Source organism: Amphiura filiformis, chromosome 12, assembly GCF_039555335.1.
Source record: "Amphiura filiformis chromosome 12, Afil_fr2py, whole genome shotgun sequence".
NCBI lineage: Eukaryota > Metazoa > Echinodermata > Ophiuroidea > Amphilepidida > Amphiuridae > Amphiura > Amphiura filiformis.
The window spans coordinates 64,906,006-64,978,094 of record NC_092639.1 but is presented as its reverse complement, the minus strand read 5'-3'; the positions used below and the strand labels follow the sequence as shown (position 1 = coordinate 64,978,094).

The 72,089-nt window shown below is 37.2% G+C and overlaps 1 long non-coding RNA gene across 1 annotated transcript; it reads right to left on the bottom strand.

Annotated features, from left to right (window-relative positions):
* Positions 1 to 19,113: 19,113 nt before the first annotated feature.
* LOC140166577 (uncharacterized) lies at positions 19,114 to 71,086 on the bottom strand. Its single transcript, XR_011860885.1, has 3 exons — positions 70,996 to 71,086; positions 28,486 to 28,550; positions 19,114 to 19,333 (listed from the first exon to the last, which is right to left on the bottom strand). It is a non-coding gene; the product is annotated as an uncharacterized lncRNA (long non-coding RNA).
* Positions 71,087 to 72,089: the final 1,003 nt, after the last annotated feature.

The following is a 72,089-nucleotide window of genomic DNA, read 5'->3' as shown; positions in this document are numbered from 1 at the left end:
TATTGACCAATCAGGAAAGAGTTTAGTTAATGTTTTCTGGTGGAATCAGGTATTTCTTGAAACAGCCTGTTTTAGGTATAAATCGGACCAATGCAAGTACTGCATACCATGGGACTTTTGTCTGCATTGACAATACATGGGTGAATTCACACAACAATAAATTGGAAACCGTTCTTATAGCACATTTAATGACAGTGGACATACGTACTATAATTTTTAAGCGTGAATCACATGGTTTTATTTAAAACAAACTCATATTGACCATAAACACGAATAAAAACAGTCGCCTCTCAACACGCGATATTCACAATTGTCTACGTGCAATGACGTAATGGTTGTTTGTGCTCAATTGTCGTTAGCCTTCATTGTATTACTGGGACGTCATTGCACTCGACAATTTCATCGCTCGGGAATTTTGAATATCGCGTGTTGAGAGACGGATATTTTTATTCGTTTTTATAGTCACTATGAGTTTGTTTTAAATAAAACCACGTGATTCATGCGTGATAATTATTTTTCTTACATATAAGGCACAATGTTGTGATTACCGGAGGCCCCCTTTAAGAAAGTGTTCATTACATTCAAACTTTCTTCTTTTAAGGGGGAGGGTGTGATGTACCCTGTATAATTGTGTGTCATGAAATAGGGTAAGTTACCTTTATGATCATGCAATAGTTTGTTTATTATGACTTTTCTGGAAAACCCCTATGATGGAAATAACAAGGCTATTTATGCGAAAGGGAAAATCCCTGAGATTTTAAAGAGAGTATGACATCATGGGAATCACCTTCAGGAAGTGTTGTAATAGGACAGAATGGTCTATTAATAGATGATGTGTTTTTGGATGTGTATAAAATGTGAGAGCTGGAGTTTGGGCTTTACAGAATAACATGAGAGATTGTAAACTCTACATGTATATATTGGTCGTCCATACTGCAGTTACTGTCCGTTTTCCTAACACAATACACAGTGCTCTCACCATTGACGCGTGACCCCTACAAATGATGTATGTTGGGAGAATGGACACTTGCCTAGTTAACATCACTGTGTGAAAAATAACCAGTTAATATTTTATTTATTCTCCAAAACTTCTAGCAAATATATTTCTCTAACATGACCTAAAATTACAGCTAGGTTAGATGTTCAGAAATGGTCGCACTTTTGTAACATATGAGTGAGGGCAAGGCATAGCTAGCCAACTCCCCGTGTTAATTGAATGGAGATGTGACCAAAAATATTGGTATCGGACCGCTCACTTCTGAAGGATGCCACAAAAAAAACGGTAAAAGCTACATTTAAATTATTCTAAATAGGTTCTAGAAAATAAAGTTTTGTAACATGTCCTAAATTTTTAGCTAATTTAGATGTTTGGAGAGGTCGCACTTTTGTGTTTTAGGAAGGATATGTAAACGACAGATAACACCAAAAATATGAAGAAATTATTTCCAAACCGTGTTAAGTCAACAATCATTATGTTGCTCATTTTGAAGAATGCTGGTTAACAAAAAGCAGGTCTTTGTCTCATTTCGTGAACAAAAGTACACATACCATTGTTTCCTTTCGTTTCCTTTATAATCGGTTACCCAACTGAAGCTATAAATACCAGCTTTATTGCGATGTCGCACATTGAAAACAGACACTTGTTCACAACCAGAGAAGATCTGATTTAATCAGTTGAGCTGCTTCAATGAGTGTTATCTTGGTTTATATACTTATTTGTAATATATTGTAAATACTGTATGATACTTTGTAAATATTGTGTATCGTAATATATTTTGTTGCTATATAACATGTATCAATGAGGGCCTGCTTGAAAAGCAGTGCTTGTCACTGAAGCAGTATAACCCTCAATAAAGAAAGAATAAATAATAATAATAATAATAATAATAATAATAATAGCTTTTAATGGGGTTTAATCCTGCAAAGGTCGAGATGAGTTCTACTGTAGACATGACTGCATCATGCATTGTGCTTCCAAAAAGAAGTACATTTTAACCAGTTTACATGGCCGATAATGTGCTATTTTTAATGCAGCAACGAAGGAGATTTATGAGTACATGAATGTGCTCCTCCTTATCAAAGGATTAAAGGATATGCAATTGTTGTTATATTTGATACACTTGGTTCTACAGGTCTTACACCAACCCCCTGACAAGAATTTAGCTTGTCCACAATGTTATTGCATATAAAATTAAAAAGGGAAATTACCTGTGTTCTGGCAACGTGCTGTAGAGGGTGGTCCCCTCTTAGATTGTGAAAAGTGACATTCAGCTAGGCGAGGGCGCTTTGCACAGGAGGATAGCATATGAATACAGAATTTTACGCTTGGTGATTGTTTGCAATAAATCCTCTGGCACACAGGGTGCAATAGAAGTTGTGCAATTGTACACAATATGTACAAAGGGGATATATGGTATTTCTTGCATTGGTTTAATATTCCAATCATACTGCAGTTACTGTCCGTTTTCCTATACACAATACACAGTGCTCTCACCATTGACGCGCGACCTTTACAAATAGTGTATGTTAGAAGTATATTGCATTTGCCTAGTTAACATCACTGTGTGAAAAATAACCGGCCAATATTTAAACTATTCTCCAAACTTCTAGCAAATATATTTCTCTAACATGACCTAAAATTACAGCTAGGTTAGATGTTCAGAAGGGGTCGCACTTTCGTAGAATATGAGTGAGGGCAAAGCATAGCTAGCTCATAGCTAGCCAACTCCCCGTGTTAATTGAATGGAGATTTGACCGAAAATATTGAGCTATATTGGTAACGGACCGCTCCGTCCTGAAGGATGCCACAAAAAAACGGTACAAGCTACATTTAAACTATTCTATGAAATTCTAGAAAATATAGTTTTGTAACATGTCCTAAATTTTAGCTAATTTAGGTGTTTGGAGAGGGTCGCACTTTTGTGTTTTAGGAAGGATATGTAAACGACAAATAACACCAAAAATATGAAGACATTATTTCCAAACCGTGTTAAGTCAACAATCATTATGTTGCTCATTTTCAAGAATGCTGGTTAACAAAAACAGGCCATTGTCTCATTTCGTGAACAAAGGTCTACATACCATTGTTTCCTTGCGTTTCCTTTATAATCGGTTACCCAACTGAAGCTATAATACCAGCTTTATTGCGATATCGCACATGTAAAACAGACACATGTGCACAACCAGAGAAGATCCGATTTAATCAGTTGAGCTGTTTTCAATGAGTGTTATCTTGGTTTAATAGCTTTTAATGGGGATTAAGTCCTGCAAAGGTCGAGATGAATTCTACTGTAGACATGACTGCATCATGTGGCACAGGGAGACAAACAACACAGGCTAACATATCGCAATGAAGAAAAAAAATACACATTGGGTTGGGCTTATACAAGGTTCGCATGCAGACCAAGACAGCACAAATACCTAAACCAATCAATCAAAACACACCAACCAGAATCACACATGGCTCCCCTTCCACAACCCATACCGAGAACCGCAAAAGCCGGGAACCGCTCTAGTTATAACATTAGTTTTGATGCACAAATCCTCCAAAATTGTTGGTTTTGCGACCGCCGCGGCGCGCCGGAGTTACAGAAACTCCAATATTGGAGTATTTGAGTATACTAAAAAGAATAACATTTTGGAGGTTTAAACAATTAAACCAAACTTGTACATATCACCAAGAAACTTTTACTATAGTAGATGTATAATGCACTGAAGTAAACCGTGTTGAACGCTCAACGCGTAGGAACAATATCCGTATTAATTATGTAACCCTGACAACGAAGAAGAAAATGTTTAATGTTATAGCAGTTGTGGATGTTGAGATCGAACATGCCCATCGTGATGGCAAACCGTATCGTGGCAAAGCGACCCTCGTCCCCGACAAATTCTGATGGAGACAAAGTAATCATTTTGGAGATGGAGAGAGGCATTGAAGGACGAATCCTTAAGAGTTGCCGCTGATTTGACAAAATGTACTTGGAACTCACTTACAATATTGTTTTAAATCTTAATGTGCCTATAGAGTGGTATGGGGTAAATATAGGAGAACATTCGAAAACGATTATCCTCTCTCCCAAAAAGTTTAAGGACACGTTTTTCTATTAATTGTATTTTTCAGTATTTTTGGATCGGTTATAACGACTTCACTACCGAAGGCCAATTTGAATGGAGCGATGGCAGTAACCAAGGATATACAAACTGGGATCGCGGAGAACCAGACGACAATGGCACCGCCCCTAGCGAAGATTGTGCTATTTTTGGTCCGATAGTCTGGAATGACTGGAACTGTAGCGAAAGCTTACCATTTGTATGTAAATTGTGAATCATATTGCAAAAAGATGCAATATAAAAATTATTTACTTCTAGACTACATTTTAAGACGTCAACACGTATATCTCGTATTAGTGACATTGGTGGATTAGTCCTCAAACAAGTGCTTCCGTTCCCCGCTTTCCGATCAAATAAATTCTAATTCTTAAAATGTAAATATCGCATTTTAACAAATGTGACGTGTCATGTCGAAAGGAGACACTTTTGGGCAGGATCGTAAATGGAGAACTATCCAAAAATCTGCCTGGGGGGATTTTTTTCACAATTTGAGTTTGTTGCGAATTTGTGATGTTATTACATGTTAAGAATATCGTCTGATATCCTACTCTCAACATTGTCATGTCAATAATATTTTGAAAGGCCAATAACTCAATTTCCAACTTTATAATAAAATGAGTTACGAACTCAATATCTTCGCTTCAGAATGTCCGATTTCATTGGGGAAAACGGAGTTGTAGAGCAAAATATCTCTATATTTAATATATGTAAAAACCTCAACATTGATAACCTGCCTAAAATTGATAACCTGCCCAAAAGTGTCTCCTTTTAACAATTAAAATTAAAATGAAAGAGATGGAGGGGGTATTAACATGATTAACATGATTTGGTGTATTTAATTTCAACAAACTGCAGGGAAATAATGAGGTATACTTCTTAAAATATCTGGATTGCCGCAAGCGACCTCTGTTTGGTTCAAGATTATTGCCTGAAAAAGAGGATATGATTTTGAAAAGCATTTCCATTTGGAATGTAAAATTTATTGTCGATACTACTGTTCGTGATTTCAATTTATCTCTTTTATCTGATAATTTTCAAAATCTTACACACACTATATTCAGGTCGCCTGCGGCAATAGCTACAATACTTTTCTGCAGCTTGCTGAAGAAAATACACCAAATCATGCAGATAACCGTTATATACAGCATGTTGCCTATTTGAGGAATTGCCTGGATCATTAACAAAGCTATAGGGCCCATATGTTACGCGACGAAACTATTAACATTTGCGTGGATCAAATCGCTTCATCACGTGTAATTTGTAAATTATTGTAATCGTATAAAACTAAAAAATGGAGCTTGGGAAAAAACTATGGGAATTAGACTTAGGGAGGTATCTCTTAAATATTTTCTTTTCTTCCTTTACTACCAGCAAAGTCATAGAAATAAACGGTAGGCATCTAATATTAAGCTACATCTACTTGCCCCTTAACAAGATCTACTGTAATGTATAAGATATAGGCCTATATAATATATGAAAATTTAAACATAAGTCTAGGGCTTTATTTTTCTATTTATAAAGATAAGCATATCCTGGGAGGGCGAGTTAGCGCAGCGGTAATTCCCTCGCTTTGCACCACTGAGGTCCCGGGTTCAAGCCCCGGCGCGGCCCAAGGACTCATGTGCACTTGGTTTATCCTGATTCCATGCTCGCTCTCGCAGGTTTTCTCCGGGATCTCCGGTTTCCTCCTGTATCGCAAAAATCGGTGATTAGTTGTTTGGTTATCAAAACTTCCTTCACCCAATGGAATTTGGGGAGCTGCACAGATAATTGGTGGATGTTACAATCTAAATGCGGATAGGTGTGCGCCGTTCGGCAGCAACCTAGTTGATGTGATCTGATTGTGATGATTCACCATTGCAGCGAAATTACAGCGCTTTGAGTCCTCTAAGATCTGGAGAAAGGCGCTTTATAAATCCAAAATTTATTTTTTTATGTTATATGCGTTTGTCAGTTTCATAGTTATTTAATATCTCAATATTAAAGCCATATCATAACATTTTCAAACAAAATAAATTAGCATTTATTTGCCTTAAAATGTTAGCTTTTACTGTCCGATCATGGAAGTAATACACATGGAAGCTGGTCAAATACTACATCAAAGTGAGTATCATACTTGCCGCGATACTGAACAAAAGCAGTACAGTTGAAAGTGGAACAATTGAGTCATCGCATGGTCAACGTGTACCATGTCTAAAATCAAAGTTCCCGCTTAAAAATCAATAGCAGTACGAGGTCGTGTACTAAGTCCTGGGCTTATATTACCGCAGTGCATGACTAGTTTTATGAACACAAACAGATTTTATAAAATCCCTACGTAATGGTCAGAATGCTATCAGTTTAATTCATACAATTTTATTAAAAGTATGTAATTATGTGAAAACCTACCGATTAAATGTATATATATGCTAGACTTTCAGATAGCAATTTTAAAACAGAAAATGAAATGAAATACAATTTATTTTACGCAGAATGTAAAAATAATACCCGACTCTGGAACATTCTGGTCAACAGCAATTTCGGGCAGCCCCGGGCACACAGATAGATGCGGGATTCATTTTATAATGTAAAGCATGTGCCAAGTGCGCATATCAATTATTACCGCTAATTAGCGGTTTAGACGTAAATGCATGATTTCCAATATTTTGAAGTTTAAGAAAATCTGTAAGTATAGGGTAGAAATCGATATTTTGAATGGATTTCTGTAATTATGGATTACAAATCTAACATCCCTGTCCCTTTTTCCGAATAAAACAACATACTTGAAACATAATCAAGAAAAAACACGATTTTTGCTCAAAACAATAAACCTGTAAATAAACGAACTGGCAATAAAGGCGGCAAGTCTGATCCACATCAAATACACGCTGACTACATTGTTATCTATAGAATGTTACGTAAATAATTCAATAGGTGTTGGATCGACCAGCTTCCATGTCTCTTACTTCCATGGTCCGATATATCCCCTTTTATTTTTGAGCCGAACAACTACGCCAAAGCAAAGAAAATTTGAATTTACTACCAGCGCACATGTCGCCAATACGTAGCACTCGTTCGGTCATGTTGTGGTACGACCCTTGGTTGTGTATATCACCGCGTACTGTGTGTTATGAACATCGTGTATGCGTTCGACTAATAATTCCATCGTAATAATAAAGCGCTGAATCCGGCGTTTTATTCAAAATCTCGGATTTTGACAAAACTACAGCACCTAGAGTCTTGATTTTTTTTTTTTTTTTTTGCTTAATAAAGCACAATTTAATCGAGTAAATAAATGAATTTTAACAATTTAGTGAGGGCGTCTTCCTCACCAAATGTTATAATATGGCTTTAATAGAGGGCGCTGTTGGTCTCCTTGGGAACGTGGATGCTGCACACTTTGACAAATTACTTTGAATTAACAGATAATATAATAACATATTGTACTATATTTGCTTACGTCCTGGCTTTCTAAAACTACTTTTAATCATATTTCATTGATTTCTATTTTATCACGATGTAGTTTTACTTCAATTATATATTGTCTTTATCAAGTTGTATCATGTACGTGTAAGTTTAAGGTATATTTTTTGCCGGATTTTATACAATTTGCCGGCAACTTATGCACCTTTGCGTCATTTAACTTGTGGAATTACAGAAATCTTATCTTTCACATTAAGGAAGCCTATACTGAGTTTCGATAGTGGTAACCTAACCCTAACCGCCTAAGGGCTTGTTGGCGACGGGAAGGGAAAGAAGGAAAGAATAAAGAGAGAAAAGAAGGAAAGAAGTGGTTTGCTCTGGGTGGGATTCAAACCCGAGACCCCTCGCATGCCAAGCACTCGGTCGGCGACACTTTGCCACGGGTCTTGGGCTTCGCTGGCCAGCGCAACCGTGCCTATATATTACTTAGGGCGATTGCGTCATCACACCACGTGGGATGCATTCACGAACAGCACATATATCAAGTAGTATTTTGTAGTATTCAGGAGGTTTATGGTTAAACCAGCGAGAGACTGCAATTTCATGAAATTGTAGACAGCTGTGTGCATTTTATGCAATTTTGCAAAGTTTGTATTCTAATTTACATTGTTTAAACATAAAACCATACACTTAATGACATTATCGAACCTGGCTGTACTTTCATGGAGCTGTAGGTAATTAATAATAATGACAAGTCAATTAAATAAAGTTACACTTATCCTTCTAAATACCTCAAACAAATTTCTTTTCTGATCAACATTTTATAAAAAAAAAACTTTCAACAAGTGGATTGACATTTTTATTTGACAACCTATCAGGCTATCTTGTCTGTGGACTCCAATTCGCCTAATTCAGTAGAGCAAATCGAGTGTTTACTTTTTATGAGTTCGAGTTCGAGTTAGAGTTGCATTTTAGAGTTAAAGTTAGAGTTACATTTTAGAGTTGGATTTACAGTTACCATATTTATTCTAATAAGCATCCACCTAATGTATTGTCAATTTGCTAAAAAAAAAAGAAAAGTGCGCTACGCAAAGGCACAACGCCTAGACGTTGATCCACAGGCCACAGCACACTTTACAGGTTGTCGCTGACCACTAACATGACTAAAGTCCCACACCAGTCCATAAACTATTTAACAACAATGCAGGGAATTTGCTGCTACAAGAGCGCACACCCTATACATTCCACAAATAACCTTCGTAACCAGGATCAGCTCCTCGAGTATCGTACGGGTTACAACGAGACAATTAGCAGTAAGTTCCTTGTCCAGGGGAATCTCAAGCTAACTCAATTTTCCACAAGAGCATACTACTACTAATGTTGAAGTGACAGATAAACGTAGATACAGTGAAATAGCTGGGACAGTAGAAGTCCCGTGTAAACTTGCAATATTTATTTACACTTTCTGCATCAGAAAAGCTACAACAACATCTCAGGACCCTTTTATAACATACATAAATTCGTCTCTAACATCCCTTACGAAAAAATTAGGTAAAAATAAGTGCTCAACCAAAATGACTTTGTTAAGTGCACTGGGCGCTTATTTGAATGAAAACGGTACAGGTTAGAGTTGCCAGGAGCAATATAGAGTTACAGCAGTACATTTTAAAGTTATGTTAAACAATGTTGTGTGTGAACTTAAGATAATCACCACGCCGGGGCACCACGCCAACTACAGCAATCTCCGATTGAGATACTAAAACTGGTATAAATGTGTCAACCATAGGCCTGTTTGTGAAGGCCTATGGATATGCACCTACCTTTATATTAATGATATAAACATGATAGGCCTTCAATATGATATAAATTGTATTGTGTAAACTATTATGCTCGATGCAACTCTAACTGCAACTTATAACTGTAACTCTAAATCGAACTCTAAATCGCAGCTCTAACTCCAACTTGTAACTCTAACTCGAAATCGAACTCTAAATGTAACTTTAACTCTAACTCCAACTCGAACTCATAAAATGTATTTACTGGAGCAAATCAAGGTAGGCATTATTGAGCACCCTTTCATTCTTGATGATATTCATCAGGACTGTTCATAGTAGATTATTATTTGTAAATTCATACAACTAATGAAATTCCAATTAAATTCCACTTACCTGCAGACATTTCGTAAACTACCAGAAATCGTTGCCAGAGACAATCTCACCGACCATTTGAACCGTGCAGATGACACCAACTCGATCAAATTCACTTTTGAAAAGGAGGAAGACGGCAAGAGACCCTTTCTGGACACTGGATCGTCGTGACGATGGGTCAGTAAAATTATTGGTCTATCGTAAGTAACTCACACTGACCAATACTTGAACTTCAATTCACCACACCCTCTACACCAGAAACTTGGGATCGTAGGCCCTCTATTAGACATAAAGAATACACTTGTCACGGACAAAGATCAGGAGAAAGATGAAGAGGAGAAACACATCAAAGACGCCCTCCAAAAATGCTATTCAACGCGAGTCATCACTTCAATGGATTTAATCAGTGCAGTCCCTCAAACACGGCCTTTGATGTTTATGATCGTTATGCGACAATATCGATCATCTATTTTAAAATTTAATTTAAACATACCCCCCCCGTGACCCGTACCGGAAATGGATGGTATTAGTGCACTTTTGCATCGGTCACATGATCTTCGATTGCGTCAAGTTGGTTTACTAGCGAAAACCTGATCGAATTGCCTCACTTCCTTCCAAAGTTACGGTGAATTTATGTATTTTTTCTGATCATGATTAGTAATAATGGCCATAAGAAATATTGGCGTTATAAAATTACCGACACTGGGCCATATGGAAGAACATGGGAATACTTAAATTTCCCCCTGAATATGGACCCAGTATAAAGAAGAAATAAACAAGCAAACAAACACCGTGTCGTTGTGGTTTCTTTGCATGAGCCATTGGATTTCAGTCATTGCAGATACCACATCATAGGCATTGAGTGGCTGTAAAATAGAAGATTAGCCAAACACCACAGATAAGTTCAGGAAAGTAAAAGCATTTACATATGCTGTGGGTAGTGCCATATTTTTCTTATGAAATTTGGGGAGCGGGAGGAAAGTTTGTGAAGCCCTGGAATATATTCTATCAACACTACTGACCAGTTGATAATGTATACAATTGAATACATGAATACAAAACCCACCCAAGTCCATACTTTGGCCAAATTGAGTTATGCATGGGAAATTGTTGTTTATACATAGGCCTGTCATATACAATACACACACACAAGTATTACGCAAGTACGCATGTGCAGGAGATCATTATTGATGCTTGATGATTGACACCATGACTGCTATAACATTAGACCCAGCTTTAACCACCGTTTATCAGTGGGAGCTGGTAGCCTAATGGATAAGGCGTCCGTCTAGAGTTCGGAAGGTCGTGGGTTCGATTCCCATGCCGGCACATTCCCTTGCTTTTTTTCAAGTTGGGTTGTGTGCCGGTCGGGATTTGTGTTTATTTGTTGTCATGTTTAATTGTAACACTTTGGGTTGGTTAAACTGTTCACTCTTTCTTAATAAATATATTCAGTTTCCTCTTGTAGCGAGCAATCGTTCCCCATTGTGTTTATTTGTTCTTGTGCAGGATGCGTATCCCCATTACCTACTTTACATATATTTTTATAGTTTTCTCAAAATCACTTCCAATGGACTTGGGTGGGTTTTGTATTACTGTATTCAATTATTAATGTCAGCAAGTACAACGTCAGCTATATATATTCTCTTGATGAATCTTAAACTATAGTCAGATATCGTGACAGATTAATGACTGGGAGGATGTCTGATGGACAAATCGACACAGTATACAGCCCTGTGCCAGTCTTTGTTTATCGCTGTAAATATGACATTTCAAGCAATGTTTACAAATGCTATAGATAGCATGATTTTATTACATAATTTTTTGTCTTAGAACACCTTACAACATTATGCTATAAGGAACCATATACAATCATACAAATCTAAACACAATTCACAACAATGGTGCATTTGTGCTAAACATATATATTTCAATGCTTCATGCATGAAATAGTGTGGGGCAGACTTGTAGTACCCGTACCCGTACTCGTACCCGTACCCGTACTCGAGTCCCAATTTCCGTACCCATACCCATGGCTCCGGACCCGTACCCGTACCCGGCCCCATTTTGGCTTCGGACCCGTACCTGTACCCGTACTCATGGACTGGGACCCGTACCTGTACCTGTACTCATGGCCTGGGACCTGTACCTGTACCCGTACTCATGGCCCGGGACCCGTACCCGTACTCATGGTTTGGGACCCGTGCCCATACCCGTACTCATGGCCCGGGACCCGTACCCGTGGACACGGGTACTATGGGTACGGGTACCATACCATACAGTGCCTGCCTACGTGCATGTAAGAAAGTGAGAGTAGATCTACTCTCACTTCTCACAAGCCTGTTAACTCCACTCATGCACTGAGTCCTCTGATCATAGACATAATCAAAACAATAGGTTACATGGATGGGGTTGGGTGGGGAGTAACACATGCATGGATCCAGATAGCAAGTGCCCTAAATTGTAGCCTGGCCCAGGGCCCTGAAAAAGGTAAATCTAGTCCTGGCTACACAAAATGTACATGTATGCTACACACAGGGTATATACCTACATTGTCATGATTGTGACAGCCAGCCTATGCACACTGTATGCCAATCATACATGTATACTACATGTAGCATTCACACTCTGACTGATACAGAAAAAAAATAGCAAACTGGAAGTAAAACATTTCAAGAAATTGTTGTTTGTGGTGAATTGCAAGTTATCATGTTTTGATATCATTAATATAGCATTCTTTTATTCATCATTTTAATATTCCCCATCCAAATACACTTCCCTAGCACAAGTGCACACATAAAAACTACATTTTCCCACCACATGTACTTCCTGGGGGCACTCAACACAAATGACCATACGGGTATGCTCCCCGGAAAGACCCCCTTTTGGGTTTCGCAGCTCTGAAAGACCCTATATTTGACCAAAATAAAGCTCCGAAAGACCCTTGATGTTGATAATTTCAGCTCTAAAAGACCCAAAAATTGCTTATTCCTCATATTTCTTGTTTTTTCAAGCGATTTTCAACCAAAAAGCCAAGAAATACCCTTGATTTTTACTTTTCGCAGCTCCAAAAGACCCCATTTTACTTGTTCACAGCCCGGTTTGCAGCTCCGAAAGACCCCCTTTTACCGGTACACCGTCAGCTCCCAAAGACCCACCACCTCAAAATTCCGCGGGAGCATACCCACCAAAATTTTTTGATGTGCCCCCCCCCCCCGGGATGTACTTGGGCAGTGTGTGCATTTGAGTCAAATGATACAGAGTTCCTTTGCCATACCATGTTTACAGAAATTTATGATTTATTGGAGCTTATAGGCAAAATATTAATAATTATCCAGATGTGCATAATTAATGATAATAATTATATTAAGCTAATGGATAATCTGGTGGATGTGTGCTGGGATGTGTGGATGTGCATGAAAGGCTTCACTAAATTTGATATTGACAATTAAGTCTACAAATTTTGGATCAAATTTGAAATCCAGTTGATGTTTTGAGGTGAATAATAACTTGAATGCTATATCACTGCTAAATGTATGTTGAAATTAGTATTGTACAGTCTATGTGTCAATACACAGACAGTCAGACATAGTTTACATGATTTTTGCATCCCAAAATATTTAAGCTAGATTCACTAAGACCATCACCAATCTCTTTTTGTACTTAATTAATTCCACAAAACCAGTTCTACAATTTTCTGTAAATGGAAGTACTTCTTAGCAAATAGAAATGTCTCAGCAACTCATGGCACACACAACAAATTAAAATGTTGTATATGCTTATGACAAAATTAATTTCTCTAATTCTGTTGGTGCGAAATGTAGTTTAATTCATTTGTTGTGGCATAAATGACATCAAAGAGTGTATTTACAGCAAAGTATAATAGCCAATAAATTAATGTCAATAATCAATAACAATAGCTTTGTTTATACCCATGTACCCATAATGGGACTCATACAATGTTTCTAGTGCCAATATCTGTACCTGTACCCATGGCCCGTACCTGTACCCATACTGGGACCTGTACCCGTACTCGAGTCCCAATTTCCGTACCCGTACCTGTACCCGTACTCATGGCTCCGGACCCGTACCCGTATCCGTACCCGCATGCCCTATTTTGGGTTCGGACCCGTACCTGTACCCGTACTCATGGCTTCGGACCCGTACCTGTACCTGTACCCATGGCCTGGGACCCGTACGTGTACCCGTACCCATGGTCTGGGACCCGTACCCGTACCCGTACTCATGGCTCGGACCCGTACCCGTACCCGTACTCATGACGGGTCCCAATACTACAAGTCTGGTGTGGGGTGTGTTAGCTTGTTTTGTGGTGGCCAGGTATGTCAGTTGGGGTGTTTGTACGCGCATGTAGGGGGGGTGACTGTTTGAGTGTGTCGAATGTGGGTGTGTCAGGACATAAGCAATGTAATGTTTAGTAATGTGTATCCGTTGCTGAAGCGGTAGGGGTCTACGTGTGGTGACATATTTTCACATGTTATACCTTATTTGAACAAAAAAATAATACCTCATTTTCGTTCCTGCAAAATGTTTAGTGTTGATTGATATGCTGGGATTTGTGTGTAGAGAGGAAGGGTGGGTTGTTGTGGTGGGTGTGTGGGATATCTAAGCTTATGTGTCTTTCGTATAAAACACCATTTGTTTGAATACTTCGTTGTCTCACAGAATAAATTTCAAATTGTATACAATTTGTTCGGTAAGTCAATAATGACACTAAATATATTGATAAAAAATTATATTTCCTGTACATTTCTTTCCTTTAAATAATGTAACTGAATTACGGCGCCATTCGGCAAAATTAATGAAATAAAGCTTCAAATGTATTTAATTTACATTATGTACATACATCAAAATTCTACTGTTAAAAATATTATTTAAATACGATTTCACCACTTAAATTTGATGTTTGTGATTGAACATGATGTAAAGGTTTCCGTTATTTTTATGTTGATAGTTCAATTAAAAGAAAGTAAGCGTAAATTATCAACTTTATACGAAAACATATTATCCTATATTTAAACTTGGCAGATAATATAGTGATAATTTCGATTCAACAGCCATATCAATCCAAGTTGTTGACAAATGTTTTGAAAGTTTCTTTACCATAAATGTACAAAACAGATATACTTTTTAAAAAACAGGGTTTTTTTATTTTAAAGAAACAGTTTTTACATAAGAGAGATGTCATTATCTTCGGAAGGGGGTTATGAATATGTCGGTGATCGGAGTCAATTTTTTGCATTTTTATCCCCCCATCACGGGCTCAAAAATATTTACGACCCCCTACCTCGCGTGGAACTTTGTGACCCCCTTCCGCCCACACAAACTTAATACAAATTGTTCATAATTTGAACTAAGACGTGGAGCGCACAAATACTTTGATTGTAAGTGTAAAGCACAGAATTCTAATATACACAAGAACCGGTCATCCCTATACCGATGCGTGGCCGCAAACGAAACCGTCCCGGCTGAAAAAGGAATCACAAAAGGTACGGCAAGAATTTTTCACAAGTCGAAGTTCACTTTTCAATGTGCAAACTGTTGTTAGGATAATGAACACGACTGGTGGGCAAGTCTACTAAATGACCTTAAAATCTGAAGAAAAAAAATGGCGGACCGTCGCCGGACCCTTTCCAGAAGTAATACAGAATATTTCGCCATTGTCAACATGGGGTCATCATTATTTTCCTTAAATAAAAAACTGACACCTCCGCTATGTGGTATTTCACGATAAAACGTAAATGGAAAGAAAAGTGCTTGTGTTTTTCGTGTTTCGAATCGGACGAGTGACAAGCTCTAATGACGTCATGATGTAAACAACGTCCGGGTCATTAATAATTAATTAGGTAAACCCAAATATGGAAACCTCTAAAAGTATGCTAATTTAGAGTTCAACGAATCAGAATACGATCCGCTACCTCCAAAATCATGCAAATGAGTTGAAGGAGGTTACGTGAACATGTACCCTAATTCTCATCTAGCTTTTCTAAAAGATCTTTGGTGTAAAGAGAGTGCGAGTAGCGCGCAAAAAAAAATGATCGCAAGTATAAAGAATGCACGCGGAGATTGTGTACACATTTTGATTGTAAGTTACAAGAATGCCCGCGTACTGCGTGAAAAATTTGACTCACCAGCCCTTAATAATTTTATAAACAGCCTATTTCTGGTGTAAAAAATTATGACTCCCCCAATTTCCATATTTTGGGTATGAAAATTCTATGACCCCAGTATATCCATTCCCCCCTTCCGAAAAAAATGACAGCTCCCTAAACACACACTTGTCACTTTGACTTTATTCCAGCTTATCATTTTCTGAAAAATATCTATCATTAAATAATGTAATATTTTCATTATACACACTATTTACACTAGCTTGAGAAACTTAATGGTATTTCTGATTTGTTTTCTTTTGTATCACAACAAACAAATGAAATAAACCACGTTAACGTTATTTGAACAACGAGTTTGTCACTTTTACCTTTTCGGGCCTTTTACGGACTGTCAGTCAAATGGGCTATTCCAGTTGAAATCCATACACCCCCTATGGAAGAAATGACCTTAATATCCCACACAGGAGGTGTAGATTACAAACGGAGTCTCCTATTCAGGTATACACATTTGGTATACACACTCCTGTGTGGAAGATTAAGTCTATATATTCCATATAGGGGTGTATGGGTTTCAAATGGAATAGCCTAACCTGGAATTCGATTACTTAAAGGCACAGCTCAAATCAACAGATTGGAAATGAGAGTATAAACCGAGACGTGGAAATGAGAGTATAAACCAACCAGTAGATAACCAGTTATAGTCCAGCTAACTCATGGTGAAAGTTAGCTCATATTTGCAAGACTATCTTACCGTCTGGCCATGATCTGACCTGCTGTCTGCTGTTTTCCTGGTAAACAATCATTTCCAATGTGGGGCTTTATAGAAGATAAAGACCAGAAACCATGAGCTTGCTCATTCCTAATTTGAATATGAATCATGAAACAATATACTGACAAAATATCGTGATCGTCTTTTATCACAGTGACGACTGAAGTATGATTTCATATCTTGCCACACCAATTAATGAAAATAGAATGAAGCCACAAATAATGATGAATCGGCTCATCCGAAATGCCAATGATATATTGTCCTAATGTACAAACATATAAAATGTTATTTAATTTCTATACCATGTAATTCTGTTGTCGTTCAGTCATTGCCTTTATTGATATGACAACTCGGTATGACGAGTCCGTTTTGTATCAAGTACATTCGAAGTTCTTAAATTTCTCATCTATCAGGTTTTTCTTTAAGTTTTAACAGCAGGCTAAGATAATATTACAGACTTGACAAGGGGTCTGCATAAACCACACGGGCTAAATATTAATGGGGCAGTGTCGGGAGATGGTGTAAAATAATTGTTTGATAGAAAATGTGCTTTCCATGAGTTTACATTATGGTTTTCATAATGTAGCGAATCTGCCTAAAATGGCGGATTTAGGGAGCCTGAAATTGAGCTTTGTGGGGACACAATTTCGGACTTTATGCAACATTGTTCTTTTATTATCAAATTTATAGGGTTTGGGGCGATATTTCCTAAACTTCGTCAGCAATTGGCAATCGTCACAGCTGAAATACACTTGCGATGTAAAATTTTTTTAACATGGGAGGAGCTTAAAATTTGGCTTTTAAAAGTGGTACGTACTCTGAAAGTTTGAATCCCCGAGGTCAAACGTTATAAACTTACGATGCAAACCAATTGTGCTGATACCTGGTTGTCCAATGAACCCCAGGGGCCATTCAAACTTTCCGAATGCGTACCACTTTTCAGAGCCATATATTTAAAGCTCCTCCCACTTTCAAAACTTATTTATTTCTTATTTAACCTGGGGTGACCAATCAATGCACTGGCACTGTTCTCCCTTTGTTCCCAGGTAAATTACAAATGGTAGATTACAAGTGGTCGATTACAAGTGCATTTAAGTTCTGACGAACACCTCAAACCTCTATCAATTCGATAATATCAGAATAATGTTGCTCAAAATCAGAAATTTTAATCCCCACAAAAATCAAATTCAGTCTCCCCAAATGTAGGCTAATTCACTGCATTATGACCACCATAGTGTAAACTAATGGAAATCACATTTTCTGCCAAACAATTGCTTTGCACCACCTCCCGGCACAACCAATTAATATTTATCCCTTGCAGTTTATGTAGAACCCTTTCAGACCAGTCATGGAATTTTGCAAAAAATATTCCATACTAAATGTCAAGTCTGTATATAAGTATAAGGCGTGTTCTATTTCCCTTATAATGTCCAAAATCAATAAAACATGTTGATAACAAATATATTCAATTCTGAGTTCCTGCCAGAACATACAAAACAATCCGTAAAGGTTTTCTTGAGAATAACACTAAGGCCCCGCAGACTTCAACATCATTACATCAATGTCCAATTTGTCTGTACTGTATATTAATCAAATCATGTTCTGGCAAATTGCATTTGATTATACTTCAGTTTAGGTAACATTCATTTCCCAAAGGGCGTATTCCTTTGTCCTTTTGCATACATGTTAAATGAAAACAAGAATTCAATCGAACACTGATCAAGGAAATGATGTCTACGGTTCTGTGTCTGTAGGAGGGGTTGGTGCTTTCAGCTACTATGACTATTTGCACCAATGACGCATACGGTCATATTATTGTATTACCGGTTAGAAACAATGTAACAGTACAGTTGCTGCTACTGCCTGACAACTTGTTTGTAGTTTGCAAAAAGGCAATGCTTTACATGTTTCTCCTTTTTTGTCTCCTCCGTTTTGTCATTCGTATGGACGTACGTTAGATCAGGAATTTCTTAAAACCCACTTTAGAATCTCTGATCTCTGATCAGCTTTATTATATCAAAATATGACAATCATGAAAACTTGTAGTTTGTTGACCAGTATTACAGTTAGAATCCACTTAAATGCACAAAACTGTCCTCGTATACAACTCATCATAAGTTTTTATAGACAAAAATATTAATAGCATTCAAAAGGAAATTAGCATATTTCATCTTCAAACCGAGTTTTCTTTTTCGACAAAAGTGCTTGTGTTTGTCTACGAATGTCATCGCAATCCGCAGTATGTGTTAAATTGTCATAAGAAGGAGGATATGTTTCTTTGAAACAACGACACATATCTGCGTTGTCTCCGTGTTCGGGACAAAAGCATATTTCATGGGCTCCACGACCCATCATTTTATGGCTCGCCAATGTACCTGCTCTGTATTCCTCCCTGAATTCTCGCAATTCCACCTGTGCTTTCCTGATGTCCCGTTTTGTGCCTCTGACCAAGTAATACAGGATTAATACCATCATGACGAGGGCTACGGCGGCAAATGTAACAAAACCGATCACCATTCCTTTTTGGAAGCTATCAAGGCCTTGTTCGCGTCTTTCAAATTCACCAAAGTCAGCAACACCTCCTGGTGATGAGGCTGAACCCAATGTCGTCACTATGATACAGATTATGGAGAGAGCAACTATGAAGTGTAGATTCGGAGAAGTTAACTCACGAAATGATTCCATTATTGCTGTTAACATATTGGTATTCTTGCAGATTGACTTCAATACTTGTAGCAATTATTGCGTTGTTTATGTAACAGTAGAGTCAGCCATGACTGCAAATAACAAGAGAAAAAATTTAATTAAATTAGTATAGGAAAATTGTCACAGACTTCCGATGATTAAAGTCCGGTTCAGACTTCACATCGCAGTGCGTGGGGATGTTGTGATACTTTTGAAACATCGCAGCATGGCGCGTTGAAATTAAAATGCATATTTTAATTTCATCGCGCGATGCTGTGATGTTTTAAAAGCATGTGGGGTCTGCATTTCATTTTATGGCCATTCTGCCGATCACAAGCGTTCATGGTTGCGATATCGCAGTTGAACAAAATCCAACTCCATCGCAGACCGAAATTTCCACCGAGCGATGAAAATTTTCACCGCCGAGCTCGTAAATGCCTGTTTTCAGTTTTTATAGCATCGCAGCATCGCATCGCGCTGCGATGTGGAGTCTAATTCGGACTTGACATACGAATATGACATAAACACTTCACGTGATTTCATACTTCGAGTATAGCGACAAGTGATTGTTTTAGCCAATTAAGTGAATTGAATCATACATTACAGTGCAATACCTATTCAGGTATTCAGCTATCGTACAGAGTGTTCAACGTGTAGCGACAGTACAGTAAACTTGGCATTTGTAATATGCATTTTATTAAATAGTCCATGCCTTCCGGGAGTTTAGTTGCAACGGTTGCAGTTTCATAAGCATAAAGATATTCTGTTCCATATATATATCATGTTGCATGTTATCATTATTGAACAATTCACTGATAATATTTTTTTCAGATTCCATTTGCAATTTATCATGAAAGATCTTCATTAATACCTACAGAACGAAATGTAAAATATATCGTCTAAGGTATTAAGTTACAGATCCATTTCTGCAGAGTAATGGATTATGTGGTCTTATTTAGTTAATTGCCAATTAGTTTTACCGTCTTTTTTATTCATTCGTGTTATATCTTGTACTGTTAATAATTTTCATTTTGCAGAATGTATTAAATTACTTTCGTCCTTTACCCTAGATATAATTAGATCTTGAAGAACTTGAAGTAATCAAATAAGTTTTATTTCAGAGCATCCGAATTTTCAAAAAGATTTCATATGAGGTTCAAGATGAAATAGGAGTTTGAGATGTTTGCGAAATACAGGTTACACCTCATGAAAATTCTTTGAAATCAGATTTAAAAAAAACAGAAACATATTTATGTTTTCGGGACCTCGAGAGCTGAGGAGGGATTGATTGTTGATATTGGTTCTTCGAGACAATTAGAATAACATAAGCTCCTATGTGCCTCCCAAAAGTGTGGACTAACTCCAGGAGGAGGTAAAACCATAACACAGGGGTCATAGACTGGTTCAATTTAGTGAATATCGCGTTCATAGCGGCAAGTATGCGTAAAAGTTGGCAACCAGTTTATATTTGTTAATTTGGGTATGCTGAACTCGGATCTGTGGATCTGTTGTCAGCCAAGTAATATTTTGATACCGTGACCCTGAAAAAGACCCCTAAATGACCCCATAGGATCGCATAGGGGGCAAAAAGTAATTTTATTCCAATTACACTTTCAAACATGTTAAATTACGCGTCTGGCCCCATGGATCTCAGAAATGTAATATTTGTGCGTTTACGACCTATCGTTAAGAAGTTATGGGGGCACAAAAGGTCCCAAGTCGATTTGCTTATTGTGTATGGGTCAAAAGTCAAAGTTGCTCAAAGTTACACTATTTGAGATGTTTAGTTAGCATGTTACACAACAAAATATAGTAAAATTATTCTTTTCCTGAATCCCTTGAACTTGAGGAACAGTTTGCATCCACTTTTACGAAAATCGAAGCAACTTTCTCATCCCCTGTATTGACCTGCTGAGCATCATAACTTGCTAATTTTATGTGCTGCGTGCATATATGTTACATTTTGTGATCCTTATCAATATGTATATATTGCAATTATTTATAACTCAATAACTGAATGTATCGATATATTGAAGTAAAACAAAAACCAAATTGGGCTTTTGTGGTACATGTGAACGAAAACGTTTAAATCAACCAAATCAACCAATTATATTAAAATTACTGGGACGTGTAGCTGATTTGTTATCAGCTAAATCTTTTCAATACATTTTTCTTACGTCCAAGTTCAATAATATAAATTATATCAATGCTGATTTTTATCACAAAATACTAAGGTCACACAAAATGTGTGTCAGTTTCGTTTGCCTTACAATAATAAATGTGGTAGTTTATTATAACCGCAGCTCATTTAGAACATCAACACAGATGGAATTTGCACGGGATGTACTTTTTCTGCCATTCGTTGTGAAAATTCTATTAAATTTCACATTAATCACCTTACTGTCAGAGACAAAATCAATTAAGGAAGTCGCAACACTCAGGAGAAAGTATCTGTTTGATATGGCCATGTGCATGGTTTGGCAAACGTACAGTTCTATATATTTTCCTGCCGACAAAGACATAGGGCCATATGGATTTGGCGCGAAGTTCAACGACACATTTCTCGCGAAAAGCGTAGTTTCAGATTTCAGGCAGTAGTTATGTTTGGAAATAAAGATACGTGTTTCATCTGATTTATGTTAGTTTCTGTGAGTATGCAAATCATCAGGAGCACTCGACACTTGCCTGGTGCAAATTGGCTACGGTGCGTAAGTTCTAACACATCCGTTACTTGACTGGACGCTAACACCCCGCCTCATATAGATGGCGGATACCTTCAAAATACGCCTTAGATAATACGCCTAACCTTTGACGTCTAAGATGCAATCATAGACGTCTAAGATGCAATCTTAGGCGTCTCAGAATTTCGCTGTAGACTTAAGTCAACGAATCACAGGACCAGAAATTCCAAACATCCAATCATCTTAGGCGAATTCAATTATTGACCAATAAAATCTTAGACGCCTAAGATTTTACACGCCTAAGATTTATCTTAGACGTCCAAGATTGACCATTTGACCGTGACTAGTGGTAGGTATGTAAATTTAAAGACAATCCATTTCCAAAACCAATAGAGTTACCCCCCCTCCCCCGCATTTAAATGGAGTGTTTTGAACAATCGTATTCCCTTTAGATAATTTATTGTTGCTAATATGTAAACATTACTTTATCTTCATTTTCTATGGGGTGTGTGAACCTGGGGGTGGGGTGGTCGTAGGGGGTGGGTTGGCGGTTGTGCAATTTTACACCCTTACACCATGCTTGCATACAATTGTATGAACTTCACTTCGCTGCAAAAATGCTGCCTACCAAACCTAATACCCTTGGACATAGGCGCCATGGCTACAGAGCTATGTGCTCTCTAGCCAGGCGCACCTGTACGCCCTAATATAACCCCAAACCAAGTCATGTAGTTCACGACAGGCCCAAAAACCATTGCACATCTGGATGTCTTAAAATATTTAAATGAACGCAGTGATTTCACACAAAACCTAATAGTAGCAATAATAGTGAAGTAAAATAACAAGCCATCATAGAAATATATGTGGGTCCAGCGTTCGAAATAGGGCCGGTCATCCGGCCATTGGCCTGTAACCTTTTTGGGCGGGCCGGTAAATTTCATGACTAGCTGTCTAGTTGTGGCCGGCAACTTTTTAAAGCTCAAAGTTTTAGTTTTTAAACATGATTCGTGAATAATGCATCGTCTTATTAATTATTAAATCACTTACGAAGCACGGTTTAAAATAAATTTAATAGTTTCAATTCGACAAAATCAGTCCCGATCTTGACAGAGACATTTCAAAGGTTTTATATATACCAACGTATTTCGTCATAGTAACGATATGCCCGTTTTGAACAGCCTGAGTCGGACTCTACAGTCTCTGACATCAGTAATATGGATCCTAATTGAATTATGTAAGAAGTTTACGGTGGAGTGGGCGTACTTGGGACTCTGAAAAATTATACCTGTATTTAGGGATTTTTCAACCTAAAAAATGCGGCTGTTTTTGACCATCTTATTTTTACCTAAAGAACAGATGATTAAACAGTTTTTGACAAACAAATTTCACATCAGGACCCTGCATGTTTAGGGATTTTTTTTTTCAAATCGGGACCCATGTTTAAGTTCAGACTCCTAAACTACCCGTAGTAGCCTACACGTCCCTAAAGTACCTATTCAGAATTATAATTATACAATTCATTTTAAATATCATAACAAATAACTCCTTGGTTTAAAACGTCAGTACACAGCAAACACAAAACGTTTTCGACATCATTTGAAAAAGGTTAGACTAGGTTGCCAGAAAACGTTTAAATGTGGGGTTATATAAAGGGTATTAGACATTTTCATGACATTCATAAACATTTTTTGATAACTTGTTTGCAGAAAATATTTCCAATAACATTTTGAAAACATTTTAAAAATATTTTTGTGGGTGTTTTCATGCAAAACGTTTTAAAACATTTTCATGAACTTTATACATGTATAACCCGACATTTAATGTTATTAAAACGTTTTAACCAAAACACAAAACACAAAATATAACATGTTTAAAACGTTCTAAAAACGTTTTGTGTTTGTTGTGTACTAAACTTGCTGTAACTTGACGGAAATAATTATGTTGATATGTGCCCCAGCTTATAATTTCTCGTTTCAAAGCTCTAAAATCTTTTGGCCTAACTTTTCACCCGGGCCTGTAACTTTTCAGAGTTACAGGGCCGGCGGCTGACCTGTAATTTTTGAGGCATATTTTGAACACTGTGCGGGTCATTTAAAGATGTAGCAGCTAGGTAAGTCGCAATATACATATCAACGTGTCCTCATCTGTTCCCTAGACGTAATAGCAATGTTGTTCCCTATCAAAACAATTCTCTACCAAAGTAAATGCTATATAAATAGTACGTTAACATATGTCTTTGCAAATCACAATCTTAAGGTTATATTTTTCATTGGATGAGAAAACTGCCTAAAGGATATATTGGTTATTATCAGATAGGTCATTTAATATTGCTGTATGTAGATGTTCATTCCACAACTAAGTGATTGATTTATTGAAAACGTAATTATTATCCGAAAAGGTATCACGTATAAGAATTTACGAAAACTGTTGCTGAATAAATAAGGGCGCCGAAAGAGATTTGAAAATAACGAAAAAGGATAGTGACAAGTGTCAAATTAAAGGTGCATGACCCGATCGACAGTCTCATCCTCCATTTGTCTTCATCAAAATTGAGATTTTGGTATCAGAAAAAAGCTCAAGTGAAAAAGTGAAATTTAACGCCCAAGATATTTCTTGTGAAAATGGTGTGAACAAAAACGTAGTGATTTGTGGTAACCGCATTGAACGCATTATGTACTATCCTATAGGACAGTGTAATGGGCTATTACAGAAAAAAAAGGCACATACCCTATAGAAGACAAATTTGACACATCTAACCTCGTAAATCAAAAATTTTGGGAATCCCATGTCTTGGTTCTACCTTCAAGTAAGGACTCACGAAATAGGGTAGGTGCCGTTAATTTCTGTAATAGCCCATTATTTATTTATTTATTTATTATTCCCCCCCCCCAAATATTTCATAATGCAGAACCATTTCCCACCACGCTAGTAGATGCCATAGTTAAGTAGTGTTTGAGTTGGTGTGGGTGGGGGAGGAGATATAATTATAGATAGTCGATAACCGATAATCAATGATCAATCAGTTATCAACGTTCAGTTAAATTCTAAACCGTAGCACGCAAATGATGAAAAAGACTCTCATGTTCAAATGGCTAAGGATGATATCCTTGTGGATACTGGGGGGGTATTGATTATCGATAATCAATTATCGATTATAGATAATCAATAATCGATAATCAATCATTTAACAATTATTCAATGTTGAAAAATGTATAGGCCTACGCAACCGACAAAACTGGGAATCGCTAAGGATGATTCCTTCTGGGTATGGGGGGGGCGTTTATGGCTAATTAATTATCGATTATCGATAATCAATTATCGATTATCGATAATCAATTATCGATTATCGATAATCAATTATCGATTATCGATAATCAATTATCGATTATCGATCATCAATCATTACTTTATCAATATCCAATGTTTAAAAATGTATAGATAGACCTACGCAACCGACAAAACGGGATATCTGCATTAATTTGAAAATATGATTTTCTCCAAAGTGCTAGAAAAGCACACTCTTTGACCATTTCTATGCACATCGTATCTCTTGCAACCCGAAGGAACGAAGTTTGTTTCCGTTTTGGATTTCAATCATCATATCCGTGGGCACGTGGTACTCTATTATTTTTGAAAGCCATCCGAGTCTCCATTTTGACAAAAGGATAAAAACAAAAATAGTTTTAACATTGTCATCTATGTAAGAAAAATCACAAAACTGTCTTTTTCTCAAGAAAAAAAATTGGGACTCGAAGATAAATTTTCTTCAAACTCGTTTTTTAGAATCTTTATATATGCTTTATAACTTTAAAAAAAAAAATCCAAGTTTATACTCCATCTAAATGATTTCGTATGCGCTAATCCGAACTCAAACCTAACCATTATCCTTCTAATAACCCTAACCCTAACCCTAATCCTAATTTCGTGTAAAATAAGGCCTACATGATGAAGAAATAACCAAACTGTATTAGAATATTGGAAACTAACTCAATAATAGCCTCATACCCCAACTCTGCCTGCTGCTTTAGCTTCACTCTTGAATCTCTGTTATGAACTGTGACAGAAGATTGATATGCAACCTCTCAGAGCGTCCGAAGTTTTGAGTCACGTGACCTTGCTCTGTATGGGCTATTACAGAAAAAAAAGACAAATTTGACACATCTAACCTCGTAAATCAAAAAAAAATTATTTTGGGAATCCCATGTCTTCTATAGGGTAGGTGCCGTTAATTTCTGTAATAGCCCAATACACAGATCTGATTCCCATGCCAAAACAGCCGGAGCAATACAACTCAAAATTTAGAAACATATTGTTTTTAATTCTAGACCTCAATGTAAAATAGAAAACAGAACGTAAAAGGTCGGACCACAACTCTTTAAGGTAATAAAGGACACAGGTGTATATAAAGGTTGGTATTCATGGGCTGGAGTGCCGGAGTGCCGCAATACCACTCCTCCATATCTCTGACGAAGCGTTCTAGAAAGACACAACCCACGGGTGGGTCACTAATAAACCTTTCAATGTTGTCAATGCTGCGCAGACACTTCGATTTCCCACCCAGAAGAAGTATTTATCACCCACCTGCTTCAAAAATCGTATATTAATCACTGATAGCTGATAAGACACGTCCAATTCCTGCCTAAAACAAGGGAAGATGGGACTCTTATCGATCACCAATCTGTTGCACAAAAATACCATAATGAATGATCTCCCCTTTTGGAATATGCCTTTAAAAATAATCTGTAACGAGCAGTGTTCATGAGAAAAGTGATACCTCTTTTCGAATATAACTATCAATTTATTTATTTAACAGTAATAAATAAATAAATATATAATAATACTTAATTTAAATTTATTTATTTATTTATTATTTTTATTTATTAATACGTATTCGCCTTTAACTGTAACTTCAGAATGATCACAATCACGTGTTTTTTTGTTCGATTTATCTTCATTTTTGAAACAAATAATTTTGGCAAGGGCAAAATTTCAAGCATCTCAACGATATGGCTATACTAAATGTGCAACTGTTGACTTCAGAATCAATTTTCCCGTCAAAGCAATAATTTTTCTTTTCAAATTTACTGAAAACATAAGAACCGTTAATCAAATTTGAAAGCTTCAGGCGGAGCTAGGCGGTTAATGTCACGAGAACATTGGAAATGAAAATAATGGAGAAATGATAAACTCACGAATTTCATCTCATTGAACAAAACTACTAGGTGATACATAGGGGTGCTGTTAATGGATGAGGGTAATGCAACATATAAATTCTATTTATAACATTGGACAGATACATAACAAAATTGTAGTCAGAACATGCATGGTATTCTGTGTGCACTTGTCGCCTGAAGGGGCATCAATGCTAGATACATGTTAGAGGAAATAGAAAATAAAGTGGAGTCTAGGTTAGCTTATGTTTACAAAGCAAACGCAGAATATATTTGATTGTTAGGTGAGACAGAATAACACGACTATTGTTTAGTCAAGCTCATTTTCTGACATCTATTTCTGGAAAGTGATGGTTTGGTTCACTTGTACTATCTAACACTTGATGAAGGAAAAAAAGAAGTAGCTAAAAATACTGGAAACCTCTAGCTACATAATGTTTATGTACCAAAAATGTCTTGCAGATTAATTCGTTTGGCAAAAATATCGTCAATGAATATTTGAATTTCGTTCTGGTATACCAGAATGAAATTACAACAATGGCCTATTGAACAGTGTAATACACATAATCATGCATAACTCGCAAACGCAAAATCGGAATCAATTGAAATGTTGGGAAAAAACTTTTTTCGTGGATACCTACTGCAAAAATGCCATACAAAGAGGATGCTAGGATCACGAAGTCCTCCTTTAAATTTTCCCTGTGTTCATGGTGTTACTTAAATTTCCCCTAGTAACAAATGTGACCTTGAATGTTTTTGCATGTGGGCTAATTTGGGGAAGGAGAATATTACAGGAGATTTAAAAAATATAAATAATAAACAAAGAGCAGCTAAATAACGAGAAGGTAAATCTCCTGTGACACAATTGGATAATTTATTAATTCAGTAGTGAACATTTCTTATATAAAAATATCGCGCAACTAATGCCAGTGACTACAACGATATAGCTATTTTCTTGATTAATCTTGCAAAGGACAATACTCAGGAGGCTGGTTGCGACTTAGGAGGATGCCTGGCGGATACGTCTTCACAATATACACTCCCGAGTAAAGTACTCTCCGCGGTCATGGTCAGCGAAACCGACAGATCGAAAACTTTTATTAAGATGTATAGCTAATGCATTCAAATAAAAATACAGGTTAGTATTGCTTAAATGGCTTTTAATTAAAGTGAGTCATAAATTTTAAGAAATTACATTATATAATGCTGTCTAGTTGAGTACTGTACATGTAGTATTAACCACACTACCTTGTGCAATACTGATACCTGCAACTTATTACTAGATTACTGTTATCATAATATCACTACATTATACGAGTTGTCGACAGATGCTACTAAAACATCACTATGCCATTTTCTCGCCCTGAAATTTAATTCAAACTGCGTACTTACCAAATTACGAGTATGTATGTGGTCATAGGTTGGTCTGATATTGCTTTGAACTTTCGTTTGATCGTCTGTAAGATATAAAACATATATTGCTCCATTAGACATTTCCAGTGCTTTATAACTACACAACCACTTTTATCCTTTTCTTTTTAATTTTTATGTAATTAGAGTGTTTATGGTTGTCAGGTTAGAGGTCTTAATTGTCTCCTCATTTCGTTCACAAATCCATTAAAACAAAGAAATGGAAGCAAAGAAACTGGGTCGGTCAAAGAAATGTCAAATAGTAGCATTTATATGCAATGACCAGTGCCCTAGATTAAACCATAGGAATTTGCACGACGATGTACGTCGATCACTTTATGCTTCAATTTAATGTGATTTGACGTATACTATGATGAGTAAAGCCATTAGCTAATAGTGGGCTGAGATCAAACAAAATTAGCTGATTGATTTGCTTTCTACCTGGTATTTTTTTATCAATTGGTAAGGTTAATCCACCTTAGTAGAACTATACATGAGATATAAGAGTCTTTAAAAAGCGAGATACGACAGAATGTAATGATCCCCATGTATCAGAAACAGAATGGCAAAACATTCCTGCTGATCGAGTAGGTGGCATTTTCGCTGGATGTCGGTGCTTCCGGACATATCTGCTTAACGTACCACAAACACCTTATAATAACATCAACATCCTCATTTTTGCGAAAGCGTTTAATTAATGTCCATATAAAGTGCATAAAACGCATAAAGGTTCTTTGAAATGTTATCGGTTAACTTTATCGTATCAAGGTTGTCGTATGAATGCACAAATCCACATGTAAGACTGAGAACATCCTGTGTGTGTGTCTAAAAGCGTTCGTTTTCAAATATCATCGTATACAATTCTGAGCAATGGCAATCGTTTTATTACTTATAATTGGACTCACATGTGTGTAAAACGTGATGTTCTTAACTCAATAGAATATACAAGAATGAAGCGTCCAGCGACTTTGCTGATATTAATTACACTTTGAGAACACTTTATAAGTTTTGAACATTATAATAGTAGTCTATAATTTGAGATGAAAGTTTTATAACAGGAGGAAATCTACCTGGGCAGTTCAGTATGAAGCTTCTGTCGAAGAAAAATTCCTCGAAATACTACGTATTTCCTTTCGCAGAACAATTGCTTTAAAAAGACAGCTTTTTTTCTTTGTATTGACGCACAAATAAGCAAGAGAACATCCTGTTTATTGCTTTGAAAAATCATAAATAAATTTTAACTATTTCAACTCGAAAATTCTTAGATATATCACTGACTTTGTTTCGTCGAATTATACATTATAAATCTTTACATACCATTTGTGTGATAAATTGTTTGTCTTTTGCTTTTAAAAATGGTACTTATTTCATTCTTAAAGATGAGAATAGTTTTGCTATAGGTCTCTTCGTTCATCCATAAATAAGTACTAGAGTGACCACTTGGCAATATGTCATCTTTATTCCGTTATATTTAGTCAATTCGACCTGATGTAGATCATAGAATTATAAAAGATATCCCTGGCAAGGCCCCCACTCAAACATAATAATATACATGTGTGTCCCAATGCCTTATACTGGTATAGACGTCAATTAATTTTATCCACACCTCTAACTGCTCATCCACTGTATGATTCTTCAATTCGCACAGCATTGAACGTGCAAGAAAAACGTACTTTCTTCCATCTATCATCACACATCACAAATTATCATATCTAGATAAATGTTTTAAACAATAGGTCCCACGACCTACCTACATAATGTGGATGTCGGTTGCCTGCGACCAGCACCTACAGTTATGGTTTTTATTATATATATATATATATATTTGAGGTGCAGTGTCAGACCAGTATTTCATTAATAATAGAAATCTATATTATCCCAAATAAATGTATTTCATTTATTACACAAAAATATTCTATAGAATTACGACCCAGGTCTTTATCCCTGTTCTTTGACATCTATGGTTCAATGCAAAGGTACCGCGTGAACGCACTAGTGCAGTTTTAACCTATTTACATAGGTGGGGTTACATCATCACTTCTACGGCGAATTGTACCTTTAAATACGTGTAAAGTTAATCCAATGTTAGCCTTTTGGCTTACCTTAAGCTTTGAAAAGCAACATTCCGCTTCTAAAGTAAGCAAAACTCAACACACCTCAAATGTTATGAAACCAAATCGCCATCTAAGGAAGACTATTTGAAATGTCTACGTTAACATTTTGAATGATAACAATGTTCTAAGTGGTTTTTCAATGACGGTCGTTCTGTATTATTCCATTCGTTGCTTAGCAACTATTCCCTGCTTCAAAGACGCTTTTTATGAAGGAAATATGGCATATTTATATGTATCTTTGTAATTCAGTAATTCAACCGTCCATATCCACGCGCCAACATTGACTGCATATGCATTATCAATAAGCAACATTATAACAAACAATTGTCCCTCGTCATTTGTAAGTGACGCAAAATTCCCAAGATACTTTTAATATTATATCTTTGTTTTCGAACTTTTGTGTTAATCTTATAACGATTTTCAACCACAATATTACTATGATTATGGTTAACTTTTCCGTACAAATTAATTTATTACTCTCCAAAATTGAAAATATATCGTTTAGAAGTATTTTAGCTTGTCATTCAAATGTTAAATAACAAGAATATAAAACCTCCCTCGCTCTTATTACCATGTCTGGTACTCAAAGCTCTTAATATGGTCAGCAACTGAGCCATAGAAACAAACACTTCAATATATATTAAGATTAACAGGAAACGTCAGGATGGGCGCAGAAAGGGGTTAGAGCAGCGGATATCAATGCCTCACACTCTATTTAAAATGCCTTACCAGAAACTATATAGAAACAGAAAGTGAACAATGCGAGAAAAAGAAAAGCAATTACGTGCAGTCTGGCCGAAGAATCAATCAAAACTTAACAAAACATTAAGTCTGCGTGCAACTTACCTAAGATACCGTTCATAAATACTGATCGATGCAATTTTAGCCCCCCGCCTTGTTTTTGGCATAAAAACTATGTGCCAACCCCATAGAAAAGCATATAAACTCAATTTTGTGAACGGCCTCATGATCAAGTGTGAACTAGACAAAAATTAGATTCAGATTAATAACGAATAAGTGATGGCTTCAAACCCAACTACCAGTCGATCGTAGGTGCCCTGCAAGGACAGGCTTTTTGTGCGGAACAATAGAGCGCTATTAAGACACCTGGGGTCCGTTTAGGTAAGACTTACGATCAAAACTACGATTGATTTAATAGGGGATTACGTGTGGTAGATCAAATGTAAATTTGATCACAAAGTTTTGAGAAACGGGGCCATGTTCCGTCCAGGGATGTTCTTTAACACCCGCCCGAATTCCAAGGACATTTAACTTTGCGGTCGGGCAGGTAAATTCTCAAAAGTGTCGGAAATTGAGGATGATGAACTATTAATATTGCAGCCATTAGCTGAGCTGAGAAGTCGTTTCCGAGCTTTTCTATTTCCACTTTTTAGTGATAAAGTGTTGAGAAAGTTACAAAATAATTGGGGTGTTCACGTCACTTTTTACCCAAAATCGGCGTAAGCGCACTTTTTCATTCGAAAAAGTCCACATTTTGAAAGTCCCACACGCTCCCAATAAATATGCGTACGAGCCTGACGATACTTTATTGTATTGGTTGAAAGTGCGTGTGAATCGTCGTGGAGAGTGAAAAACGTTGTCTTCGAAGTAAAATATAATACAAAAATCAGGAAAATGAATTATTTTCATGCATACCTACAAAAAGGCAATATGGTCATTAAGTTATGCATCTTGACTAAACTTATGGTCAGATATTTATTTCAGAGTTAATTATGAGTGTTAATTGTCAATCTTTAACACACAAAAATCCAAGATGTTAAATGTCATAGAACTTGAACCAATCAATCTTTAAACATTTCATTAATTTCATCATGGATACATCCATTTCCACGTTATTTTACATTTTAATGTTATCTTATAAGATGGCTCCGAATTTTAAAAGTTATTATCTGGTAGCCTAATTCTTGTTTCAATGAACATATATTCAAATGTAATTGAAGATCAAAATAGATTAATCAGTGCATAACCAGTCTAAACGCAGGACAACCGATTCTTTTGTTCTGCTTAGTCGCGCTAAAAGTCGATCGATACATGTTAAAATCAGCACAATTCCGAGATACACCTTTTTGCTATGAAATTTATTTTCTCGGTCAAATATAAAGCAAATTTTTTTTTTTCTTCAGTAATGTCAAATAAAAACATAGTGCTTGGATGAACATTTTTTTTTTTAAATCCTGGTGTTAAAATTAAGCATCAAATTGTGTCTTTTAGTGTGATATTTTTGATTTTTATAGGCCTTTAGTTCGCCCGTGAGCTTTTTACAGAATTCATTTTTAGCGTCTCAAACTAATATAGTTTGCTAAAGAAAGATATTTCCCACCTCTGTAAAGCACATCGTGTGGGTCTATATATTATAGTTTTGTCAGAATTTCCGTTTTGATTCCATAATTTTTGACTACCAGTTGAAATATTTTCAAATCCACGCGTGAAATCTTCGGCTAGTACTAGCATTGTGGATCGATATCTCTGGGTGCCCGGCCTGGATAGAGTGTTGCCAGAACTTCAATATAGCAAAGAAATTACCTGGTGTTTCAATTGTCATGAAGGTGACTGGGTATAGTGCCTTTAGTTTGTGTTTGTTTGAAATTGCTTAAACCCACCGAAAGTCATAATGAAGCAGCCAAAACAATACAAGGTTAAACATGGAAGTTTATAACAACCTATTATAATGACCTAAAGGAAAAATCATTTATGGCAACAATGAGCCTTGCATTGTAAGTCATGGTTAAAATGTGTTGAGTACCCACCCCACCCCCATAGGCCTACATAATATTACATACCGGTACCTTATAATATTTATATAGCACGGCTATAGCTATACATTTATAAAGTAGGTCCTATAGCGCTAAATTATGACAAATAGGCCTACACAAACCCGAACGCAAGTCTGAAGGGTGTAATGAAAATGCCAACCCGAGATGCCCGATGGGGGGGGGTCATTCAAAATTCACCTGGAGATAGGAGGGACAGAACATTAAAATCCCCTCTAATAACACATATATTTTCAATAGTAGCTAAAGCTAGCGTATTTGCATAATAATGTGCAGGATATGCTCTGGTGAGCAAGGAGTGTATTGGGCGAATACATCCATGGGATGATTCGATCACTGACTAAGGGTCTTTTTATCTTTTCAGTTTCCGTAAGTCTTTTGTTCAGATACGAAAACGCAAGGGATTCAGTAAGTTACTGTAATCTGACTTCATTGTTAACTCTGAAGTACCCATCAGCTTATTTCAATAGAGGTGATTGCTTATGTCAATAAAATCGGGAGAGAACAGGTTATGTTAACACCAGTGTTTTTAATGGCCTAGCGCCCTTTCGTCTTTAACATTGGCAAATCTATATTAATTTGACAAAATGCATGCCAATCCGAATGACAAAGTCCACTTTTTTCTGTAAAAACGTTGCAAATAAGCCCTAAAATCACAAAAGGTCCGCTTATGAGCCTGTCGAACCCCAAAGCACGTGTGCATGGCCACAGTGTCGCCCTTCCATCAATGTCTATCTCCCTATTTTGCTTCCTCTTGCCCCCCCCTCCATGATCAGTCTCCCACCTCCCTCCCCAGTCCCTACTCTCTCCTCTCGAGTTCTTCTCTTTCTAGTCTTTCAGTCTCTCCCTCTCCTCTCTTTCTTCCTCACCCCTCCCACTCTCACTTCTTCAGTCTCAAGTATTTCCCTCTCTCCCTCCCTCCCTCCCTCCCTCTCCGCACACGGTCGACGTCCTATACGATAAATATAAATTTAATACTCCGTTGGTGAGCGACGGGCGAGTGGTAGTGAGCGACAGGCGAGTGGTATTTCACTGAACGCAAGAAAAGAAGTTCTATCTGATTGGCTAGCAATCGATCGCTTAGGTCGCTCAGTAGTCAACTACAAACTCATGCATTCAATTCGATTGAAATCGATTATTCTATTATTGACGAAGATAAAGAGCGTGATAGTGTGTCAATAATGCACATTGTATTGCACCTGGTTTTACCAGCATTCCTTTATAAAATAATTTTCTCAAAGAGTTGAATATTATCAAAATTTTTACAGCGGATTTCAAATGTTTTACATCAAAATTGCAGTTAAACATATCCACAGCAAAATACCGGTCCTCACCAATTAGTACATTTAATATCCAGTTAGTACATTTAAACGAAACCTGTGATTTACGTGACAACAAATAAAATTTTCTTACAATAGAAATATCATATGGGATACTGATATGGTAGGCCGCAACCGCCACAACGTGGAGCTGCTACGCGTAGCTGACTTTTTGTTCCGTGGAGCCAAATTGACCAATCATGTTAGAGTTTTTCATTACTCGGAGGTAAAACTGACCAATCAAGTACGACTTACTCATTACGTGAAGCGAATTTAGTCATTAAGAATTTGCCAGACGAGCTTCACGTAGTTGCAAGATATCCTCGGTCACGATAGTTATGATTCAAAAAGTAATTTATGAAAAGTACGAACCGACTTATTATTAAGATGGACATGCACTCACAAGAAACTCATACAGTATTGTACACAACTATATAGCTAGGCAGAGTGGTGGTAAACCATGCACACAATTCTGCGATCTGCAGTGTATCGCCGGGAGCTGATTTGTACATCTTGCGCGGCGTGGCCTGCGGAATTCGACCTTCAGCAAACCAGTTCGGATTTACTTTATATACTAGTAGTAGGCCATACATACTGTAGTTACGGTACTGCCCGTTTTCCTATACACAATACTCAGTGCGCTCACCATTGACGCGTGACCTAGTGTATGTTAGAAGGTTTTATGCCATTGCCTATATGACGTCACTGTGTAAAAAATAACCAGTCAATATTTAAAGTATTCTCTGAAATTCTAGAAAATATAGTTTTGTAACATTTCCTAAATTTTAGCTAATTCAGGTGTTTGGAAATATTGGTACTTTTGTGTTTTAGGAAGGATATGTAAACGACAGATAACACCAAAAAATATGAACAAATTATTTCTAAACTGTGTTAAGTCTGCAAACCATTATGCTTCTCATTTTCAAGAACGCTGGTTAACAATAAGCAGACTATTGTCTCATTTCGTAAACAAAAGCCCAGACAGTATTGTTACCTTGCGTTCGCTTTATAATCATTCACCCAACTGAAACTATAATACCAGCTCATTGTTCATTGCACAGGTAAAACAGACACAAGTGCAGTGTGTATTTAACCAGAGAAGATCTGATGTAACATAGTTGAGCTGTTTTCATTGAGTGTTATCTTGGTTTAATAGCTTTTAATGTGGTTTAAGTCCTTCAAAGGTCGTGGTGAATTCTACTGTAGACATGACTGCATCATGATTATTTTAAAGTCAACAACATTCAACAATATGATCACCGTGATAGTATGACAGTATCAGTACCGTGGGTGTCAGTGATCCTGGCCTGACACAGTAGACAAACAAACAAACACGCCACACACATGGCACATGCATGCAAGATAACATTGACTATACACTAATCAAACAATGGTATTGATCCTGTACAACTGTTTGTGGTTTATTTACATTCGATTCATTTAAAATCCACATAGTAAACATTAATTTTGGCAAGAGTTTTCTCTCTGGAACGATGATGCATCAACTGGCTCCGCGTAATGAAAAGATCTAACATGATTGGTCAATTTAGCTCCGCGAAGCGAAAAGTAAGCTACGCGTAGCAGCTCCACGTTGTGGCGGTTACGGCCAGCCATATACTGATCATGCGAAAATCGTAAAACATAGAATAGAAACAGTGTGGCCGGCTCTCAAAATCTCAAATTGTATGCATAGCCTGAGTCGCACGGCCTATCTCGAACAAAATAGCTCAAAATCACCATGCGTAGTTGTTGAAAAACGTGAGGATTTATCGTACTACCACGGCAATTTTTAAGACGAAGATATAGGGATGATGATGGTGTGCTCCGTCCCTTGCGAAATTTATCAGTATGATCCATGACTGAAAATAAGCTCTGCAAAAATAAACATTTAAAATAAACCCGAGCCTTGCATATCTGCATATAGACAAGGGGGTGACACTAACTTCACGGTTGTTCTATTATCAACGCAAACCTATGACAAATCCCGCTGGTTTGCTAGTTAGAAAATGAGGCCAGTTATCGATCGGTTTATGAATAATTAATTTCGATCCCTTTTAGGGTTGGCAAATAACGACGCCGTTAGTTTTGCGAACTCTGCCTGTTCAATGCGAGTAGCAGGCGAGTAGCAAGCTTGAAAGAGCGCCAGCTAGCAGAGCTGGGAGCAATCCGGTGATGGCGCACTAGTATTTCCCATCAGGCACCAGTGACTTGTTTTTTACAGAAAGTCTACTAATTTGATAATGGAATAACCTTTCGCAATAGTAATGTCGAAATTAGGAATTGGTGTCAATAATACGACGGTAGTGTATCACTTGAATTTGATACGATATTCAGCCAGCGATTTAGCGATAAAAAAACCTTTGACCACTGACCTGACCTGAAGCACGTGAGGCGCCATATTCGTTTGTTTTTATTTCCCCGTGTGATAATAAATATCATTCAAACTATAGTTGTCGGCCGTGAACGTAGTTTATTACTGGCCTAAGAAGTTTGTTTTTAAAAACAAGTAAATAATCATCACTCACCGTTCTATTTGATCTTGTGGATTTCCCAACACGTAATAAATTGAAACGCCACTACTGGATTGCTCTCAGCTCGTAAAGCGGGCGCACTTTCAACCTTCGAAGCTTGCTATTCACTACTATACCGGTGAATATTAATTAAGTGATGTCACTGATGTGCAGCGTTTCTGGAATAGCACTTGTATCGTGCATGTATAATTTGAATGTAGCTTGCCGTATGTGCATGCATATTACAGGAGTTTAGGCCCATCGAAAAAACAATTGAATAATTTAGGAGATTATCAGGGGCTGTGAATAATTATGAGTCCTGGGGAGGGTAAAATTGGGGTGAGAGGGGTGCGATTTTGGTCTTAAAACGCTTTAAAAGGCTTAGGATAACCAGGGGGCGCGCGGGTACTTGGATTATTTTTTGACGGAGATGTGCGGCCCGAGCTTGCGAACCCATAACCGTTTCTAAGTTTCACGATTTTACCGAAAATAGGTAGGCCCCCTACCCATATCTAAGGATTGTCAGGAAAGTAAGGACCCATATCTAAGGATTTGAGCTTGAAAATAGTAAAAGCAACATGTTTTCCGGCATGTTTTTCACACATAGCACGGAAAATCTAAAAGGGAGACCCATGTCTAAGGATTTTTCGTGGAAAACCTTGTACGTGAGTACCCCCGGGGGGAGGGGGTGGGGGAGGATAATAGTTAAGGTCCGGAAACGCTTATGATATGGAAATTTTATTTTGAACAAAAATTCTTTAATCACTATTGACGGTTTCACCTACCATGGTCAATAATGAGTAAAATATCGGTTTAGCATGTTTAGTTTTAAAAAAAAAGTTTTCTTACTGTAGGCCTACATCTACAAATCTGATGTATTTAATCATTATTTGGGATCCCAATAATTTGAATGTCCAACAGGGGGGTGGTCACAATATTTTTGGCAGGCTGAGAGGGGGAAAGCGATTTATTTATTTATTTATTTATTTATTTATTTATTTATGTATTATTATTATTATTTTTTTTTTTTTTTTAATTAATTTATTTATTTATTATAATTATTAAGGCTTGTTCAAGTAACTCACCTCTAACATTTCACGCACTTGCACCGGCTCGACAAATCAATCAATCAGTTAATTAATCAATCAATTCACAAACAATGAATATGAATAAATTATATGATATTCAATTTCGATCAATAGACATATCATATCAAACCATCAAACAATGAATAAATGAACTGATCGACCAAGAGCCCTTTTTTCTAAAGAGTGTGAGTGAGTGATTAAACAAAATAAATACATGCATAATTATTTACATAAATAAACAAATAAACAAATAAATAAATCAATCAATCAATCAAAAAAGAAATAAATAAATAAGGAAAATTTGCACAAATGGTATCGTAGGATTGCATTCACAAAAACAAACATTGCTGACAGGAGGATTCGAACCAACAATCTTTGCATCACCAATTCACCAGTCTGATGCTCTACCACTGTGCTACGACGTCGTCTAGTGGTGGGTATCTAGTTTTCAGCCTATACAGTGTTCGTCTGTGACAATGCCGCCTCGTGAAAATGAATTTAAAGTTATTTTGATATTAATCTTTTTTTTTCAATAGAGCCGTAACATTTTGTTTAAAGATCTCAATTTTTATTTTCTTTAGACCAGAAACAAATATTTCCCCTTTTCTACAATTTGAGCCCAAAATAAGAATCTACTTCTTTTATTACTGATTTAATGTTACACGTCTCACAACAGATATTTAGCTGGCTTAGTGGTATTGTACTGTGCTTTTTAACCGGGAGGTGCCGAGATCGATTCCCACCTCTGCCTGTAATTTTTTTCAAGCCTGGGAAATATTTATTTGGCTTCACAACGCTAAATTATTCATGACTTGCCCAACCTGGTGGTGTAAAGTGCTCCCCATAACATATGAATATGAAGCAATAACACAATGGCTAATTTAAATAAGAAAGCGTCACATGCAAATGAGGGATTGCCCTCTCCAGGAATTGCTTCATGATATAGACCCAACCAATTATCAGATTAGCTTGCCAGTGATACGAATGAATAGAATACATTATCTTTGCTCCAATGCAATTCTTTTGTTGTATTTCAATATAAAACATGATTACCAAATCACCACTTGTACGCGCCTCATTGGGAGATATTTGACTATTTTAGACGCTCGTTTAATCGCCAATATGAAAAACTTTTGCTTATAACTTGGCAAATGGTTAGTATATATTTCAATGCAAGACAATTTTACGACCCACTTACGTCTAGGCGTAAGTGCATATACACCAAACACAAGTCAATTGAAGCCGTACAATTTACCGCGAATTTAGGACCGTAAAATTTAGACTCTTCTTTTGTCTAGATTAGCACCCAACCGCACATCTCAAGGTTTTATGTAAAAAATCTATATAACTTACCAAAACGAAAACTGAAATTCACGAGCTTCAAATTTTCAGTAACTAACAAAAGGCTAGAATAAAAGATTGGCCACACCTGGGAGACTACCACTTCAGAATAACAATGACTTACAAAAACTATTACGGTTAAGGAAACAGAAACTGAAAAGATAAAACGACGGTTAGTTTGATAGCCAAAGACACGGGCGTGCAACTTTACAGCTGCGCTCAATACATGATGCATGATACTGAATGCCACTGATGTTTGGGTTTCTGCATGAAATTAGGATTCAGATTCCGGACAGCGCTATAGATAACTGATTTCACCGGGAATTTAAGTAAGCCTACGGCAGTATGAAATCAGAAGATTCAACTCAATTCGTAAACATGGTCAAAGATGATGGAAAAAAGGTATGCCTATTAATTATGCGAGCAATTCGCTGAGAAAACTGCTCAAGATTGATAGATATCGTCAAACTGGCTGCATGCGTGAGATGTAGGCCTATTCAGATTTAGAGTATGATAGGAATTGTTCTTGTTGGAGGTGTTTCGATCATGTTGTTTTTTCTTATTGATGTTCCAACATGTTAATAAGGTGAAACCCATGTGTATATAGTGAGAAGATTATTCGATTTATATAATAAATCACATGCATGTGTAGGGTACACAAATTACGCGCGCATTATCGATTCAATGATGTGTTAAGTGGTGGACGTAATAAACTTTGAGTGTTGCTGGTTTAGTTATGCATCGTGATTTACATCATACAGGATGTGGTAATTATTGATACCGTTTTTACATACAGAAAGGCTGGTTCAAAGTGAATATTCGAAGGCGAATATTCGGCTTCGAATACTTTTTGTGACGTCAAAATATATACGGCAACGAATAAAATATGATGACACGCCGAGTTGAACCGGATTAAATATCGCGCAACTGATAGTGAGATACTATTGATTTATATGAAAGGCTCGAGGTCACCTTTCAAAAATCCCCAATGAAAATTAAGGCATCTGGAATGAGCGTTTTGAGCGTTTCGACAGTATTTTTGTAGGACATGAGAGCACATCAGACATATCGAATTACATTATGAATACGAAGAATGTCTTTCTGATATCAAATAATTTTCATTTTTTGAAATTCACGATATAATACAAATTTCATGACAAATTATTAAAATTTGATATTTTCACATATTGATATATAACAGTCCTCGAAGTAAATATTTTAAATCTAATGATATTTTCTTAAAGTGTATGTAGCTGGGAGGAAAAGCCGACGATCAATTGAACATTTTGCCCTTTCATATTGAAGATATGGATTTTTTTCCCAAAAGACGTAATTTTTTTGGTGTTTTGACATGCTCTCAAGACTGCAAACCCGATTCTGCCATTTTTTAATTCGCGGACCTATTTTCTCAATAATGATAAAAATGCGACTTTTTGGTGACTCAAATTTATGTATAGGCTTTCCACTTTTATTTAAGCTATAATTCGCCACTCTTTCTGATTAATAAGTCTAAAGCCTCAAATAGTTTCTGTATTTTACCGGAACTCATTAGGTTACACAAATGGCGCATTGATTTAGTGGTGTGCCCCTTATTAGTGCAGTACAAGCATACCCATTTTTATATGATATGAAAATAAAGGAAAATGCCTGGCAGGCAATAGCATTCCAATGCTGTAGTGATGGTAAGTAATGTTTTATGCAAATAATATGATATTTAGGCTTACAAACATAACCTAAATGTACAAGTGAATGTTTCCATACTAACGTAGCTCCATTTAAATCGACTGATGCAGAAAAAAAAGTCTAACTCCAAATTCAGATTTATGCCTCCACCCCGGTTTTACATAAATAATGTTTGGCCCCAGTTCTAGGTCCCCATATGCATCTGTCCCTGGCAGAGGATGTGTGAGGGTCTGGGGGGGGGGGGTAAATCATTGGTTATTGATATAAAATGCATTTGCCATGGAGGTTCATCCATTTTTGTCATCTTTTCCGCACTAGCGGAATTCTTGACGTTTTTGGCACCTATAAACGATGTTATTCATTTTGCAATGAATATCTTCATAAACTATGCAGAACAACCAAAACCACGAGCGTTGGTACCATATCATTGCGTGTTCTTTTAAAATAAATTCTTGTTTATTTCTATAATTTGTGAATCAGGCATTAAAACACATTTAGGCCCTAGCAATGTAGGCCTACACAAGTTCGGAACGAGACCTTTTATCTTTTGACGCGTATTTCGGTCAAATGCCAAAATTGATTGCTCAATGAATCATGAAATGAGAGCAATACTACTTTGATGATACCGATCTCAAGTGGATATCAGCCAATGAAAAAAGTATTCACCTGAAATATATTTGTAGGAGTTGAATTTTGTTGAACTCGACAGATATATATTTGGTTGGTCACCGTGGGTGGTCTCATATATAACACTTGTGAGGGCTGTCATATTTGTCGTCGCTTCAATCATATCTTATGATATTGATATATTTATTTATTTATTTATATTTATTTATTTATTTATTTATTTATTTATTTATTTATTTATTTATTTATTTATTTATTTATTTATTTATTTATTTATGTATTTATTGACTTATTTATTTATTTTTATTTATTTATATCTATTGACTCATTAATTTCTTGATTTGCTTTGCAGTTGAAACATACAAGAAGGTATGGGTCAACCTCCGCGCCTGTTACAGGCAGGTCATAAATGCCCCGAAAAGCGTTAAACGGGTGGAGTCGGTGGGGTCTACTACGGGGTCCAGGGCAAAGCCCAGGCGGGGGTCAAGGGGCTGAGCGCCATGAAGCTCCTGGTTTTTGGCATATTAGAAAATATCAGTGTTTCAGAGAACAAATTTCACAATGAAAGTAGTAGGCCTATAGATCTTCTTCTCTCTTTCTTTCCCTTTTCTCTTCTCCCTTGAGTCCCTTCCTCCTTTCTCTTCTCCCTTCCCCTTTTCTTCCCTCTTTTTCTTTTCTTCTTTCCCTTTCTCTTCCCTCTTTCTTTCCCATTTTTCTCTTCTCCCTTCCCCTTTTTTCTCTTCTTTCCCCTTTCTCTTCCCTTCCCTCTTTTTCTCTCTTTCCCCCTTTTCCCCTTCCCAATTTTTGACTCTTCCAGGGTTTTTTTTTCCGGGGGGCAGCTTGCATCCCCCCGGCCCCCACTGGTTACGCCACTGCTCCTATTTAGACCCATTTATATAGACATTAAATCATGACAATAGTTCAATGGAGTTTACCTATTATGATTTTATTTACTTCGTTAAGGAAATTCTCTAAATTTTGCTTACCTTGGTCAACGGGCAATACTTGTTAACAGTAGGGCAACGCTGTGAATTGTAGAAATATATCTTTCTCCGGTTCATAGTTTTATATTCGAAGCCGCATATATTTTGACGCCCAAAACGTATTCGAAGCCGAATATTCGCCTTCGAATATTCACTATGAACCGACCCTTAGAACAGCAGTTCTTGTAAACCGTTGGGTATACTTTTACATAAATAGCGGTGTCTGAATGTAGTGAAGAATGGGCGATGATAAAGGCCCGTGGTAATATATTGTCATACGGATGATCATTGCGCAGCTGCATTGGTCAAAATTTATATTGGCCTATGCTAAGGCCAGTTCAGTTCAAAATCAGAAACATAACAGGATGATGAAGCAAATTTGGGTTATTTCAATACTGAAATGGTATATGGAATAATCGTGAAATGATATTTCTATTGGTCCAAGATATTTCTGTAGGCGTTGGCCTATTTCGATTAATATTTTCTTTATCTAGGCCGAGGCCTATGTCCAGGCATGCTACATTGGTTATGAAATGTATAGGCCTATATATAGGCTACGCAAATTGTAAGCTCATTTCCTAAGTTGTTATAAAGGTATTTACCTCTGCATATCATGCTATTATATATCCATTCGGCTTTTGACATTGGGATATACCAACTAAGTAATATTTAAGGTCGTTTGTCTAATTTTTAATAGAGACCATTACAATTCGATATAGAACGAATTACGGATGGTAGGCCTACAAAGGCCTACAACAAGAATCTTAAATAAGGTGATGTGCAGTGACCGAGATAATGGATAACAGCTTATAGATTATTGTTGCTAACAATGTGATTAAGTTAGGAGATTGAGTCTCGAATCGATATCTAGGGAGCTTTCCAATTCCTTGGAACCTCTATATCTGAACAAAGCTTTAGATGAAATTAGATCATTAATCATGATAATGTGCAGGCATGATGTATATGCCATCATGGTCAGGTATCGTATGAAGGCTATTGTATAAGGATATAATCATGTCTTGCAGAAATGGTGATCATGCATAAATACATAGTGTATTACAAATTAGTGCATATCGATCGAGTACTGCTTGAGCACGCTGAGGCAGTTAATGAGGATGGAGAAGTTTTACTATAGTATATTCTCTCAATATTATATTTATTGTCAAGTGTTTCAGCAAAGATATACAGAATAAGCTCAACATAATTACTATCTGGTTACAGTAGTATTTTTAGTTTTTACAAAATTTTCTTTAAACAGGGACATGGTTTATCATTATTGTATTTTTTTGTTTCGTTTGTTGTTGTTTTTTTTTTGTTGTTGTTGGTCCTGCAGACTCGGGCATTTTTGGTTTATGACATGTACTTTTTTGGGAAGGAAGATGATTATAATCCTCCGGATCGATCAATTCAATGCAGATGGTGCAAGTGTTTAATTGAGAATATGATAAGGATAATGAACTGAGTGCAATGCATTCGTCAAGATAATCGCACGCGCCGTGGAGTTATTGCATTTAGCTCGAGAGCCGATAGGCTCAAGAGCTAAATGCAATAACTCCATGGCAAGTGCAATTATCTTGACGAATGCATTTGCACGAGTACATTATCCGTCATACACTTTGAGTGTAGGCCTATTAAAACAATAGGCAATATTAATTGCTGCATTCATTATATTAGTTTTAATATTAGGGAAAATATCTTACATTTTAAAAACACCGTCAGGACATTGACCAGCTACGTAGCATTTAACTGGTAAAGAAAATCAATTCCTGTATAAGTTAGCTATCAATGGTATCGATTGCGCCATACGTCATACTTTAGTAACTTATTCACGCATGGTTTGTAACCAATTGACTTTATGTTGTGATCATTTAGAGCACTGAACCAGTTCATCTGGAAACGATCGATTTAGATGTCCGACTAGTACTACGGTGAATATCAACTGGACTTTATAGCTCTATAATTTGAACTTTAAAATCTACTTATATTAAAACACACGACATTGGGATTTAACAATTTGTTCAGTATTATCATAGGCCTTCAAACACATGTGTTTGAAGGCCTATGGTATTATAAAAAGCATGATCATGATATTATGCGCTAGTGTGTGTTTCCTGGCCCGGCTATGTTATTTTAGATATAGGCCTACATGTATTTCATTTGTAAAATGCTGAATATTTTGCAATGGTGTCATCTTGTATAATTATGATCCACCTGTTTTTGGCCCTTTTTAATTAATAGAAGCTCGATTATTCTCATTTGATGTTTGATTTATTTGAGGTCATTAATCATAATTTATGACAATGATATTTGCATAATAGGGTGCAACTCTACTAGTCTTATTACAAGACTGCCCTACCCCAACCCTAAACCTAAACTCCGTAAACGAGGACTGGACTCAAGTCTAGCGAGTTGCACCCTATTCGGTAATTGTACCCTATTATAGAACACCGTTTGTAACTATACCATTTTAACACCACAGAATGTATATTCGTACTTTTTTGATGGTATATATATCGAACAGACAATTATATAGTTATGTGACCTCTGTGTCGAAAGCGTCACCTAACTCTACTATATGGTTATGTGAAAGTAGTATTTCTAGTATTTGAGCGTGCACGTATTATCTAGAATCTATTGTTTAGCGTGCAGGTTTTAGATAATGCATTGTTTAGCGTGCAGATTTATATAATTTGGGCTGTGAAGGGTAGTTCGCGAAAATAATGCACGGGAGAAGAATACATAACGATGAATAGAAACGGGCACTAGAAGTGTATAGTATGATGAATAGTATCTGTACTGTGGTTTAAGTCAACGTAGAGATTCTCAGATAGGCCTAAAGGTAGGCCTACGGTGGTCCATAATAGTCTACGGTACCTGGTCAGAAATTTGAGATTGACTTATGACGATGTTCAAATTTATAGAGACGGAAGAATTTAAGATCAGTATGGCATAGACTTGAAAATTAATGGAGTTTCGGATTACAGGAAGAAGTAACCTGATGTAGTAATAACCTGACCTTGGGTTGGATTAGAGATTAGATAACTGTATGGATTAATTTACAGATTCTAGATGCTTATTATTAAAACGATTAGCACTGATTAGTTTTTGGGAACACAAGTGTTTGCGCACAATTAAGCGTGAATTGACTGGAGAGCGTGATCTGCGTGAGTTTGCAGTTTTCAGCTACGGAGGCAATTAATTTAGGCCTACAGGCCTATACAGTGTACAGTTCATTTTTGCTGCTGTTCTGTATTTCTTTCGTGCTTATTTCTACCGGCATGTTAATATTTTAAAAGTTTTTAGACTCCAGAGACGATTCTATTGAGCATAGTTTAATCAGGAATATCAGATGAAATTTCAGATTCAAGATGTAGCCTAGGCCTATAGGCATTTTGTGTTTGTTTATCTCGCAACAATAATGTTATGGTAGGCCTGTGCATGACGTGGTGATGGTGACAGTTTAATTCATTATGATAATGTTGCAGCAGATATTGTTCTGCTAATAAATATAGCTTGATGAGATTATGGACAATAGGTAGGCCTAATCAAAGCATGCATGGTATCGGTGCAAAATATGGTGGACAGTTCAATATGGAGGCTTATTATATTCAGCGAAACGAAACGAAACGAAACGAAACGAAACGAAGTTCTCACGGCTATTGGACATTATGCAGATTGTCACAGCTCATCTTGTGATACCAGTTGTTCCTCACGGGTGCAATGAGTCCGCATTGTTGATTAAGAAACACATTTCTCACGACTATTTCTGAATGAATTATGAATTGATTTTGATTGCAAATTATGCAGATAGTCACAGCGGATGTTTTGATACTCATTTCAAAGTTGTCATTCATTCCTAGCAGGTGCAGTGAGCCCGTTTCGTTGATTATCACTTTTTGCCAAAAGTGATAATCAACGAAACGAAGTTCTCACGGCTACTTCTGAATGAATTATGAATTGATTTTGATTGCAAATTATGCAGATAGTCACAGCGGATGTTTTGATACCCATTTCAAAGTTGTCATTCATTCCTAGCAGGTGCAGTGAGCACGTTTCGTTGATTATCACTTTTTGCCAAAAGTGATAATCAACGAAACGAAGTTCTCACGGCTACTTCTGAATGAATTATGAATTGATTTTGATTGCAAATTATGCAGATAGTCACAGCGGATGTTTTGATACCCATTTCAAAGTTGTCATTCATTCCTAGCAGGTGCAGTGAGACCGTTTCGTTGATTATCACTTTTTGCCAAAAGTGATAATCAACGAAACGAAGTTCTCACGGCTACTTCTGAATGAATTATGAATTGATTTTGATTGCAAATTATGCAGATAGTCACAGCGGATGTTTTGATACCCATTTCAAAGTTGTCATTCATTCCTAGCAGGTGCAGTGAGCCCGTTTCGTTGATTATCACTTTTTGCCAAAAGTGATAATCAACGAAACGAAGTTCTCATGGCTTTTTTAAGCCAATTATGGAATCTATTTAGAGTGGAAATTATGCAGATTGCCACAGCGCATCTTTTGATACCAATTTCAAGGTTGTCACTCACTCCCATCAGGTGCAATGAGCCCGGAATGTTGATTTAGAAACACAGTTCTCACGGCTATTTATGAATGAATTATGAATTTATTTTGATTGCAAATTATGCAGATAGTCACAGCGGATGTTTTGATACTCATTTCAAAGTTGTCATTCATTCCTAGCAGGTGCAGTGAGCCCGTTTCGTTGATTATCACTTTTGCCAAAAGTGATAATCAACGAAACGAAGTTCTCACAACTACTTCTGAATGAATTATGAATTGATTTTGATTGCAAATTATGCAGATAGTCACAGCGGATGTTTTGATACTCATTTCAAAGTTGTCATTCATTCCTAGCAGGTGCAGTGAGCCCGTTTCGTTGATTATCACTTTTTGCCAAAAGTGATAATCAACGAAACGAAGTTCTCACGGCTACTTCTGAATGAATTATGAATTGATTTTGATTGCAAATTATGCAGATAGTCACAGCGGATGTTTTGATACCCATTTCAAAGTTGTCATTCATTCCTAGCAGGTGCAGTGAGCCCGTTTCGTTGATTATCACTTTTTGCCAAAAGTGATAATCAACGAAACGAAGTTCTCACGGCTACTTCTGAATGAATTATGAATTGATTTTGATTGCAAATTATGCAGATAGTCACAGCGGATGTTTTGATACCCATTTCAAAGTTGTCATTCATTCCTAGCAGGTGCAGTGAGTTTGTTTCGTTGATTATCACTTTTTGCCAAAAGTGATAATCAACGAAACGAAGTTCTCACGGCTACTTTCAAGGTTGTCACTCACTCCCATCAGGTGCAATGAGCCCGGAATGTTGATTTAGAAACACAGTTCTCACGGCTATTTTGACACGTGATAGATATGACTTTGGCGTTATATTCCGTGAAAGGATTGCTGTGATTTTGTTTAGATTCATAAAAAAGGCGTGATTTTCTGCACCGAGTCGTTTCTGCTCTCGGTCATGTTTACATCTCTCAGCTTCGTTTTCACACGCTTGAACTTCCCGGCTCGCACATGCGCCGTGTGTTTGTTACTAGATAAATAAATGATTTAGTACTGTGCGCCCTCTCTTGGTTGTACGACGAGCTGTATCATTTATTTTGCGCCGTTGCTTGGGAGTGCAGCCGTTCAAAGCCGAGTAGCTTGTGACATTGTCAGTGCCTCATGCATGGCTGTGAATATATCCAGGTAAGAATTAATACTGCAAGTTCAGGTTTACAAGTTAAATATATAGGGAATGTGGAGGATGATCATGAATGATGATGATCTTAACTTTACTTCACAATGATCAATCACATGTTATAAGGCAGCACACCACAACAACATGTGGTGTGATTGTGACAACATAACAGGGGCTGTGCAATAATTATGAGCCCTGGGGAGGGTAAAAGAAATTTTGGCAAGCCAAAAGGGAGGGCGAGCAATTTTGGCAAGCCGAGAAGGGGGAGCGATTTTTGGCACACATTCATGGGGCGCCTTTTAAATAAAACGCGCTAAAAAGGCTTAGGAAACGCTTAAATATGCAAATTTTCCTGCTCGCTGCGCTCGCAACATGTATATAGACCATTTAAGATTTGGAAATTGGGATCCCAAGAATTTGGCATGTGCAAGGGGGGGGCAAAGACTTTTGGCAGGCCGAGAGGGGGGGCAAAGCGATTTTGGTGGGCCGAGAGGGAAATTTTACCCCCCGGCTCATAATTATTGATTAATTATTAATTAAGTTGGAAGGTTGGGGAAGCACCCAATAAAAACAAAATGCATCGACCCAAATTAAGCGACAAAAGAGCGGTTTTTAAAGCATATTTGGCGTCCTCTATCTGTTGAAATATGACATACTCTACCTAGAACTTTATATCTTAGAATTTATAAAGTGAAATCTGGTTGCCATGGTTTTTGTACATTGTGTTTAACTGTGATTTTATGACAGCAACATTGTGTTTAACTGTGATTTTATGACAGCATTTTTATCTTGATGTATTCAATTTGTTCCTTATAATTTGGCTTGTCCAATTTATGTGAAATACTTTGTTATGTTATTTATTACTTACTGTTTTATTAAATTAAATTCTTTAGTGCATCTGTGGTGTGTGGGGGGTGTGTATATGGAGGGCTGATAGTTTGGGTGGGGTGTATGTAAGGGGTGTGTGTGGAGATGTAGGGGTGTGTGAGATGTGTGAGTGTGAGATTTTGCCTCAAAGTGCAATTAATTTTATAATTTTATGGTGTTTTCATGTATGTTTTATATGTTTTTTATGTCTTTTAATGTTAACAATGCAAATGTAATATTTCATGTAATTTGGCCTACGGGCCACGAATTTGAAATAAATTTAATCTGAATCTGATTTAATCTGAATCTGATTTAATCTGTTAATCTGAGTGATATGCAAATATATTTTTAAAAGTTCATACTACGATTTCTTTCTTTTTTTCCTTTTTTTTCAGGATTACAACATGGCATTCAGATTGACACCTAAGACCATGAAGAAAGGAAGACAATTTAATGAAAATGTTAAGCTGGTACAGTGGAAAGTGATAGAAGTGCCGGTCCAAAAGGACCGGCTTTTTTATGAATAATTTGTGTCTGAATTTCAAGCAAAAGCCTGAAAAGATCAGAAGCCTATAAGCTTGGTACTTTCACAGTGTGTGTACACTGACATATATATCATACACAGATGTAATTGGCATTTGTAAAAAACCAAAAACCTTTTGCCGACCGTCCGACCCTCTGCACTTTACACTTGGGAGGGCAACACAATATATTTTTTGTCTTAGCCTTATAACATTTTTATAAGGGATAACTTCACCACATGTGAATGAAATAGAAAATACTGGTTGTGATACCCATTGCACTGAATTGACAGGATTCTTTCTTCCTGCATGTTTGATCACACTAGGGATCTGGACAAAAGGAATTCAGTGTGCTGTTATATTTAAAGCTTAGATCTTAAGTTGTTGGGATTAAGGAAATTAGATCCTTATTTTAATCCAGATAATACAACCGTCCACATTTTTGGTTTGATACTTAAACTACTAGTTGCCGAGGTGTACATGATTAGAGCTTTTCGTTCAGGGATCTTTATGTGTGGAATCGGTTTCATGCTGGTATCTAGACTACTAGAGTCCTTACTTGAGGAATATGGATGACTAGACCCTTTCTTGCAGGGAACTGGATGACTGGAACTTACTTGCTAAATCTGGACAACTGGAACCTTGTTCGATTGAATTTGGACACCTGGAACCTCCCATGCAGGGGTCCGATTGACTGGAACATGGCTTGCAGGGATCTGGTCATCTGGAATCTCGTTTGCTGGAATTTGGACAACTAGATCTCTTTTTAGGGATTTGGATGGCTAAAACCACGCATAGCGGAATCTGGATGTCTGGAACCCTTCCTGCTTACATCTGGACAAGAGGATCTTGCATGGATCTGGGTCACTAAAATCTTGGCAGCAGGAATCCGGATGATTAGAATTGGCATGGTGGGATCTGGACAATTGGAGCTTTGTTTGATTGGTGTCTGGACAACTAGACCCTCACAGGGACTGGGCGGACTGGAACCTAGCTATTCCTTGCATTGCTTGAAATTTATATTGCTTTTATATTTAAACTACTATTTGCTGAGGTGAACATGATAAGAGCTTTTCTTTCAGGGATCTTATGTGTGGAACTTGGTTTCTTGCTGGGGATCTAGACCACTAGAGTCCTTATTTGGGTAATCTAGATGACTAATCCATATCTTGCAGAGAACTGGATGACTGGAACCTTACTTGCTGAATCTGGACAACTAGAACCTTGTTCGATTGAATTTGGACACGTGGAACCTCCCATGCATGGGTCTGATTGACTGGAACATGGCTTGCAGGGATCTGGTCATCTGGAATCTCGTTTGCTGGAATTTGGACAACTAGATCTCTTTTTAGGGATTTGGATGGCTAAAACCACGCATAGCGGAATCTGGATGTCTGAAACCCTTCCTGCTTACATCTGGATAAGAGGATCTTGCATGGATCTGGGTGACTAAAATCTTGGTAGCAGGGATCTGGATGAATAGAATTGGCATGGTGGGATCTGGACAATTGGAGCTTTGCTTGATTGGTGTCTGGACAACTAGACCCTCGCAGGGACTGGGTGACTGGAAACTAGCTTGATTGATTTTAGATTGTATCGTTGTCATTGCATTGATATGTGAAGCAAAAATCATGTTGAGGTAATAACTTTCTAATCAGGCAACTAAAACCTTGCAAGTTGCTGGATCTTGCCTTGCTCAGATCTTGTCATCTGGAGTAGGAGTATGTTATTAATATTTGCAGGGATTTGGACAATTCCTTTCAGGGATTTGGATGGGTGGATGCCGAGATGTGATTTATCATTTAATATTGTCAATAAAACCTAACATTCTTGAAAATTTAGGTATATTTTGTTGACACTGCTGATATGAGTTCAAAATAAAACACAATTGGTATTCGAGAAATCAAACAACCCAATTACCGAATTTGTTAATATATTCAGTGACCATTAACCGCAGTATGTCAATACCCCATTTTTTTTCTATGGATAATACCGAATGTAAAAAATTGGTGATTCGATTGGGGCATACCCCCACAATGCCCACATTGATGAAATGAAAAGACGCTACACCTAAAAAGTGGTTGAGATTTGAAGCTGTGAAACAGTTGTTTTCAATGTATATATATTTGTATGGTATTGCAAAAACGTGACTTTGTTATAGACGTCCTTGTTTTATTAGTTACTTTATGAATAAAAGTTTGCATGAAACTCATTCTGATTTAAAGTATAACTCGCTTGTATGTTTTGCGTGTTTTTTGTTTGTTTGTTTGAATGGTTTTTTGTTTGTTTTTAATACCGAAATGAAGTGAATTTAAAACAGAAGTGTCTAATTAGCATCTTTAAAGTATGCCCTGGGAAGATAAGAAAAGATTTTCTCTGGTACAATATTTAAGGACCTGCTTCAGTTAGGATAAAACCTGAAAAGAACAACTCTCAAAGAATGTGCAGTTACCATCATCCTTCAAACAAATCAGTTTGGACCCCCCTTGATTTCGACGAAACTAGGTCATTTCCACCTTCAATTCAATTCAATTTTATTTCAGTATTAAAAACAAACGACCATAATATTTAAGTTATCATTAAAATGCGCACAGCGTGATATTGTGGACATTATTGAAAGGAAAGGCCCGAGGTAATTGTGCCTAACACCTTAAGATAAAAGAACCATCCGTGATTTTGGTATAAATCAAGCAGTTGTTTTGAACCTATTCAATTTGAAATGAATAGGTGATACAAGCTGTTGTTTTGAAGTATCATTGAATTTGAAATGAAGTCACAAGTAGGTGTAATTGACTCGTTTCGTCGAATATCAATTGGACCCCCCCTAATTGATATTCGACGAAACGGGGTCATTTCTACCTTAAGATGGAAGAACCATCCGTGATTTGGGTATAAATCAATCCCTTGTGATACAAGCAGTTGTTTTGAACTAGAATTTATCACTTTTTGGCAAAAAGTGATAATCCACGGAACGGGCTCACTGCACCTGCTAGGAGTGAGTGACAACTTTGAAATGCATAATTTGCAATCAAAATAAATTCAAAATTCATTCAGAAGTAGCCGTGAGAACTTAGATAGATAGATAGAAATCTTTCTTTATTGAGGGTAAAACAGCTTCAGTGACAAGCACTGCTTTCCAAGCAGGCCCTCATACAAAGTACATTATAATATATACAGACATAATTAAAATTTACACAAGATGTACACATTAAAAAAAAAAAAAGAAAAGGTATCAAGTTACTAGAAATACAACAAAAAAGTTATGTGATAATAATGAAATTGAATGAAAATTACAATATACTCAAGGATAAACTTTTCAAACAGGAGCTTGGTAAATTTTTGAACTTCGTTCCGTTGATTATCACTTTTGGCAAAAGTGATAATCAACGGAACGGGCTCACTGCACCTGCTAGGAGTGAGTGACAACTTTGAAATGGGTATCAAAACATCCGCTGTGATTATCTGCATAATTTGCAATCGATATAAATTCATAATTCATTCAGAAATTGCAGTGAGAACTTCGTTCCGTTGATTATCACTTTTGGCAAAAAGTGATAATCAACGGAACGGGCTCACTGCACCTGCTAGGAGTGAGTGACAACTTTGAAATGGGTATCAAAACATACGCTGTGATTATCTGCATAATTTGCAATCGATATAAATTCATAATTCATTCAGAAATTGCAGTGAGAACTTCGTTCCGTTGATTATCACTTTTGGCAAAAAGTGATAATCAACGGAACGGGCTCACTGCACCTGCTAGGAGTGAGTGACAACTTTTAAATTGGTATAAAAATATCCGCTGTGACAATATGCATAGTTTGCAATCAAAATAAATTCATAATTCATTCAGAAATAGCCGTGAGAACTTCGTTCCGTTGATTATCACTTTTGGCAAAAAGTGATAATCAACGGAACGGGCTCACTGCACCTGCTAGGAATGAATGACAACTTTGAAATGGGTATCAAAAGATGCGCTATGGCAATCTGCATAATTTCCACTCTAAATAGATTCCATAATTTGCTTTAAAAGCCATGAGAACTTCGTTCCGTTGATTATCACTTTTGGTAAAAGTGATAATCAACGAATGGGTCACTGCAACTACTAGGAGTGAGTGACAACTTTGAAATGGGTATCAAAACATCCGCTGTGATTATCTGCATAATTTGCAATCAAAATAAATTCATAATTCATTCATAAATAGCCGTGAGAACTGTGTTTCTAAATCAACATTCCGGGCTCATTGCACCTGATGGGAGTGAGTGACAACCTTGAAATTGGTATCAAAAGATGCGCTGTGGCAATCTGCATAATTTCCACTCTAAATAGATTCCATATTTGGCTTAAAAAAAGCCATGAGAACTTCGTTCCGTTGATTATCACTTTTGGCAAAAAGTGATAATCAACGAAACGGGCTCACTGCACCTGCTAGGAATGAATGACGACTTTGAAATGGGTATCAAAACATCCGCTGTGACTATCTGCATAATTTGCAATCAAAATCAATTCATAATTCATTCAGAAGTAGCCGTGAGAACTTCGTTTCGTTGATTATCACTTTTGGCAAAAACTGATAATCAACGAAACGGGCTCACTGCACCTGCTAGGAATGAATGACAACTTTGAAATGAGTATCAAAACATCCGCTGTGACTATCTGCATAATTTGCAATCAAAATCAATTCATAATTCATTCAGAAGTAGCCGTGAGAACTTCGTTTCGTTGATTATCACTTTTGGCAAAAATTGATAATCAACGAAACAGGCTCACTGCACCTGCTAGGAATGAATGACAACTTTGAAATGAGTATCAAAACATCCGCTGTGACTATCTGCATAATTTGCAATCAAAATCAAATCATAATTCATTCAGAAGTAGCCGTGAGAACTTCGTTTCGTTGATTATCACTTTTGGCAAAAGTTATAATCAACGAAACGGGCTCACTGCACCTGCTAGGAATGAATGACAAGTTTGAAATGAGTATCAAAACATCCGTGGTGACTATCTGCATAATTTGCAATCGAAATAAATTCATAATTCATTCATAAATAGCCGTGAGAACTGTGTTTCTAAATCACCATTCCGGGCTCATTGCACCTGATGGGAGTGAGTGACAACCTTGAAATTGGTATCAAAAGATGCGCTGTGGCAATTTGCATAATTTCCACTCTAAATAGATTCCATAATTGGCTTAAAAAAGCCATGAGAACTTCGTTTCGTTGATTATCACTTTTGGCAAAAAGTGATAATCAACGAAACGGGCTCACTGCACCTGCTACGAATGAATGACAACTTTGAAATGGGTATCAAAACATCCGCTGTGACTATCTGCATAATTTGCAATCAAAATCAATTCATAATTCATTCAGAAGTAGCCGTGAGAACTTCGTTTCGTTGATTATCACTTTTGGCAAAAGTGATAATCAACGAAACGGGCTCACTGCACCTGCTAGGAATGAATGACAAGTTTGAAATGAGTATCAAAACATCCGCTGTGACTATCTGCATAATTTGCAATCGAAATAAATTCATAATTCATTCATAAATAGCCGTGAGAACTGTGTTTCTAAATCAACATTCCGGGCTCATTGCACCTGATGGGAGTGAGTGACAACCTTGAAATTGGTATCAAAAGATGCGCTGTGGCAATCTGCATAATTTCCACTCTAAATAGATTCCATAATTGGCTTAAAAAAAGCCATGAGAACTTCGTTTCGTTGATTATCACTTTTGGCAAAAAGTGATAATCAACGAAACGGGCTCACTGCACCTGCTAGGAATGAATGACAACTTTGAAATGAGTATCAAAACATCTGCTGTGACTATCTGCATAATTTGCAATCAAAATAAATTCATAATTCATTCATGAATAGCCGTGAGAACTGTGTTTCGAAATCAACATTCCGGGCTCATTGCACCTGATGGGAGTGAGTGACAACCTTGAAATTGGTATCAAAAGATGCGCTGTGGCAATCTGCATAATTTCCACTCTAAATAGATTCCATAATTGGCTTAAAAAAAGCCATGAGAACTTCGTTTCGTTGATTATCACTTTTGGCAAAAAGTGATAATCAACGAAACAAACTCACTGCACCTGCTAGGAATGAATGACAACTTTGAAATGGGTATCAAAACATCCGCTGTGACTATCTGCATAATTTGCAATCAAAATCAATTCATAATTCATTCAGAAGTAGCCGTGAGAACTTCGTTTCGTTGATTATCACTTTTGGCAAAAAGTGATAATCAACGAAACGGGCTCACTGCACCTGCTAGGAATGAATGACAACTTTGAAATGAGTATCAAAACATCCGCTGTGACTATCTGCATAATTTGCAATCAAAATCAATTCATAATTCATTCAGAAATAGTCGTGAGAAATGTGTTTCTTAATCAACAATGCGGACTCATTGCACCCGTGAGGAACAACTGGTATCACAAGATGAGCTGTGACAATCTGCATAATGTCCAATAGCCGTGAGAACTTCATTTCGTTTCGTTTCGTTTCGTTTCGTTTCGTTTCGTTTCGTTTCGCTGAATATAATAAGCCAATATGGATCAGTGCATCAGTGCCTATAATGGCGATACATATATAAATCGTGCTGGCTTATTGACCAGTGCAGTGCTGACGAGGTGCATTGCCGGGGTGCGTGCAATTTTAACTGCGTAACTACTGTAGGCCGGTAGTTGTAGGTAGGCCTTATGTATGTCATATAGGCCTAATCTGAACACGTAATTTGGCTAATATATGTCTAGCTAAATGTCTAGCTTCTTAAACATGACGCATGATGTGCAGTGCTCAAGCAGCCATAGGCTCTAGCTGATTCTAGATTTCATGGGCAGTTTGTTCAAGTCGCAACGCTGCTTAGATATTAGGCCTAGACCCATGTACCGTACCGTACTGATTTACGGCATTAGAAATAGTTCTGAAGCGGAAAATATACTAAATAGCTGGATAGCTAGTATAATTCTGAAGTGGATAGTAGCTGTATAGCTATTTGTAGTTCTGAAGTGGAATGTAACTAGACCGATAGGGTCTAGCTGTAAGGAATATAGGCGTAGACTGCATGGGCTGATTTGAACCCGCATTGTATCTGCATAGCAAGATTGGCTGAGAAATGCTGAATAAGTAACACTTATGCGACACGCGGTGTTTAGCTGCATAGCTATAGAATGCATGAATATGCATACAAGCCTCATGAGCATTCAGAAGCCGAAATGGTTTTTAGATAGCAATGTTGTATCTACACTGAATGGACCATGTTTACCGTTGCGTAGACAATGGTGGTATAACCATGACAAGATATTGGATTCATACTAGTCAACCTGAGCTAGCTAGACCGCATGGTCATAAACGAGTTCGGAGTGGACTTAGCTGTTGGGCGAATGAATAGGCATACATATAACATCAGTAGGTTACCATGTTTACATATGTCACACTCAGGGGTAGTTCTGAAGGCGAAAACAAGATGATATCGATATGCAATAAACCATTATATCGGTTGTATTGATAAATATGACATAGGGCCCCGGTATAGGGCCTATATTTTGCACGTGTGTAGCCTATGAGAGATTACCTATCAGGTGGTATAGGAAGAAATATGTCCGTGTGATAACTGCAAATTATTTGTGCTGACGATTCTTTCGAACAGGTATTTATCATATAAGGGAGATTATAGATTAGATCACGGAAGCCTAATACGATGAGAAAGAATGATACTGTATGGACTGAATACCGAATTAATATTTCGGACGTTGATGAAGAGACAGAGAAGACATCTGGCATCCAATAGAAATGATTAATCATGTATTAGTTTTGCACCTATGAAATAAGTTGAATAAATTATTGTGGCCTATATAGTCTGTTGGCTTGTGCAAAGAAAGCAAATTTTTGGGTAGATTCTTGGCAACCATGTTTAAACACATCTAGAAACATCACTGATTAAGAAAAAAGTGGGTGCCAGTTTTTCCATTAACATTTACAGCCGCCATTTTGAATTTCAAAATGGCCGCCAATTTTTTTGGAAAAATTACCAATTAACCATAACTATTCATTCAAATGTCATACAATATTGACTATATTCAATCTAAATTCATATAAATGGGTCAACGGTTTATTGGAAACAAAACAAGACCCCTAAAAATACTCTACATTAGCAAGAATCCAATATGGCCGCCATATTTTAGGCTTTTTTTTACGTAAAACGCCATAACTTTTGAACCAACGGACATATGAAGATGATTTTAATGACTAACCATATGTATTGGCACTAGGGATTACTGGCAAGGCAGCCGCATCATCTGGGGTGTGTAGGAGGGAGTTATAAGCTGACCACAAATTTCAATACGTTGATTGGCTACCAATCCTTTAGGTTCTTGGGTGGTTTCTGCAAATTCATCTGTGCTTGAATCGGACAAATCTGGAACTTCAGATTCAACGCCAGGCAAGTTGATGTTTGTTGACGAATTCCTCTATTACAGTAACGAGCTATCATCCAAGCAAGGTCATTGACTTGTGAAGCATCGTGCATCGCATCATATACGCCCATCTTGTAGCTGGCATACATGTACTGTGGACTACTACCGAATGGCCCACGTTAGTTACTGCCTTGAATCAGCTGACTAAATTGAACGCAGTTGTGTCTGGAGCAAACAGTACTATCGTTGTTACTTTAGACATGAATTTATACAATTTATACAAGATAGTTGTGAAACACGAGTATCTATATCCAGAGTTCAAGAACAAGTAGGTGTTCAGCCCAGGAGCATTCCACACAGTGACCTGTGCACTTAGGTGCTTGGGACGGACAATTGAAGGTAGCGGTCTTGACGATGCATGGCAAGAAGCACATATGTACATTAGCCTGACTGTATCACAGATTATCACAATCATTACAACAGAGCAATCGAAGCTCACCAGTTAACTCTTCAGGTTCGCTTCGATCTCTGGTTGGAGGAATTCCTTGAGGATCACCCCGTTGTACGTGACACCCTGGAAGCCAGCGTTAAGCAGCTGACTGAAGCATGCAGAGATAGGACAGGCGTTGCAGAAGCACACCAGGAGATAGATCCTTGAATCTTGAGAAACAGCTACGAGAGTTCGACGCTAATCGTAAGACAGACCCAATGTATACATGGGCTAGGATGTACATGCGACAGGTGATGACACTGTTACAGTTCCAAAGGGCTATACGGGAAGGTCTTCTCTACTTGGCATCACTGGAGCATCTTTGCAAGAACTTCTTTGCCTATTCCAGGCTAGATTATGCGCAAAACATTCCAGAGTTCATCGCACGTATGGATGCCATAAAAACATCTGATCCAGAACTATGGCAGAGCTTCACCGACGGCGAGTTTGCAGTAAATACTAGCAACAATATTCCATTCACACGAATTGGTGTTGATCAAGCGATGAAACACCTCAACAAATCAACAAAAGGCCAAGGAGGGATCTCTGGAATAACAACGTCTCCAGTAACGCTCTTGAAGTTTTGTCTCACTGCTCCGGAGCTGGCACGGCTTGATGATGAGACAGAACAACTTGTAGCTACTACTAGCACAACAGCACCACCACAGCAGCATCATCTCTCTCAGTCAAAAATTGATCGCCAAGAACGCTCCATTGCACAGCTGAAGGCAGTGTTAGCGCCCTGCAACTTATTCCAAACGGAGGCTGGTAGCGAGAACTCAGAATATAAGGGCTGCATGTTCAAACGCATGTCAAAGGAGATCATCCCTGACGAAGTTCAACAGAGTATCCTAGCAACCGAATAGAATGGCATGGACAAAAAGATGTTTCTCGCCAGCAGCAGCACAAAGGATTCGCCAACTCTCTACCTTTCCCATCAGCTCATCCGCTACAGTTACGTCAAGGTTATAAAAATGCAACACGGAAGGGAGTCATGACGAATTATGAATATGAAACAATGACCAGTGTCAGCACTCAGGAAGAGGCGGACACTCTTATGATTTATTATGCTATAGAAGCTGCAAGCAATGGGATGAATGTCCACATTAATTCACAAGACACAGATGTGCTACTTTTGGCCCTACGAAGAACACCACTACTTGGCAACCATTCGGCGCTAATCATGGGAACAGACGAAAGACGGCGCAAAGTTTTCCTGCAGCCTATTATGACAAGCTTGGCCCGGTGAGATCAGCAGCTTTGATCAACAGGCTGTGATACGACAGGACATATCCAATGGAAGGGGAAGACGGGATGCTTTACAACTTTCCTGAAGGCCAGTCCCGCAATTCTGAGAGCACTAGCTGGTCTTGGAGAAGGAGAAGAACCATCCGATGAAGTTCTACGTGGATGTGAAGAGTTTCTTTGCTCTCTTTTCTGTCCAAGTGGAGTCAACATTGGGCAGGCACTATGCTCAGATGGTTTTTGTTCAAGCAACTCAAAGATGAACAAGGAGTTGACAAACTGCCACCGATCCAGGGAGCATGGGTTGACCATATACGCCGTGCCCATGTCCAGGCTAATATCTGGCACCAGGATATGGTATTGAACCCAACTTGTCTTGACCCTTTGACCTTGGGGTGGCGAAACCTAGACAACAAGCTGCTGACGGTTCTTTCTCAGGTTGCTCCAGCTCCGGTCTCAGTGCTGCGCAGCTCGTCGGGTGTAACTGTGAGAAATCGAAGTGCTCGAGAAGGTGCTCATGCAGAGGAAATAATTTAGTCTGTACCGTACCGAACTTTGCAAATGTGGTGGGGAAGGCGACAGCTGTATGAACATTACACCATGATTGGTGAAGATCTACAAGATCACTGAAACAATGACAATTAGGAACAATTAATCAGTAACGTTGACGCCCCTGATTCATACATTACATAACATTTAAAGAAACCACTTTTCCCAGGACGCTCAAAGTACGTGATCAGCATTATTATCCGTCAGCATTTATGTTCATGTTCACCGCACCTCTCCTGTACATCATCACGAAGGCATGCAGCTCTGCAGTAAACATCACAACGCAGAAGTGACTCGTCTGCTCTAGTCAGAAACGAGTCTCCGAGTATTTCTACTTTAAAGAACTGTGGCCCGAGCACTGATGAAGATCTCAGCATCGCTGGATGTATATGTTTTTGCTGACGTCTCCGAATCAGTTGAAGAAACGTTTCTTGGAACCTATACTAAAAGTGTTCCAATCATAAATACGTTGTTATTTTTGGAATCCTCATATGCCAAAACATATGGTTAGTCATCAAAAGCATCTTCCTATGTCCATTGGTTCAAGAGTTATGACATTTTACGTCAAAAAAGCTTGAAATATGGCGGCCATCTTGGATTTTTGCTATTTGGAGTATTTTTAGTGTTCTTAGTTTGTTTTCAATGAATCATTGACCCCTTTATGTGAGTTTATGTAAAAAATAATAAATATTGTATGACATTTGGATGAATAGTTATGGTCAATTGGTAATTTTTCCAAAAAAATTGGCGGCCATTTTGAAATTCAAAATGGAGGCTCTAAATGTTAATGGAAAAACTGGCACCCATTTTTTTCTTAATCAGTGAAGTTTCTAGATGTGTTTAAACATGGTTGCCAAGAATCTACCCAAAAATATGACAAGTTTGAAAAATATCACGTAAGCCTATAGACTAATATGTTTGAACAGAGAATAGGGAGAACAGGGAATCTTTAGAGAGCAGTGAGTAGGGCCTATATTTTATCAATGTATGTTCGACACGACGTTATGGACGTTGCATATTTCAGTGCATTGATGTTCAAAATTATTTTCGAATAGGCTCGTAGGCCTACACACAGGCCTAGGTAGGCCTATATATTTCCGAAGTTTACGATTTCAGTTGTAGCCAATTAGGCCCTATACATAATTGTGACCGGGGGATTGATATTGTAGATCTAGAATATGTTTTTAAAGTATTTTACAAGTCTTACGTAGTATTATTGTAGGCCTATTAAGTAAGAGGCCTAGGATAGTTTGTTATTTATTCGTAGTATTGGCTTAGATTTTAAGCAGTTGAAAGATTGGTTGGGATATTTTTTATCTTAAGCATGCCAATACTAGTAATTTGAGCTGATACAACCGAGAGATGATGGGCTAGATAGGCCCATAGAACAAGCCTATATATACGACCTACATGTCAATGATTGTACTATATGATAAAGACGGCTGGTATATTCACAGTATAGGTATTGCCGGCCATTTATTGAATTTCTCATGAAACTGATATGGACAAATCTCGATTGATATAGATAAATCGGGTCTGATATGGAGAAGTTGGGACTGAGAAGATAGAAAGTTGAGCCAAGTAGGCCTATATTAATTTTGTAGATCTATATGCCTTTCATTCAGTATGCCCGTTCTTTAGATCTGATTATGGGGATCGTGTCTGGCACTCAAAGCTTGGTGCTCCCCAAAATATGTGTATTTATGTTGTTTGTTTTTCAGGTAGGCCTATGCAAAAAGGTAGATGATGGCGGGATTGAAAATGCTTTATTCGCGGTTGAGCTTGCGAATTAGCTAATAAATATATTTTCAATAGTAGCTAAAGCTAGCGTATTTGCATAATAATGTGCAGGATATGCTCTGGTGAGCAAGGAGTGTATTGGGCGAATACATCCATGGGATGATTCGATCACTGACTAAGTTTGATAGCCAAAGACACGGGCGTGCAACTTTGCAACCAATTTGAAAATAATCAGACGATTATTTGTAGAGATCCGATAAATGAGGCAAGTAATACTTCTTGTTGAGTAGAACCAATTGAGGGAAGGTTGTATGAATAGGTAACGAGTAGACAATGTATCGGTATTTTTATTATGTTCGTAATTACAATGCGCCCTTTTCTGATATTAAGCCATGATCGCTGGTTTTTTAACGCGGATCGGAGGAAGCGGTTTCAGTCCGTTCCAGTAGCGCGAATCGCTTTTGGAGATCGATAAACGTAGATTCTACTTGCATAGCTATGACTTCATCTTAGATTGCGGATGATCGGGCAGCGTTAAATGAAGAGAAGAGGAGAATAAAGTTGTGGAAAAGGATAAGCATAAATCATGATATGGTATGGTATGGTAAGGCTGGCAGTCGGCCATGCGGTAAGTGCAGAACTTTCCTGTATCCATACCCTGATCCGTACAACGTCGGCTCGTGTCTGGCACTCAAAGCTTGGTGCTCCCCAAAATATGTGTATTTATGTTGTTTGTTTTTCAGGTAGGCCTATGCAAAAAGGTAGATGATGGCGGGATTGAAAATGCTTTATTCGCGGTTGAGCTTGCGAATTAGCTAATAAGCGAATTTGTCTAGGTTTGGACAGTGGATTTTCCCATGGACCTCATCCTAGGTAAATAAACAAACAAACAAACAAACAGACAAAATGGTTTTCATAATCATGGAATCCATAGCCCCTAGGCCTATAAATTGAAATTGCAGGCTATCACGGGAGCAAATTTCCAAAATTCACCTCATTTACCAGAATTGGGGATTTGGGCTACCAAATCGCTGGTCAGGCAATCCTGGTTTTCAATGGAAAAGGGACCTGGTTGACAACAATTGAAATATCGATTAATTCAGCTGGTTGCTCTCGAGATAAAGTACTGATTTTGACATTTTCGGAGGATGAAGGGAAAAAGGGTAAAATAAAAACGGAAATTCTGACAAAACTATAATATATAGACCCACACGATGTGCTTTACAGAGGTGGGAAATATCTTTCTTTAGCAAACTATATTAGTTTGAGACGCTAAAAATGAATTCTGTAAAAAGCTCACGGGCGAACTAAAGGCCTATAAAAATCAAAAATATCACACTAAAAGACACAATTTGATGCTTAATTTTAATACCAGGATTTTTAAAAATATGTTCATCCAAGCACTATGTTTTTATTTGACAATACTGAAGAAAAAAAAATTGTTGCTTTATATTTGACCGAGAAAATAAATTTCATAGCAAAAAGGTGCATCTCGGAATTGTGCTGATTTTAACATGTATCGATCGACATTTAGCGCGACTAAGCAGAACAAAAGAATCGGTTGTCCTGCGTTTAGACTGTAACTGAAATTCCAAAATACAACATGTCTCTCATTAAATCTCTCATCGACATATCCACTGATTTTCTCACAAAATACAAAAACCGATTACATATACGACTCACTTGCATGCTATAGAAAGAATTGTCTCGTGGCTAGGGTTACAATACTGATTTCACCGATCATCGATTTCTGGTGTTGATGTCATCACCTGTTGACAGAAATCGTTCTGTACCTTGTTCTTCTATACAATCTCGATGGCTGCAGAAAAACAATGTTAGGAATGGATGTGTACGTACTGCAGGCAAGGTTGCCTTTATGAGGGAAGAGTCGTATGGCGAACTTCTCATATCTTGGTAGACTGTTGAACAGAACTTGATGAAAGTGATTGTGTAGGAAGAGAAAAAAGCGCATTCTAAACAGCTTCAAGGTTCAACATGATTCCTCCATATAATAGGAAAGGTTAACTGAAATAGTTGGTACACGTGTATAAAATAATTGCAATTCATGACGTTTTAAAGGTATGATGGAAATATACATGTATTTGGAGTTTTAAATAAAATATTATCATTAATATAATGGTCGAAGAATTAACAAAGTTATGTTTAATGTATCATGTTCTTTAATCTTTAAGTGTACGGTTTATTGATATTCAATCGTTTTGTAATATTTTGTTTCCATGCAATTCCCTTCAAACGTCTTCTTTTAAGTCGGTAATGTTTCTATTGGAGAACGACCGTTTCTTTCAACTATATTTTCATATCAACATCTTTGTCAAAATGTATTATCATAGTCTGCACATACGCGCGATTTGTGGACGTTAAAACGTTTTAATAATAACAAAATGGAGGTCGAGTGAAAAATCCGTATTATTGCAATGGAAGAAAAGCAGTCTATGTCGGAAAAAATAAATGAAATTATGCATTAAATTTAGAAAGATTACTATACTAAACATTAAATCAAAAATTTGCTGGCTATTCGGACTTAACATTTGATCATTGATTTACCGTCTTGTGAAAAATACTCTTAAACATAAATTATAGCCCAGGGTATCACAGATTGTAACGAGATTTGTTCGGGAATTACTCTTACATGTTTTGGCTTTTATCTTTTCTTTTGTAATTTTGTTGTTATTGTTGTTGTTGTTGTTGTTTTTAATTCTCTCTCTCTCTCTGTTCCTATTTTGGTCTTGTACATTTCGTACACCTTCAATTTTTGACCACACTATGGGGTCATTTAAATCAAATCGCTCAAGGTTTCCGGGGTAGCACCGCCAGATAGAGCCTGTCGAACCTCTCGTAATCTCTTAAAGTTGACTGTTACCTTGTTGCTCGAATGCTCGCGATTTTCAACTACTTTTTCAGCACATAACCCTAACCGAAATAGTTCTTTTTCTGTGAGGCACGCTTGTTCCAATAATTGAAGACCTGAGCGCAAGAAGACCGTAAGTCCACTTGGCCCCTCAACATATACACTAAAGTTACGTATAGTTTATTAGGGTTTTATAATGTTTAATACATGTTCCAGGGTGATAACATCATGAAAGGTTGTGAAGGATTTGTTTTGGCCCCTGAACATGTATAAAACATTACCAAACTATACGAAACTATAAGCAACTTTGATGTATACATGTTGAGGGACCAAGTGGACTTCTTGCGCTCAGGTCTTCAATTGCATGTTTCTTTTGCAGATGTCATACCGAGATTGAAATCAAAACGTCAAAGTAACCTTTCATGTATAGAAGCCGTTCCACTATGACTGTGGTTGTTTCTTTTGCTCTTATAGTAACGTCTTAAGTGACAGCCTCAGGAACATTATTAGTGGAAATGCTATGGGGAGCGTTATGAAAATGAAATTAAATAGTGTGCGTATGTATTCCCTCAATCTGGGTCCTGTACGTGCTTCACATAGTAATATTTTCTTTCCTTGCTCCGCAAAATAATATGGCTTAGGAATACAGTCATCTGTATTCCACTCAAGGATCTGCTGGAAAGTGGAAACTGTAACGCAAACTCCAAAACGTTCACCGAACATCAGCAATGCGGATGACGCACGTTTGATGACCATTATTTAAGGGAGGTTAGTTACTTCTTTTGAGATGTTTATTTGGCGCCCGCATTGTGAGCATTAGTGGACTTAATTAATATCTAATTATTATTATTATATTATTATATTATTATCCAGCGAGAAATGTACAATGAGAAACATCCCAAGAATCAAATTCTGGTTTCAGTTGACGACAACACTAAGTTGACATTCCTACGGTTGGTGTCAACCTCAAAAATGGATTCCATCAGCTAGAATACAAATCGAGCTTGCTAAATTAATGTACTCCATAAAATGGGGTTCGTGTTTTCCAGTAATGCACTACCTTTGATCAGACGCAATGGACATACAGCGCAAACGTGTATAATATGTGATATTCTGCATAATGGTCACCACAGTGAAACCGGGCAAGAGAAAATACAGGTTGCAAATAATGTGCTGCCAAAGTTAATAAAGTCCATACAATGTTCTATACACCTGACTTATTTTATTTAATACAATTTCCTATTATTTGATGATTTGGATTTCAATATTGTACGATTACAAATTAGAGTCGTTTTGATGCCCGCTGGGAAGAGAGATTCGTCTTAATGAAGCTAAAAACTTATTACAGGTAGGTGAGAAGGTAAAGGGGTTAACACCTGTTTTCACAGCCCGGAGTGCCCATCACTCGGACCAGACTCCTATAATCTTAATGCTGAGGATCGTTGTACTTCCACCACGTCAATAGCAAGTTATTTGCTATTTTAACGGTAACCATGGTAATGAATAAAGCCGATACATACTTGAACAAATTAGCTGCACATGGATGGGGCAATAGGGGTGAAATTCCTGGCCTAAGTGCGCGACACATTGACACCACGGCCAGAACTCGAATCCACGCCCTCATTTTGAGTCGAAGACTGAAAGCGCTGGCCCTTACAGGCAGGTATATGGTTTTAAATTATTGATATTGGTAAGAGCGGAGCAAATAGTTTTCTAATGGTCATTAACAATATAATAGCGTGGGCTTGCCTCTGTAGTATTTTGAGGCAAGCCCGCGTTATTTTAGTTGGTCTCAAATCTTAATTTGCCTGCCAATAGAATTTAATATTGAATTACTCGTTTATCTTTTATATCATATCCAATCTTAAGTTATAATGAATTATACTGAAAACATATATGAAAACAATCTTTTATAAAAAGTATCTGCAGGGTAATAACGTTTTAATATGCATGTTGACCGCGTCCAAAAAAATAGACAATGCTATCTTGATCTTGGAAAAAGTATTTGCATATCACGTTGCGAGTCCTCGTGCCCATTGCTGATTTTTATGTAACGAACGTTCTTCAAAGGCTTTTTTCTTGTTGAATACATTATTGTTTATCAAGCCCACGGGACCGGAAGAGGCGGGAAAAATATTGTTTTTGTATTTTGTGATTGTTATTGCTTCATAAAAAGAGATCTACCTTCGGTTTTTTCTTCTATATCAACTTGTATGTTTCTGCAACATTTTCATTCTCAATGAAAAATCGACTAGTAAGCGGTTGCTCGCCCATAAATGGTAGAAACTACCAAACTGAAATAATTGATTTTTTATTTGAAGCTTCAAACAGATGGCTCTAAATTCTGTACTTCCAGAATTTACCTTTCACAGTAATTGTCATCAACGTTTCACTAATACCCGCAATTTTTCTCTCTTTATCTCAGAATACGAAAAACTGTTTCATATACGACTCACTTGCTTGCTGTAGAAAGATTGTGTTGTGGCTAGGGTTACAATACTGATTTCACCGATCATCGATTTCTGGTGTTGATGTCATCACCTGTTGACAGAAATCGTTCGGTACCTTGTTCTTCTATACAGTCTCGATGGCTGCAGGAAAATAATATTATGAAATGATTTGTACGTTCTCACGGCAATGTTGCCTTTATAAGGGAAGAGTCGTATGGCGAACTTCTCAGAACGTTGTAAGTTGACTATTGAACATGAAACGATAAAAGCGATTGTGTAAGACTAGAACAAAGCGTGTGTATTTACGTTATGATATAAATAGTATGACATTAAATCGTTTTCTTAAAAACAAAATAGACGTGCAGAGCTTAAAGAGAAATGCAGGCTTCGCTGCGTTGAAAAATCGAAATTCGTAAGCTATTGACAGAGATTACGACATTGCCAATAAAAATAAAGAAAAAACACCCCCTTTTTTAAGCTTGGGAATTCCCACAATTTTGGCGAAAATTTGCCTGTCTTGTTTAGGGACAATGGAAATATTTTAAAGCATTTTTTTAAAATAGGAATTCCCAATTTTTGTCTTTAAGGTAAATGGGATTTCCCAATTGTTTTAAGCATACTTTTTTTTCAAAATTGGAATTCCCGCTTTTTTAGATAAAATTTTGATCTGGGAATTCCCAAAAGTTATCTTGAATGTACAGTCTGAATTATTTGCGCGGCAATATTGATTCTAGATTGTAAAGAGATTATTTGGTGATTAATATCAGATATTTTGACTTTCGCGTCTGACAATTTACATTACTCTCTGTTGTCTTAATTTTTGCCATTTTGCCAAGGTAACAAACCACCTTAGATGTGGCAATCTATTTTCTTTTTAATGTTTTTGCAAGCTGTGCAATCTAAGCCATTTCTTATCAAACTCTAAATTTCCATGATATCCCCTGCTGAATCCAAATTTTGGTATTTGACCTTTCCCTTTTTTAAGCAATATTTGACCAACTTTGAAATTTCACCACCTGCACAAGCGGCCATTTTGGATTTATGCAAATTAGGCACTGTTCGACAACTTGGATTTCTAGAATGTTTGATATGTTTTTGTATGAGATTTTGGGAGATGGACACATGTAAAATGAATTCTGTTGCAAATAGTGGTGTGTGATTCATAATTTGACCTCCACATTGCGCAAATAAATTGTCCTCCAAGCGTATTAGTGTATGGTTGGCCTATATTTACCAGCTGTGCTTGTTTTTTGCTCATTCATTCATTTGCGTATGAGTAAGATTAAGAGAAATTAGCTTTAGGCTGATTTGATTTATTTCCTGTGTCATCACTTTTGTTGTTATTTGCAATATTTTGTTCATAGAAAAAGACGATTATTTGTTTATTAGTTCATTTTTTATTCTTAAGTCAGTGGCCTGCGCAGCACATTGAAAGTGGCGGGCCAGGTTGTCCAGTACCCCCGAATGGTGTCTGATTAGGAGTGTAAGGTTGGTGGGATCCAGGGGAAGCTCTGGTGTTTTAGCGTTTGAAAAGGCCAAGGAATCCTATTTTGAGGGGGCAAATTTTGACGTTTTTGCACCGTCTCCAGAATTCCCTGAATGTCCAACAAAAGGGGGGGCCTGTGCCCCCCTGCCCCCAGTCCCCCCCTTTTGCGCACGCCACTGTCTTAAGTAAGAGTCTGCTAAAAAATAAATCAAAAACTCAACCATTTGACGTTTGTTCTTTTTAATGGATGTAGTAAGTGCAAATCCAATTCAGAAAATCAATTAATTTTGAAAAGTATTTCCTTAAAAAGAACATTTTAACACAATAATTATAGTCGTGGCAACTTAAAGCTGTAATAGAGCATGTGAGTTCACCATGTTACCACCACAAACACAGTGACTACAGTAGCTACATTATAGATTTTCTCGTATACTAAAATGCAGTAAACCTTTGACGAGCGCGTATTGTAAGTATACATCGCGTATTTACTGCCGTTGCACGCACTTGTCTCTGATTGGCTGCTAAGGCGATATGTTGTTGCTGAGTGGAAATTTATGAATGAACTGTGCGCCGTACGCGTTGTTAGCGCCGAATTTGCAACATCACGGTAGTCGCGCTCGTCAAAGGTTTGCTGCATTTTAGTATAGTATACTATATACACGTTTGGTAAGGATTTTAAAAAAAGAACAAAATGCACTTTTTCAACTATTGCCACCTGGCTCAGAGCAGCAGTGTATTATTTTGATTTGCAGGTACCAACACGAGTTTTTTCTACGAACACCTGCTCGTGATACTACCATATAAGGAAATAGTACGTCCATTTACAGAAGAAGTAGGGTATCAAGCTATAGTTTCATGGCAATTGTTGTAAGTAATGTTATTGACACTCATTGTCCATGCGATGATGTTGCCGTTTTTCGGTCAGTATACCTGTATTAACGTCTAGCAATGCTTTTCTATATGGCAGATAAGTTGATGAGTATGTGTGGGTGTCCTTTATTAGGTTAATAACCAGATAACATCTATGTATTGAAAGAATATTTTCTTGTCCGTCTATGCATGGAGGCCAGGAATATCAACTGGGAGGTAGGGAGATGGATATTGACATGGGACAGTGTGGTAGCGAAAGTGGTGCAATACCGCGAAGTGAGGAGTGCCTCACTATCTCTTCAAGTAGATAATAGCAGTAGATTCGCAAGATACATGAAGCCATAAGCGAAGCTAAGATGAAACAGAAAATCTAATTATGTTGCTTCTTTCATTCTCTCTCACAGTCGTTGACTTTCAAAGCAACAAAATTCGTATTCTACTTACAATGAAGGACGAACGTAAGCAGGCGTAACTTTGTGTGAGGAGAGTCGAATTAGTTGTAGCAGCTTATGAGGCTTTCATCGTAGCGAGCTATGATGACTATCAATCGGGTGTTGATAATTGAATTTGGATTATATTTCATATCGTACTATTCCATTATAAAATGAATAAAGAAAAAAGTATCAGCTTCTTGTGTAATGTTCAACGATTGCCTCAAATATTGTCACCTTGATTGCCTGCACAAGGCCGAAGTGGTAATAACTAGCGATTCTGACTAAAGCTACATTATGATAACAATAGTTTGGCTAAATGATTTTTCACTTCGGTATCAAAGCACATATAATAGATGTGTCGTCAACTTACCTGTAATGTCCAAATGTCTACTTAAATTCCACATAAATTCCATAGAGATTATCAACAGATAACAAGGTCATTTCAATCGCCTCATCATAACCACATGGACATGATCAATATTTAATTAATTTAGCCGAACCAAATCACAACGTAAAATATTAGTAATAATCCAACTAGATTGTGTATACAAGTCGTATGCCAGCTAGCCAGCCAAGCCAGCCAACAGCAGCCAATATCATGATATTATTATATACGTCCAATGTCTAGTATGTCGTCTGCTAAACTAAACACAAGTTGCACGCACGATGGTGCCGGATATTGGAAGTGGTAGTCTCGTTTCCGAGAACGATGTTCTTGTTTCTGTCAAATAGACAGTGATGTTAAAAGCCCCGGTAGAAACTCACGCTTTATTTCGCAACACAAGCGCCCGCCACTTCTCTAATTCTTTCATTGTGAACGCTTTTTACTATTATTTTATTCCATGAATCCGACGTTCCATCAATTTAAATTAACCAGTTTAGGAAGCCCTGGGGGCCACGATACGAGCAGCATCGTTTGTTTCTGATTAATGAATAGTTTCTCTTTCTTATTTATACAGACTCTCTGAGAGGCTGATTAATGGGGTTCTTTCACTTAAAGTGCAAACACGAATTTTGCTTTATGACATCGGCAAGATAGAGATTTTAATTTTAAAAAGTCTGATGTTAAAATACAAACATAGAAACATTCAAACATTACAAGCTAGCGCACGAGATCAAATTAATGATGCTTAATCGTTATTCTTAATATATCAATATACAGGGGAAATAAGAATCACTCATCGCAAACTAGCACACTTAAACATGAAATCCCCGTAACGAGTGGTCTGGGGTTCAAGTCCACGCACAGGCATGTATTTCCAGTTGTTATTTTTCCATTGCAATTTCATGTTTATTTATGCTAGTGTGCGATGCGTGATTCTTCTTTCCCCTTGATGTTAAAGTACTTAATTTCTTACGAAAAGGGTAAAGATAAACCTAGGTTAAGGTAATATATAATATGGTGAGTTATCATTCATCAAGATTTTTGTGATAAATTCAAAGATATTGTTGCTAAGTCAGGGC